The sequence below is a fragment of the Spermophilus citellus genome (assembly GCF_964194105.1).
Source record: "Spermophilus citellus genome assembly, chromosome: 14".
In the NCBI taxonomy this organism is placed as follows: domain Eukaryota; kingdom Metazoa; phylum Chordata; class Mammalia; order Rodentia; family Sciuridae; genus Spermophilus; species Spermophilus citellus.
Genome location: NC_138194.1, coordinates 51,689,893 through 51,761,981, shown reverse-complemented (window position 1 = coordinate 51,761,981; position 72,089 = coordinate 51,689,893). Strand labels below are relative to the sequence as shown.

The following is a 72,089-nucleotide window of genomic DNA, read 5'->3' as shown; positions in this document are numbered from 1 at the left end:
ACTAGCTGGTCACCTAACATGGTAAAGATAGAATTAGATGGCTAGAAAGAGGCTGGAAAGGAAAACAGCAGAAAAGGTTAAAGGCTGGTTGAAGAATTGGCTCAGACTGTTGGGACACTGTGGCACATGCCTATAATCCCAGTGGCTCGGCAGGCTGAGGCAGGAGCTTCGTTGAGTTCAAAGGCAGACTCAGCAAAAGCAGAGGTGGAAAGCAACTCAGTGATTCCCTGTCTCTAAATAAAATACTAAATATGACTGGGGATGTGGCTCAGTGGACAAGTGTCCCTGAGTTCAATCTCTGGTACCCACCTCCTTCAAAATAAAAGAATTGGCTCAGACTTCTTAATTTCATATTGCCTATGCAAGTGATTCTACAAATGTAGATGACATATAACTAATAGTATTTTGTTATTTGAGTGATAATGGAGTCATCAAGGAAAAAAATATATATATATAAACAGGACTGAGAAGTAAACCCAGGAGTGCTAAACTTCTAAGATACATCTCCAGACCTTTTTTAAAATTTTGAGACAGTCTCACTAAGTTGCCTCGGCTGGCCTTGAATTTGTAATCCTACTGCTTCAGTCTCCTGAGTAGTTGTAATTACAGGCACTTGCCATGAAGACCTGCCTTAAAAATTTTCCTCTTCTGAAATGCGTATAGGTTTAAATCTGGGTCTTTAACGTGGGTCTTTAACGAGGAAGAGCCATGAAGGAACACTTTCCTTATGTTCAGGTTCAAGAACTTGATGAATTTAACCAAAAGAATCAGCTAAGTGTGGTGGAATGCACCTGTATGTAGCCCTGCTACTTTGGAGGCTGAGGCAGGAGAATCCCTTCAGCTCAGGAGCTCAGAAGTCCAGCCTGAGCAACAAAGTGGGATCCTGTATAAAAAAAGAAAAGAGAAAAATCTGGATAACTTGAGAATATGATAGTCTGTCAGAGGAAGTTGTCATTCTATCTCATTGAGGGCTGATAAGAGAAAATGAAATAGGAATAACTTCCTGTGTTTCCAGATTGTTTAAATTTATTTTTTAAATATTTTTTTGCCTTTTTAAAACATTAATTCAATTATTTTAATTAGGTATATATGACAGTAGAATGTACTTTGATTCATTATACACAATTGCAGCACAACTTTACATTTCTCTGGCTGTACACGATGTAGCGTCACACCATATGAGCAGTCATACATGTACCTAGGGTAATGATGTCCATCTCATTTCACCATCTTTCCTGCCCCCATGCACCATCCCTCCCCACCCTTCCCTTTGCCCAAATTTCCTCCATTTTCCCCATCACTCCTCCCTCCCCATTCCATAATCAGCATCCACTTATTAGAGAGAACATTCAGCCTTTGTTTTTTTTTTTTTTTGGAATTGGCTTACTTCGCTTAGCATGATAATCTCCAACTCCATCTATTTGCCTGCAAATGCCATAACTTTATTCTCTTTTAATGCCCAGTAATATTCCCAGATTGTTTAATTTTTTAAAAAATATTTTTATTAGGGCTGGGGATGTGGCTCAAGTTGTAGCCTGCTCGCCTGGCATGCGCGAGGCACTGGGTTCGATCCTCAGCACCACATAAAAATAAAATATTGTGTCTACCTAAAACTAAAATATATTTAAAAATATTTTTATTAGTTGTTGGCAGACCTTTCTTTTGTTTATTTTTTATATGTGGTGCTGACAATGGAACCCAGTGCCTCACACGTTAGGCAAGTGCTCTACCACTGAGCCACAACCCCAGCCCCCAGATTGTTTAATTTTTAAATAGCCAGATTTTTAAAAATTATATACTGTGATTAATACACTAACACCAATTCTACCACTTTTTTTTCTGGGGGTACCAGGGATTAAACTCAGGGACACTCAACCACTGAGCCACATCCCAGCCCTATTTTGTAGAAACAAGGTCTCATTGAGTTGCTTAGAGCCTCACTTTTACTGAGGCTGGTTTTGAACTTGGGATCCTCTTGCCTCAGACTGCTGAGCCACTGGGATTAAAGGCATGCCAATTCCACTACTTCTGACACCTGCTGTCACTCAGGCCCCCCTCCCCTCCACACACACTTGAAAGGGCCCAGGGAAGGATACATATTGTCTTTGTCTGAGGCATACACTCGCCAGTCACTGAGTCCAGGAGAGGGACTATGATAGGCTAGACCTGGATTTTGGCCAGGGAAGAAATGTTCTGAAGAACCAAACATAGTAGTTGCCACTGTGCATTGCAGAAAGACAGAAAGAAAGCCATGGTGAATTTTTCTTTTCTTTTTAAACAAATTTCAAATACTGAGTTTGATGAATGTTTACAAAGTGAATTCACCCATATAACTGTCATAAAATTCATGAAATAAAACATGTTTGTGTTTTTTGAAAGTACACTTGGTCTAGACTGGTTTCATTTGATCCCTTTTCAGAGCAGCTATCCATATGTGCCAACTCATTGCTACCAAATAGATAAAATCAATTAATAGTGATTATTATTAATCATTAACTCATGACTAATGAGTTAATACTGTTTTATAAATAATTAATATTTTGGTTTGGAATTGGTTTTCATGACTTCTCTCATTCTAAGACATCACATTCTTTTAAAGAAGAAAAAGGATGTGAATGGTCCTTAGCCTCTGTGTACCACCATTTTTAAATTACCAGTCAGCTTTCTATTACCTCCTTCTGGGGTCTTCTCCATCTCCTATTTATTTTATAGTGCTATGGAATAAGCCAATGCCTTGACATTATCTTTAATATTTTTCTGTCATTTCATTATTATATATTTGTACTCAGAAATAAAATTATTGTAAGTCTGCTAAATAATGTCCATTCCAGGTTGGGGGGTCTATCTCAGTGGTAGAGTGCTTGCCTACCATGAGGGAGGCCCTGGGTTCTATCCCCCTGAAAGAAAGATGGATGGAAGGAAGGAAGGAAGGAAGGAAGGAAGGAAGGAAGGAAGGAAGGGAGGGAGGAATGAATAAGTTCAATACAATAAGTTTTAGTAAAAGGGAATAGGTGACTGTTTTCTCCAAAAAATTTTACTTTCTTTTTCCTTTTTATTGGTAGTGGGGATTGAACTTAGGGCCTCATGCATGTTAGGAAAGTGATCTATCATCGAGTTTTACCCCCAACCCGCTTTAAGATTTTTAAAATTTTGACACAGGGTCTTGCTAAATTGCCCAGACTGATATTGAATTTGTGATCCTTCTGCCTCAACCTCCTGAGTAGATGGAATTACAAACATGCATCACCATTCCTGGCTCCAAATAATTATTTTCTAGTATGAAAGTAATATATGCTTATTGTTTAAAATTTGAAAATAGCCAAGGAGAAGGAAATGGAAAATCATCCATAATCTCATCACTCATGAATAACCAGTTTCCCATTGCATGTATACTTTTCCAACAATTCATAACCTCTGTCAGTTTTGTACACTAATTTTTCCTTACTTTCCTTTAAAAATCTTATGTCTGCATTTCTAACAAAAATATAAGTGAAATTAAATTTATAAGCTGCACAGTAGTATTTTACCTTGAGAAAAAAAAAAAAAACAGGCCAAAGTATCTCTTTGGAATCAGAAAACAAAAAATTTTCAAAGCTATTCTGAAGTTCTAATGGCCAACTCCAACAGAGCCCATTTGGTGAACTATAAACCTCAATTACTTGAACAGATAAAGAATTTAGTGGATCTTTCAGAAAGATTGAAATTTGAGCCAATTGCTCTACAAGGCAGCATATGGATCATCCATTTCTGGGTCACAAGTGCACGGACAGGCTTTGCAACAGGCAATTTCTGAATTAGATTATTTCTCTCTTGAGGCATTAATAAGAGACCATTTAAGAAATCATTCATGATGTGAGCTAGTTATTTAGATAGTAATCTGAGCTTAATCTCTTTGAATAGGATCTCTCTCATACAGTTCATGGGTTTCTCTGCAATTAATAAACATGAAACAGTTGCCCAGGTAACTGAATCTGTTGAAAAGTAGAGTTAAATTTGAACATGATAAATTCAGATATCAAGACTTGTAATGGAGAAGAGAATGTCATAGCAAAATTGTTATCTAACTTTTAAGTACTGATATCAAGGCAAAAGCATATTGAATGTGGATTCTCTGACATGGGTTACTCCTAAATATATTGCCAAACAATATTACAAGCTTGGTTTGCTTTAAGGAAAGTATTGAAAGGAAAAATCAAAGAATAATCTGATAATTTTGGATGGGAGAAGTCTTCTTTATACCAGACATCAAAAGCATAAAGCCATAACAAAGCAAAAAAGATTTGACTGTATAAAAAATGTACAGAAAAAAATAGATTATCAAAGACAATAGGATGAACAGGACATAACTTCCCTATGTTCATGCATGAATATACCACCAGTGAAATTCCACATCATGTAACAACCACAAGAATGTGATCATAATTAGAATAAGTTATACTCCATGTATGCATACTATGTCAAAATACGCTCTACTGTCATGTATATCTAAAATGAACAAATAAAAGAAAGAAAAAAATTGATTATCAAATAGATCAATACTAAAATGTTTTTGTGTATGTATTGTTTCACAGGAAAACATACCTCTGGCTAATACAAGGGATTTTTTTTTTCCTTAACATAGTTAGTTTGTTGGGCTTAATTCATTCTGAGCCTCTTCCATGCTGGCCACACAACTTATAATTTGTTTTGGATGGGATATAAGCATTGTAGAGACAAGCCTTTGCAATTACATCAAAATAATCTCTAACAAGGTTTTTATTGCATACCAAAAAGTTAAATTAATCAGGAAGGCAAATAAATGACATGGAGGGAAGCTAGCACTGCTCAAGAGCACTAAAGTCTTAGAAAGCTAACAAATTCAGGTTTAAATGTCCTGCATTTGCTAGCTGAATGACCTCAGGCAGGTTATTTACCTCTCTGACTCTAAACTTTTTAATCTGTGCAATGGATCCAAATACCTACCAAATATGAGATAATTAATTTATGTTTAGGTCTTTAAAGAGTTTTTGACACTTGATACTCAATATTGGTGGCATCTAACTAAGAAAAAAAAAGCCAGCAATACTTAAACAGTACAAATTATTTAAAAATAATATATAATGAAGTTTGGGAATATGGGTTCCACAGGGAACACTAAGGGAAAGTTGTCCTTTTTCAATATCAAGTTTTGTTGTGGTAAAAGTATAAAATAATGGAAATTTTTTTTAAGAGAATATTTATTTTTTACGTGTAGATGGACACAACACAACAACTTTATTTTTTTAATGTGGTGCTGAGGATCGAAGCTGGGTCCCACCTGTGCTACGTGAGCGTTCTACCGCTGAGCCCCAATCCCAGTCTGGAAAAATTTTTTAAGAAAGAAAAAAAACACCAAATTTATAAAATATGCCAGAGAACACAGCTTTCCCAAAGAAGTGTAATGATTGGATTTCTAAAACAGAAAAGAAAGTTTTTCTCCCAACTTCTGAATTTTCTGCTTTTAGGGGTTGGACTGGAAACTTGTGACAACAGCAGGCCAAGTGAGAGGTGTGATTTTTTTTTTTTCTTCTTCAAAACTCAGCACTTCGCTGTACCATCACAAGAATGTTTTCCAAGGAGGTTGCATCTAACCAAAAGAAACTCAGGTGCTATACAGCTGCTCCATGAAGATGACAGCTTCCAAGGGCAGCACTGAGCTGAGTAGTCAGCAAACAGCAGCCCCAGGGCCAAGTGCCACCTGCCACCTGATCTGGTAAGACCAATGAGCTAAGAAAAGATAGAAAGGTTTTGTACTCTTTAAATGGTAGAAAAAATTTATTTTTCACATTTGGTGACATGTAAAAATTATATGAAATCCAAATTTCACTGTGCATAAAATTTTAGCAGACAATAGTCACAAGTATTGGCTGTCTATGGCTGCTTCCTACTATAATTCAGAGTTGGGTAGTTGCGACAGAAATTATGGTTCACACAAAGTCAAAAACATATACTACCTGGCTCTCTACAAAAAAAAAGTTTGCTGATTGCTGAGTTAGAGATAAGCTTGCCTGAAAATTAATAAAGATGACCAATAATTCTGGACAAGGCTTTCCTAAGCACACAAACTCAATGAAGTTGTTAAAAATGAAGCGGACCCAAGTTTTCATTATCATAGAAAAGATGTTACTATATCACTAAGTGAAAAAAGGGGGCAGATTTTATTAAACAGAACACCTACTGATCACATTGTAAACTATATAAAAACAGATCATTCTATCAATTAATAAAAAGGAAAAGGTGATAATTGGCATATTTTACCACCAGTAGGCAAGGACACTGAACAACCAGAACATTTGATGGTTGTAAATATGGTAATTTATTGATATATTCCCCTGAAAACCAGAGCTGGATATGGAAACAGGTGCATAAAAATTATTTGAGAAGAGATAAAACAAAATGTTAATGAATGTCTCAGTGGTAAGATTTTCTTTTCTTATGCTTATACTTTTCCATATTTTCATATTTTTAAACTAATAGCATTATTATTATTCTTACAATCAGAAAAAAAGACATATCTAATTGGAAAATGAAAGAAAGCAAAAGAGAAAGATCCGGTCAGCTCACCAGCCAAATAACATCCATGAATTTTGAAATGAAAATTATGTTTGCTTCTTCAAATAAGAAATTCTCTGATTCTTATTTTTCTGATTAAAATAAATGTTTATTGTACATAATTTGGAAAATACAGTAAAGAATAACAAAAACAAATCAACATTTAAAATAATATTTGATGTGTTCTTTTATTTTTTCATGCCAAATCGGAAGTATGTTATAGCTTTTGATTTTTTCTCAATATTTAGACGACATAGTATACTAAATAATCATTCTTTGAAAATCTTATTCTTAATATGTACCTAATATAAGGATCTACCATCATTTACTAATTCTCATATTATTGGAAATGTAGGTTTTTATTTTCTCTCTTGATAAATACTCCTTTGAAAAACATTCTTGTATAAAACATCACCTGCCTTGGGACAGCTTTTTAGGAGTGGAATTTTGGAGGCATGAACATGTTTTGACTCTTGAAATGTATTACCTAAGTGCTTATCAGAAAGCCTCACCCAATTGTCTCAATAGCCTAAACTCGTCTTACAATTGCCACTTATTTATTATTATTGTAACTTTTAAAAAATTACATCATCCATTTCTAGTTTAATTTATATTTGAGAACTAGTCACTGAATTATTTTTTGTTTATTTGCATATAAATAGCATTTTAATGGTAGGTGCCATAGTATTGCTACGTTGATAACTGCTAACTAATACCTGATGGGCCAGAAATTGTAATGAAAGTTTAAAATTTTTTTTTTTGTAAAAAATAGGTTTTTACAGAAGAATTTCATCTATGGTTTTTATTTTCAAGAAAAATATTTCTCTTCAAAAATAGAAGTTTTGAGGGAGGAGGAGAGAAAAAGGGAAAGTACTGAGAAATGAAATTTACCAAATTATACTATTATATTGTATACATGTACAAATATGTAACAAGTCTCACTGTTGTAATTAAAATACACAACAAAAAGGTACAATGATAATCTTTATCAATCTACAAGATGAGAGTATTCTGATCATATAGTATTTTAATTTCAGTTGCTGAAAGTGGTAGTTTTAGTATTCATATTAAGTTTATAATAGTTCCATTCTGCTGAATTGCTAAGAAAAAAGAGCTGTATTCAGAGGCTGGGGATGTGGCTCAAGCAGTAGCGCGCTTTCCTGGCATGTGTGGGGCGCTGGGTTTGATCCTCAGCACCTCATAAAAACAAAATGAAGACGTTGTGTCCACCGAAAACTAAAAAATAAATATTAAAAAATTATCTCTCTTAAAAAAAACCTGTATTCAATTTATAGCTCATGATATTTGCCATTGATATGGTAGTTTAGAAATTCATATCCAAAAGGACTTTTTATTTCTATGGATATTTTTCATGCAATTAATATGTGGTGGCATATGGTAACTGCAGTGTATGCTTATTTTCCTAAAAAAATGAAGTTTTAATGTTTAACCTTAGATACTTTAAGAAACAGTGATTTAGAGGCTGTGGTTGTGGCTCAGTTGGTAGAACGCTTGCCTAGCATGTTCGAAGCACTGTGTTAGATCTTGGTACCACATAAAAATGAATAATTAAAATAAAGGTATAAAAAATGCTGTATTTGTGATTTAGAAATATTAAGGGCAGTAAGTTTTTGAAAGAAACAGATGTAACCAGACCTTTCTTATCAGACCTTAATTGCCATCAATCACCATTTAATATAAGCTTGGTCTCATCTTCAGTGTTCTTTTTCTGGATTTCTGGAAATCTTATCTTGGGATCTCTTGGTTGACCTTTCTACCTTTGCTTCATGTGGGCTACTAATCCTGATTAAAACTCATATGTGTAATTTAATCAATGGCTTTGATTTGTTTTCTTCAGCAAGACCAGATTGGCTAGGAATAAGACAGTTTACAACTGGAGACCTGTTTTTTCTTAGGCAACAAAAACAAAATCTAGGAGAAAAGATGCATGTGGAGCTTATTTTACATCGCAACCACAAGACTTGACAAAATACTCCTCAGCAGGAGAAGACGGTTCTTTAAACTCTCTTAAAAGAACTTTGGAGTTAGTAGCACTATCCAAATGTCACTGGCTCCAATCACTATGATTCATCCCTCTAGGACTGTCCAGCAATTTCTAATTTTACAAAACACTGAAAAAAGAATGCATCAGAAATAGCTTTTAGGAAGAACCTTTTTATTCATATAGAGAAAATTTTAAGACATAATCAAATGTTTGCATGAACAAGGAAGGATTTAAAGGATTCCATGACAATGGTCAATGTGGATTATTCCAATATGGTAATTCATATCTGATGACATCATTTTACAGAAGAAGGAAGTCTAGGTTGCAATACCGGTTTACAACAACAAAATAACATTTTAAAAAATGTATTTAAAATTATAAATTACTTGTTAACACACCACACGGGAAAATTTGGTTGGAACAGACAGGCAATTTCATCATAAGTTCCTAAACATAGCCTTGGGCTTCTTTGACATGTCTTGAGTTGGAACTACTGAGTCACGTGAAGAGCTTTACCTAACAGGGAAAACTTTCCTGGGTTAAGAATGGGCCCCACACAGGAACTGGTTACCTTCTGGCACAAAAGCAGTTGAAAAATCAGCTGGGGGTTGGGTGTGTGTGTTCCTTTTTTAACAGTTTGGGCATTCACCCAGCCCTGTGGCTATGCCATTCCTGGACACAGCATGCTGGTAGTGGAAACAGTGAAGATTATTCAAACCACTAAGTTTTGACTATATGGAAACTAACTGACTGACCCTAAGCAGAACTTCTCCACCCTCTCCCTCACTACCTCCACCCCAGGCCTAAAATATTAGATCTCAGCATATAAATTACTTTAGGCCTTTATTCCATTAGGCTCTCAAAGAGAAGCTTAAAAAATCCTAACCTAATTATGAAGATTGTATGGTATTTATAATTATTGATGCACATATTCATATAAATTATCAATATGTAAATTCAAAAATAAAACTCCTCTATTAAAAGTTGGCCAGAATGAGGAAGATACAATTTGGGCTTTTAGTTCATAGAATAATGATTAACTTCACCATGAAAAATTACATCTAGGATCAAAGATAGTTTGGTGTTTTTCTACTACCAGTATCAAAACAACAAATTGGCAACAGTGGTAGAATTGAGGAATACTTTTTTGGTTATACTGGGGATGGAACCCAAGGAGCTTTACCACTGAGCCCTTGCCAGCCCTTTTTATTGTTTATTTTGAAATAAGTTCTAAATTGCTGATGCTGGCCTCAAACTTGTGATCCTCCTGCCTCAGCCCCTGTATCAATGGGATTACAGTCATTTGTCACCATGTCTGATGAGGGCCACTTCCTAATGAGAAGTGTGGGATCACAAATATCTCAGAGTAAGGGAAGTAAATACGTCTCCTCTTAATACAAACATAGTACCTGTTCAGAAGGAGTCTAATGCTGTTGGTAGTTAGTGTAAAATACTGTTTTCATCTATTAGCTATGTCTGCCTCCAGTGTGAAGTTATCGAAGGGGGACACACTTACCTTGCACTTGCCCTTCCTGGTTTAAACTAAGATGTTAATGTACATACACAGATTTCAATCCAAAAATCCATCACTTAATAGCTGTGACCTGGTAGGCAAATTACTTAATCTTAAATAGCAGTTTCCTGTGAGTCAGTTGTGAAATACGAAAAATAAAACTACTTAATTTTATAGGGGGTTTTAAGGATTAATGGATTAATGTTCAAAAGTAAAGCAGTCTTGGGCATGATAAGTGCTCTATAAATAAAAGTCACTATCATCATCATCATCCATGAATTTTTTAAAATTAAGTCAGAGATTAAAAAAGAATTTTTAAAGCACTGAACCCTGAAAAAAGCATAGGAAGTCAGATAAAAGTGAAGCTGTGGTGCTTGAGGTTTGGCTGAGGCCCAGGGCCCCACCTACTCTGCTCCCACTAACCCCACACCCCACAGGCCCAGAGGCATCTTCAAAGAACCCCTTGGACCCCAGAGCACACACAGTTTGAAAATCCCTGAAGAAGGTTATTTAGAAGTGAAAACAATGCTGCTCTTTTGAGGTTTGCTCTGCATTTGTTAGCTAGTTAGGCTTAAATAAGAAAGGTCATAGACAGGTTAAAATGGCCAAATTTTAAGGCAGAAAAAAATTCACCACAAAGAAACTGTCCTTGGCAGTGAAATATTCAAAATCAGGCAGTTACATGGTTAACATTAGGGTAAAAATATAAAGATCAAGATTTTTTTGTTGGTTTTTTTTTTTTTTTTTTTTTGTACTGGGGATTGAACCCAGGGCTTTGTGCATGCAAGGCAAGCACTCTACCAACTGGGCTATATCCCCAGCCCCTGGATCAAGATTATTTTGGACAAATAAAATAGAATGAAAATTCATTCTAGGTTAGCATGAGGATTCAGTGAATCCTTACCTTTATCCCTATATCTAAAATATTGCAAGATATGTTTAAAATAATTTAGCCAGAAAAATCCCCCAGAGTTAACGAAAGGTCAAATGAAGGTAAGCAAGGGGTGTGAGTAGAAACTGGAGGTGAAGGCAGAGATGTATAGAGTAGTGTGGTTAAGTCCAAACACAAAGAAGGAAAATGTTTAAACAAAGCATTCACTTTTAAAATTCATGTTATAAATAATTTAACTACATTATTTACAAAACTAAATAGCATTACTAGAAATTATTCCATAAATATATATTTTTAAGAAAAGTTTATAAAATGGAAATGCCTTGGTGTGTTTGAATAGCTTATCCTCATTAGTCACTGCAGAATACAACTGCAGAGACATCAATTTAGATCAATATTTACTAAAGAAAAAAATACAGGGTTTCTAACAGAACTAAAGAAATATCCTTGGTAACAACGGTGATCTCATAGTATACCAAATGATCTGAACACATTAAAGAAAAACACTCTTTATTCAGCAAATTTACCTACTCAGGGGCTGGGATTGTGGCTCAGTGGGAGAGCACTTGCCTAGCATGCATGAGGCACTGGGTTCTATCCTCAGCACCACATAAAAATAAACAAATAAAATAAAGGTATTGTGTCTATATACAACTAAAAAATATTAAAATAAAAATTTACCTGCTCAAACAAGCCAGTTCATATGAAACTAGCTTATTCTGAAATCTTTCTAAATCACATCTAAAAATCACTGAAACTTGCTTGAATCCTTTTTATATTGTGCTTCAAGAGACTTTCAAAATTCCCTCTCCAACATCATGAATGAGGGCACATTCATGAGTTATAACTATTACTTCTTAAAAACCTTGAAAGCTTTAATCTCTAAAACTGAAAGATAAAGGTCTTAAATCATGCTATATTCTAATTACTAATCCTATAATGAAAATACTTTAAACATATTTAAATTATTATGAGACTCAGTAATATAGTATTAATCCTTAGTTTAAATTCCTTAAGATTTTTCTTTAATAGTATGATTAAACTTTGGTTTCTATTAAAGTATGTGACTAAAAAGTAAAACAGGGGGGTCTCTGGCCCAGTGCAGTGGAACATGCCCATAGTTCTAGCTAATCAGGAGACTGAGGTAGGAGATCACTTGAGACCTGGAGTTCAAACCTGGCCTTGGTCAATATAGTGAGACTCTGTTTTCAAAAAAACAAAACTCATGATCTATCTTTTAAGATATCCCAAAGGCTAGATTCTGTCTATGCTGTTGCCTCATTAATCATCTCAAAAAATGAGGTGTTAATAAAGGTGGTAATAAATATAAAAGGATATTATCAAAAAGCAGGACATTAATGATAGTACGATATACTGGAAACATTCTTAAATTTGATTTTTCAAGTTACTTCCATAACACATGCAGAGGACACGTTCATAGTGATAATCCAGCTAATGAATATTTATTCATTTTTTGCTTGCAAAAAATAAAATGTTTGTATAATTTGCACTTGTTTCCCAACAATGGCCATTTTGAAGTCTAGAGTCACAATGAGTTACAATGCTACTACAGGCTGGGGATGTATGTAGCTCAGTATTAGAGAGCACTTGCCTACTATGAGTGAGGCCATGGGTTCGGTCCCAGCACTGAAAAATACAAATCAAACAAACAAACAAAAACAAGACGATGACACTAAAAGAAGCTTACATTAAACGTAAAAATGACAACAAATTGGTATGCCAGTGATTAATAAATACTTAAGAGTAAAAAAAATCTCGTTTTCCTCTCATATCCATAAATGGTTGACATTGACAATGAAATTCATTATAAAGGCAAAATGTCCTAGGTTTTGAAATTCTCATATTCTTGGATTTTGTGCCAAAAGAACAATGAAGACTGTGGTGGTAACTTTAAAATAGCATACAATCACCCTTAAAAAATACATTTTGGGTGGCTTTTGTTACTGGATTTCTTGACTTACATTTTTAAAGCTCAAACACTGAGAACAAAATACACTAATGAGCATTCAATAATTTTTAGGACTTAAATTGGCTATCTATTGGGGACAAAATTTCCATTCTTCCACCTTAGTAACATTAATGTACAAGTCCTACACTCCTAATCTTTTTCAAAATAAGTATAAAAATAACAAAAGCAGCCACAATTAAAAATCTATACTGGTGCTTAAAAAGGGAAATGATTTGGGCCTTAGGGACTTGAAGTTTTACAAAAATTTAATAAAAATTAAAATAATTCTCATTTCTTTTAGAATATGCTCTGAAATGCATAAAAGCAAACCCTTTTATCTTTAATGTAATACATTTTCTAAGAGAAACTGAATCATTAAATTTATAAGTGTTAAAATTATGCAGCATTAAGTCAATTATGAAATTCTTGAAAGCCTGGAATCAAGCAACGTTAAATTTTGATATCAAGCTGCAAACTTGATCTTAAGCTTAAACTTGCTTCTCCAAGTTAAGTGCTATACCAGTGCCAGCAAATTTACATTGCACTTTACAAGAAATATTTTTCTCTAAAATTTCTTTGAGGGCACCAACTTCCATATTAAATATTCAATTCATTGCCTTAAAATGACCAGTAAAAACATTAAACCGGACAAGAATACACACCATGGGTTTCTCACATTATAATTTCAGGAATGAGAGTACAGAGAACTGTTTCCTAGGCATGGAAAATGTTAAGGTCCTAAGCACACCTCCAGTGTAGCATGTCTCCCTCTCTCCCTCCCTCCCTCCAATTGCCTCTGCCACATAAATCACCATGTGAAAGTTTTGATCATGTGTGTGTGGCTTAAGAGTTGGGAATAAGGATTACCAGTGGGAATGTAAGGAGGCAAGTTTCCACTTGACCCAGTCTATGGAGGAACTACTAAAAAGACCCTTGGCTAATGACTTTTAGTGCAAAGTAATGAGTAAGAGGACACAATGACTAAACTCAAGCCAGTGAACAGTTTTGAATGTTCTTTCAGCTCTAAGATTGTTCTTGTCTGTTATAGCTAAGAGACACGTACATGTTGCAGTGACATGAAGTAAGCGAGATGCCACTTAATCAAATATAGTGTTAACATGACTTGTATGCATTAAATATATTTTGAAGTGTCAAAGTTATAGTTTTTCTAAAGGTGACTCTGTTAAGCAACATCAACCTATGGTGAATATACAGTGAAATGTAAATCGTAAGATCTTTGAGAACATGGAAGAGAAGCTAAGAGACTGTGACCCAGAGGAGGACTGTAATTGGAAATCCTTTGTGCATCAAATGACAATGCATTTTGTCATTTAAATATATGTGAGCTCTAAAGAGAGGTGAGGGACAAATGTCACCAGTTTAAGCCAATGTGATAACTGGAACCAAAGAGGACCACTAAGGGAAAGAACACTAGGGAAGGGCTCACAGTGAAGAACCAAGGGAAGACCTTTTTTTCCCCCCCAATTTTTATTGTTTTTGAGGACAGGATCTCCTGGTGTTGCCCCACATTGGCCTCATATTCTTGAGCTCAAGTGGCCCTCCTACCTCAGCCTCCCAGGTAGCAAGGATTATAGGTATCCAGCCTGTTGGGAAAGTCAATCACATGGGGTCAAATGAAGAGATGTGTTATCTGAAAGATATCATTAATAATGCCAAATGCTGCATGCAAAGTGGGACGGTTTCAAATATTAGAGAACCTAGATTGCAATGGGTCAAGCAAAGCCTGGGATGCCTTCATAGCAATCTGCTGTATTCCTCAGTGATTATGTTTATCTCAGGGTATGTCCCTTCTGATTATATTTGACAATCCTGGTGGAACACTAACTATCTCAAGACAGGAAGAGCAACAGAAGTTGTGGAAACCAAAACCAAAACCAATCCTTTTAGGATCAAACTATCTGTTCTGATTAATTTTAGCCTTAAAATTAAGGGATAACTCTTGAAACAATTTTAGATCAATACTGAAATTGTTTTAGATAGAAGTTTCCTGTATATAAAGAATTTGGCAAGCACTTATACTGAGAGGCCAACACAATGACTGCAGGAATGTTTTTAGTGGGGCTTACAATGGGGAATCAGTGTGTCTGAAACAGATTTTGATGGGATTTACTTCTTCTGGGACTTGATGCAAAGTGTTTTTTGGGTCACATTTTGACTCACAAGTTTACATTTTCATGTTACACCCAAGATGACTGACAAATTTACTGACACTTTTAATGAATATATTTAATGAAAGCATCCCAAGTACTTTACATTCCAAAGGCTATGGAAAGTCAATGTTACAGAACTCAATTAGGATGAAACCACATCTAAAAAAAGACCTTCTGACACAGGATAATGTGGAAATAAAAGGTCTAGAGTAGAAAGGTATTTCTTTTTATCAGCAAGCGAGTCTCCCTTCATGAAGTTCTTTATTTATCTTTTAAGAATCAAGGTATCCCAGTATGCATGGCACATGCATGTAATCCCACCAATTCAAGCAGGAGGATCATAAGTTTGAGGCCAGCCTCAGTAATTTACAGTCTCAAAACAAAATGAGGGCTGGGGATGTAGCTCAGTGGCAGAGCACTCCCAAATTCAATTCCCAATACTCTCCCTCCCAAAGAATAAGGGTATCGGAGAATGTGAGTACTGGGATATACTATTATTACTGGATTCCTATTAAGATCTACTTGTCTGATCAGAGTTGAGATGGTAAAATGCTTATGCTCCTGGGCTAAAATGGTGCCAACAAGGTTAAGTCTCTTTGCTACTACATATTTGTTAACTCTGGAAATAATGCATTGATATAAAGAAGGCATATAAGTCTTCAATGTTTGTACTAAAATAACAAAAGTGGGGGATTGGGAGAACCTGCAGATCAGGTGTTAACTGTGGTCTGTTGCCTAACTTGGTAAACAAATATCAGAAAGCAGCCACACTGTTCACTTTCCAGTTACCTAAGGATGCTTTCGTGGTACTACAGAGTTGTAATGGAGATCCCATGATCCACAAGGCCAAAAAGATGCATTATCTAGGTCATTTATGAAAGTTTGCTGATTCCTACAAAGATCTGACTAAAAGGCAACACACACACCCCCACACACAGATGAATGAGACAATTGGAAACCTGAACAACTGACTAAATTATCTGGCATCAAGAGATTAACTGCGGGAGTTGCACAAAACACACATCATAGTTGAATAGACACTTAGCTTTCCTTGGGAATAACCTTAAAAAAAAAAAAAAAACAGAGAAGCTAGTGATTTCATCCTCAAAAAAGGTGATTTTTCCCCCTACCAAAAAACAGAACAAAATAAAAACAATGCAGAATAAAAATTAACCCTAAGTCCTGCAATTTTACCAAACTGCTTTAAGGGTTGGGAAAACTCCTTTATGTCAAAGCCCCTTCATCCTAGAGACTCCAAAAATAGAAGGCAAACTTTCAATAAAGTGTCATTTCCCTGAGTACATGCAGAGTCTTCTGAGAAAGAGAGCCTTTTCTAGGGCCTGGGGATATAGCTCATTGGTAGAATGCTTGCCCAGCACATGGTAAGGCCCTGGGTTCAATTTCCATTAATACACACACACACACAAAAAAAATAGCCCTTTTTAATTAAGCTGACAGAAATGAGATAAAATTTCCTGCTATAGAAAGAGATAAAACTGGCTAACATTAGTTTTTTAGGCTTGCCAGTTTAGACATGACACAATGAGTAAACCTAAAAAACACTGGTATTTTCAAAATGAAAGCAATCTTTTCCTTTTATGTTGAAGGGAAACAAAGTAAAGTGCTATATATACACATACTACCTTTTTTTTTAATATTTTATTTTTTAGTTTTCGGCGGACGCAACATCTTTGTTTGTATATGGTGCTGAGGATCGAACCCAGGCCGCATGCATGCCAGGCGAGTGCGCTACCGCTTGAGCCACATCCCCAGCCCTACTACCTTAACTTGATGTGCATCATTTTTTTACTTATCCTACTGTCCACCTTTCACATTCCTTAAAAAAAAAAAAAAAAAAGCTAAGGTTTTTTTTTTTTTTTTTGGGGGGGTGCCAGGGATTGAACACAGAATGTGACTCAGCAGAGTCACATCCCCAGCCTATTATAGTTTTGCGACAGGGCCTTACTAAGTTGCTACGGTTGGCTTTGAACTTGCAATTATCTTGCCTCAGCCTCCTGAGCTTCTGGGATTACAGGTGTATACCATTTCAGTTGGCAATGAAGGGCCTTTTTGATGTAACTCTGCTTGTCTAATTTTCCATTTTTTCCCACACCAACCAACTTTCAGTAATATAAACAATGTATACACACCAGAATGCACTATACACAAAAAAGGCCAAAACACTTTGTATAAATGGGCATTTTAAAATACGCATTTGTATATATATATGTGCACATATAATATAGAATATACATGCATGATCAAAGACGAGGCCATAGACTGAAGTAGGAGCCCACCTCTGAATGTAAAGTTTAAGTTACCAGCAAAATCGAACAAGGGCCAGCAAATATAGACTAGGGTGCTAAAGAGAAAGCTACTTTTCACAGGGCAAGAAAAAGGCAAAAGTTTAGGATGATTACTGGCTCCAAAATACTACCACCAGTCTCATTTAAGACTTTAAAAAAAAACCATCTTTAAGTCTATGAAACAATAAAATTCTAAAAAGGAAGCAAATTAAGACTACCAAGTCTACATATGTAAATACTAGACTTCAGGTAAACTCTTAATTTAAAATCTTCTTTGCTATAAATGAGGACCTTATACTGAGCTAATACTCTCGGGGATTGATCTGATTTTTACATTTGCTCATCTTTGGAATGAGCAAACTCTTATTTAAAAATTTATAGATGCTGGGTATCATGGCACATGACTGTAATCCTAGGGGCTCAGGAGACTGGGGCAGGAGGATAGAAAGTTGGAAGCCAACCTCAGCAATTTAGTGAGACTGTCTCAAAATAAAAACATAAAAAGGGCTGAGGATGTGGCTCAGTGATTTAGCATCCCTGGATTCAATTCCTGGTACCAAAAAAAAGGCGATGATGTCTCCACAAATTGGTTCCAAGACTCCTGATGGATGCCCAAACTGGAGGATGCATGTTTGCATATAAGCTACATACATCTTCCTGTACAGTTTAAATCATTCCCAGATTTACTTACAATACGTAATACAATGCAAACACCGAGTAAATAGTTGTTACACTGCATTTTTAAAAGAATGACAAGAGTCTCTAAGTACACATGCAATCCCCCCACCCAACAATTTTTAATCTGAGGTTGGTTCAATCTACAGACATGAAAACTGTGGATACACAGGAGCAAGTGTCCTTGAAAAATTAGTGTGGCAAATCCTGTTCTGGAGAATTACCCAGGTTTCTATGTAAATGCCCATATCCCAATTTGGAGGATGAGAAAAATAATCCAAGTGGATGACTTAAGAATAGGGTACAAGTTGACGAAGTACTAAGCACCACACAATCTTTTATGTAAATACAGTTTCCTTTTATATGGCAAAATAGAAATACCAACACCCAATATACCCCTTCATAAATAAATCATAATGGAAACTAAAACATTGTAAATCTTTATTGATGTACCATCAGAATTCAAATAGGGATTTTTTTCTAGTTTTTCACATATATATCCATGCTCAGCATTTAGGTGCTGTGGTAGCTATGCCAGTCATCATTTTAAAACAGCTATTTTGCAGCATGACTTAATACTTTTAAGTATTCTGATATGGAGAGTTATAGGTAACAATCAATCACATTTTTTTTTTTTTGAGATCTCTAAGGCAATATTTGCTGTTAAGTTGGGTTTGGTCATCACAGTGTAGAATAGTGTGATCTAGGTATGGGGAAAGAGTCCCAAAAGTGCAGTGTGATCCCCATATAGGCTTGGCAACACTTGTTTCCTACATGTCACTTGATAAAAACTACCAAAATCCTTAAAAGTTGCTATACCTTTAGTCATTCACTAGTAAATACTTTGGGGCACAGACTATGTGCCAGGTACTTTGAGTATACTTGGCAAAGTTTTAATTTCAGTTTTCTTTGATTTCAAATTATTAACTGAGTTTGATACAGAGAAAAATACTGAAATGGAAGCGGATTCCCATGTCCTAAAATTGACTGCAAAGTCATTATAGTAATCTCTGTGGATAATCTTCATTAGATAGTATTTTAAAGTCCCTTTCAACCTAAGTAATTCTGCAATTATCTTGAAGCCATTTTATTTATTGTACTCTCACCAATAAGTCAGACAGTAGCCAGGCACAGTGGCCCACACCTGTAATCCCAGCAGCTCGGGAGACTTGAGTCAGGAAGACTGAGAGTTCAAAGCCAGCCTCACCAACAGCATGGCACTAAGCAACTCAGCGAAACCCTGTCTCTAAATAAAATACAAAAAAGGCTGGGGATGTGGCTCAGTGGTTGAGTACAGAGGCACTCAATCGCCGGTAATAACACCCCCACCTCCCCCAAAAAGCCATTTTTGTACCTTTCACTAACATTCTAGCCCATATACTATTCCCAAATTTAAGAATGGGTCATGTTTTCAAAAACTAAATTGGTTGACAGTTAGGAGGCAGTATTAGTAGCTGGTAAGGCACCATGCAGTTATGGAGCCTACTTGTTATTTAATTAACAGGATATAATTTTCTATAGTTCATTTTTAAGATTTCCTCCTTTGGTTCAAACTTCGGAAAGATAATTATAACAAAGACTAAGTTCTAAAGTATTTTTAATTTTCATATCTAACCATAAATTCAGTAATTCAGTTTTCTAAGCCAGCTCCAAAATCTGGTCTGTGACAATCTAGTCTGTATTGAAAGAGAAAAAAAGCTAATGTAGCATTTTTTCCCCATAAAGCTAAATTTGACTTCTACATTCTTTTTATACATTTACTTATTTTTATGTGGTGAGGAGGATTGAACCCAGAGCCTCACATGTGCTAAGCAAGTGCTCTAAGTTATAGCTCTAACCCAACTTCTAAATTCTCAATTCTAAAATTTTCCAAATTTGTGTGAAAATATTCATGAAATATGTATATATACACACAATACACAAGCCAATTATTTTGTTTACTAATTAAAACAAAAAGCTAAGAATTATGATGGTCCCAACACTTTTAAAAAACTGACTCTGAAACAGAAATGTTTGGTCAATACTGCCTTAGCTAAAGTGATTGTCAGGTAATCTTTAACTTTACTTTGCCCATCTGCAGTAGTAGATTGCCTTATCCCTCCTCCCAAACAACCCAAATTTTTCATCTTTCGATAATCTTAAAAAAACTGCTTGGGGCTGGGTTGTGGCTAAAGTGGTAGAGCGTGTACCTAGCACACATGAGGCACTGAGTTCAACCTTAGCATGACATAAAAATATTGTGTCCACCTAAAACTAAAAAAAAAATATTTAAAAAAAAACTGCTTAATGCTGGGCATGGGGGTATATGACTCATTCTGACTGGGGAGGTTGAGTGAGGCAGGACCACCAAATTTGAGGCCATCCTAATCAAGCTAGTAAAGCCCTGTCTCAAAACAAAAAAGACTGAGGATATAGCTGAAATCAGCAACCTGGGTTCAATCCCCAGTACTACAACTAAGAATAAATAATAAAAACTACTTCTTAATCTTGAGCCATGCTATCCTAATCATTAATTTTTGGAATCACACAGAATGTGTGTTGACACACATCCCACCCCATACTTTTATCATTAACCTAAACCCTACCATTTTCTATTTTAAGATAGGTTGGCCTTGAACTTGGAATCCTCCTGCCTCAGCCTCCTTAGTAACTGAGATTACAAGCTTGTGCTAGCATGTCTGGCTCACTACAATAAATCTATTTTGAGAGAGAGAGAGAGAGAGAGAGAGAGAGAGAATTTCTTAATATTTATTTTTCAGTTTTTGGCGGACACAACATCTTTGTTTGTATGTGGTGCTGAGGATCGAAACCGGGCCGCATGCATGCCAGGCAAGCGCGCTACCACTTGAGCCACATCCCTAGCCCTACAATAAATCTTAATAATTCTGTTACACAACAGTTTTTTAGATGTTTAAAGATAACTTGCTATTATATGCTATGTACCACCCCAACCTCCTGTTTACTTTGCCCTTCTCCAAACTAAACTTAAGTTCATTTTTTTTTTTTTAAAGAGAGAGTGATAGAGGGAGAGAGATAATTTTTTATATTTATTTTTTAGTTTTCGGTGGACACAACATGGTTGTTTGTATGTGGTGCTGAGGATCGAACCTGGGCCGCACGCATGCCAGGCGAGCGCGCTACTGCTTGAGCCATATCCCCAGCCCTGAAGTTCATTTTAATAAAATCAGAGTATCTAACCATTCTATGATTTACTTTGCTCTGCTATTAAAAAAACTTAAGAAAATTATTTAAGTATATTCTCTCTACATTAACAATGTTTTAAAGGCTTGATATTTATATTATATATTTACTTGTAATCCATTGGTCCAATATTCAGTAAATATGGAATAAAGCAGCTCATTTTTGCTTTTTAACCCATTTCCCCCAAGTTTATGCACAAATGTAATTATAAGGTAATTATATTTTTTAGATATTTACTAAAACCTGTAGCTAGTCCTTAAATAAAGATGAGACATATACTTAATACACAAATAACTGCTATTAATTAATTAAAGCAACTCTCTGAGGACTAGGAGGTAGTTTGAGTCATTTATGTACTTTCATATAAAAACATACAAATAAATAAACCCCTCATAATATTCTACAATTCAAATTTGTAAAACTTAAAAACAAGAGATTTCCAAATTACACATAAATCAAAGTTTCCAAAAGTGTTCCCCTTGTCCCAATTAGTCTAAATTTATACAAAGAAATTTGAATTAAATGCCAGAGTCAATAAAATTCACAAAGCCAGATGCAGTTTAGTGCTCACAAGTTTATATTTTTAGGTTTGATAAAGATTCTTGTGTATTTTCTAAATACACAAACAAAACAGTCTTGGAAGTTACATACATGTCTTAGGACACTTATATTAGGTAGGTAAATTACATTTTTAAAAAATTGGTCTTCGTAAAAGATCTTCCCAGAGAGCTTTTACAAACAGCAGGCAGAAGAAAGTGTTCTATGTTTACAGTGTTTAAAATGCTGATTCTCCCATTTGATAATGGCCTCAACCATCTCTCTCCTCAACCCAGAATCTTGTTCTCACTGGCTAGTGTACTCTAACTTTAAGTACACAATGTCATAAAATTCAGGGCTAGAAAACATCTTTACGTGTGCTTATCCCTAACACATTTCATACTACTTAGGATTGTTCAACTTCACTTGAACACAGGGATACAGCAGGAAAACAAAAAACTTTATCCTAAAGTGACTAAGAAAATGCCTGTTTGTAGTTCTAAGTGTGTATATTATGTACCATAGTTAAGTTTAAGGATCCGGGTGACTGAACGGCACAAAAACTGGGGCTCAAATCTAGTTCTTCAGATTAAAAATCATTCTTTCAAAAATGAAAATGCCACAGCCCACTAATAATATATGCTACACTGAGGTTGTGTGTCTTATTTAAGTCAAAGTGACTAAACAATTGCTTTATCAGGAGGAAAGAGTAGTAAGGATGCTTATTGGCGGGAGGAGGGATACTCACAAAATTCCTAACATAGCTATTTTGTAGGGAAAATATAAATCTCCATAGACTCCATTAAAGAGCTGGAATTCTACAAAAAAGTTGTTTAATGAGGCAGCAATAGAGCCTCCCAGAAAGAGCTTGGGCTTCAGAATCAGACCTGATCAAATCCCAGCTCTAATTATAGCTGCGTTAAATTTCTGAATTTCTGAGCCTTTCCTTATCTATAAAATGGAGACAATAGCACCTACTTTATAGGGATTACACAAAATAATGTATACAGAACAATGGCAAGTACGGGCACTCAAAAGAAACTGGTAGCTTTTGGAATCTTATTCAGAAAAATGAATTTAAACCTTTCATGCTATGTTCAGAAAACCCTACAAACAAAAGCTTATTAAAGCTTTAAATTTTAAGATTTGTTTTTAAAATCTATTTTTCATCACACCATCCCCCATATTATACTACTCCAGTCATCTTCAGGCCTTTTATACTAAATCATACTAATGAATTTCCAAATCCTAATCCTTTATTTTCCTCCTTTCTACCATCTTTTATTTCTATTTTTCCTCTTGGTTCACATCTATTGTTAAACTGAAATGTATTATGTACTAGAAAGTTCCAGTGTTCTAAAAACTTTAAATGAATTAACTCATTCAGCTCACTATTCTCCATTAGGATGACTCAAATTTGACCAGCTAGAGCTCCCTCTATCACAAATTTCAAAGATACTCCTTTACTGTCCAGTTTCCTCTTCCTACTATGTTTCTTTTTTAAACTCTCAACTGCTTACTAAAATTCAGAAAATTATCTAGTGAATTAAAAAAAAAAAAAAAACAAGGGCCAAGAACCATGACAAAGAGGAGACCATATGGAAGTAACTGTCTCAGAATCCTAAGAAATATAAGATCTTGACTTGAGAGGGCCTGTTACTAAAGTAAATATGAAAGTTTAAACTCTTCCCCTTCATTAAAATTAAAAGCTCTAAAATATTTTTTATTTAAAATATAAATTACGAGAAAACTTCACCAAATGTTTAACATATAATTCTGCCAGAGTTCCAGACAAAATTATGAGTATTCATTTCATTGTTACCTCAAGACCAATCATAAGTTCTTAGTATCTATTAACTTCCTGAAATTGTTGTACTGTAAGTCAGAAAAAGAATATACTTAAAAAAATAGAAACGTCCAGTAGTATACCTTAGTACTAAAACTATTTTTTAAAAAAGATCTAGAAGAGAAAAAGGCAGTCCCTCGAGATCATGAAACATAATAAGTTAGGCAGATGGCAAGTAGAAAAATCTGTCAATTCTGTTTCTGGTAAAATGTTTACTTCAAAGAAATTTTTATATAGGCTGAGGCTAATATATTCAAGAGTATAAACATTTTTCCTTTGGATTACCTAAAAACAAACTTTTAAAGTATCATATTTCAGATGACTAAAAATATAGCCAAATCTGTCACAACACAACATTGAAGGAAATGGACAATTAGAATATTTTAAATTAACATTAACAAACCATCTACATCAAACCTTGTTTCCAACTAAAACCAAAACAAATGCACAACAATCCCGTAGTGTACCACATATGTATTTCAATTTACTGTATGCAATCTAACAAAAAATTTGGTCATAATTTACCAGATATACATAAATGATTTAAGTAATAAAAGAAAATTCAGTTTCAAGAGAATAAGTTCATATCTTGAGGAAAAGTAAAAGTACATTAAGAATGTAAAGCCAAGTCCAGTTTCTATGCAATAAGTGAACTATAGTCTAATAAAGCAGACTTAGGTGATTTTTTTTAGATATATATCTTTGCTCTTTAATATATATTTATATATAGACAGATCTACCAATTGTAAACTATGGTTTATTTTAAAGGAAGGGGATAAATGGGATGAAAGAAATCTTTATACTATACTTACATTATTCACAAAGCAGAACATTTTACGCTTAAAATACTTTTTCATTCATAGTATCTTTGCCCAACTAATTTCTACTTTGGACCTCACTAGAATTACATTTTACTTATTTGTCTAGAACACTGAGAATAAGATGTACTCTTCAGTTTTAAACAAACAAACAAAAAAATCAAACCAAAACTTTTCATCTGTCAGGCTTATAATTATGTAGAAACTATAATAAAGTTTAGATGACAAAAAGTTAGTTACCATGTAACTAACCTTTTATTTCTGATTTACCCAAGCAGAAACATCACTAACATTAAACCATTATTCTACTGAAATCAGAGACAATGAGAAAGCTTGTCTCTTAAAAAAAAAAATCAAATTTTCAACTTTGATTAGATGGAGCACCAAAAGAATTTATCTGTCAAAGCATCTTTGCAAAAATTTTCACACAGCTAATATAATTTAGTTACCTGATATAAAATAGGAAAATATACTCAATTTTTATTTAAAAGAAAGCTGAAAATGATGTCCCTCAATCTTATATATTATGCTCCTGATAAATGTCCACATTAATAATAAGTGAAATGTTTCTGAGACTTCCACATACAGCAATTCATTCATCACCAGGCTAAATAATCTAATAATTACAATTTAATATATCACCTCCTTTGTACCCTAAAGAACTTAATAAAGCCTCTCAACATTTTATTTATAAAATAAAGACATTTGTAGATTGTTGAATCATGGTGACTAGTAAGACTATATTCAAGGTGTAGTGACTTTGAAGAATGGAAAAGTAAATTAACCATAATTTCGAAACACTCAATATCCGGTAAGTATGAAACAAAAGAGAATGAACATTTTGCGTTAATTTTAATGATAAAGAGGGCACAGGAGTAAAAACCTGATATTTCACTTATATTGCATAACAAGCTAACCAAACTGGACATGGAGGATAAATTATAAAACAAATCATTTTACTTATTGTTTCTATGACTTTTTTTTATCAGATTTCTGTCTTTCAAATAAGGCTGAGGTATAGTACACTGGCAAAAATAATAAGAGGCAAACAAGAATAGTGCCAAAGTAACAGATACCCAAAACCAAATACCACGTCAGAAAACGTCATATAGTAACCATTTATCAGATTAGAGCAGCAGGAGAAAGTTACTTATAAATCATAATCATTTTAGTGGTGTTTGTCAACTTCACCATGGTAACTCTGCAACATCATTCTTCATTTGTGAAGTAGTAAAATTCATGTCAAAAAAAGGAAAGAAGGGTTGGGGGAAGTCAGTTAGTTCATTCCAATAAATTACCTCTCCAGTTCTTATAAACATGCCCATCAGCACAAAATTGAGAAATACCTAAGACTAGAAGAGACTTGGTTTAAGTTATGAAGCAAATTAAAATGGAAAAATACAAGAAAATAGAACCATTGGGGTTGAAAAAGCCCCTCACTGAAAATCTGTATTAAAAAAAATAAAATTAATAAAAATAAAAATAGAAACAAAACTCTACTAGTACAAACTAGCCTGAGTGGTTTGATGGACAAAGTGATTGGGTCAACTGTCACTGTACTTCCATAAATGGATTTTCTTCACTCATGTTAAAGTGGCACATGAATGTAAGCTCTATTAAGGATAGGTACTATATTTTCATAGTACCCAAATAGTTACTGTATATCCTATAAATAAAAAATATTTTACTTTGTTAACTGAATATGTGGGGACTCCATGTAATCCAACCACATGGTTGTTTGCTGTATAGTCCTGTGCAAATATAATTTTTTTTTTTTTTTGCTATAAGGCTTTGACCCTACAGTTTTCACAGCAACATAACTACCATCCAGCATGTACCATATTTTGCAAGCCTTCAAGTTCAACAATCCAAATTGTCGATTCATATTATGTCCAAATGCAGCATCCTTGAGGAGTATAGTAGCAGGTCAGTTAATTATCCAGAGACATACAGACATCTCCTGATTCATCCCATCTAGATGGATCATTCTGATCTTCTCCATCATCAACCAGCTCTTCATCAGCTTCTCCTACTTCATTTTCCTCATACTCTTCATCCCGAGGGAATTCTGTATCCTGCCCCTGATCTACACCTTCTTGCCCTCCTGGTTGTGATTTATCTGCACAGTCTACACAAACACCATAGCGTCGAGATCCATGTCTTATTCCAACACTGGCTGCTAACATGAAGATCTTCTTACACACCATACATTTGTATTTTTTATCCTTTTTATGCACCTAATTAAAGGGGGGAAAAATCCAATATAAGGATAGTATAGAAATAGAAAGCATTTGAACCACTCAAATCATGCATTTAATAATGAGTGAATATACCAATGTTTTTCTGTATGAAGATGAACATCAGTTCACATAAATTGCTTTAAAGAAAGAAATGATTTAAGAATCATCCTTAAATTTGTAAGTAACTGTTAAAATACTTTAAACATCACTGACATAACTATATTTTATCTCAAAGATCAGTTGTATTTAAAGTTACTTACCAGGGAATGTCTTTTTACATGTTCTCTCCGTGTAAACAGCTTTCCACAAATATCACAGCTAAATGATCTCACTCCCGTATGAATGAGCAAGTGCCTTTTTAGTGTTCGTCTGTATTTGGCTACATAGCTACAATGAGGGCATTTTAATTTGTTCATGATTAGAGATGATTCACCTTTAAGAATTAAGAAAAAAATTTAAAGAGCACTCATTATATATTATTAAACAGAAGACTTGCTATCAAAATTTCTTCTATCTGTATCTCTAAAACAGTAAATGATATAGGGCTATTGCTAAAGCCTAGAATATGGAAGATTTTAATGTTTAAAAATTCTTTAGGAATTCTGAATTTGTTTGATTGACCAATACTTGCCATTTTCCCAAGTTTCTTGTTTTGGCCACGATTCTGGCAATAATCCATACTTGAAATCATTTGAAGCACCTGGTAGCAATCCATACTTGAAATCATTTGAAGTACCTGGTATTAATCCATACTTGAAATCACTTGATGGACCAGGCATCAAACCATACTTGAAATCATGTGAAGTACCTAATACAATAGAAAAGTGAGCTTGAAGTAATGATGGCAGTAAAGATCTCTTTCATCAGTCAGAAAACAAAATACAATCTATACCCTATGAGCAGTGATAGAACATCTATTTAATATAAACTAGCTGAATAAAAATACCAAAGTCCCCAGAACTGTGAGCTAACTAAATCTTTTCTTTATAAAATACCCCAATCTCTGGTGCTTTGTTATAGGAACAGAAAATGGATTAACATAGGCAGGAATTACCTTCTTCTAGATTTAATTCCATCAGGAATTTGTATGTAACTCCTTGAATCCAAGAATCTTTGAACAACAGGAATATATCCAGAATCCTCCAGTTATTGCCACTCAGGTCCAATCAACCATCAATTCTAGCCTCTGGAGTTATTTTCTTTTTTTAATAAATTTTATTTGGGGTTATTTTCAATGACTGCCAACTTGTCTCCTGGCTTCCACTATTACCATTCCAGAGAGTTTACTCTACCTGGTAATCACAGATTCTTTTAAAACCTGTCACCAGTCTACTCAAAAGCCTTCAAGGGCTACACACCTCAATTCATGTTAAAAAGTCAAAAAAGACCTCCACTATTCTTCAAAGTTTTATCCCTACACCATGCCCTTTATCACTCCATTTCAACCATACCAGCCTCAGTGTTCCTCCATGGCAAACAGGCTCCTACTTAAGGCACTTACACTTTTATCTTCTAAGATATATATATATGCATAGCTCATTCATGCAGCAACACAGGTTGAGTATCCCTAATCTGAAAACCTGTCCTATCAGAAATGTTCCCAAACCCAAAATCTTGAGCACCAACATAATGCTCAAAAGTTTCAGATTTGGGAGCATTTTGGATTTTCAGATTAAAGTTGTTAACCAGTAAAGTCTAAGCAAATACTCAAAAACTCCAACATCTTTAACATTGATCCCAATCATTCAGTTTAAGGGATATTCAATATGCAATAAAATTTTCTATAATGAATGCCACATGGTTTTGATTAAAAAAAAAAGAAGAAAGAAAGAAATGCTACCATATTATAACCAGACACGTCACCTCTCTTAAAATGTCTCTTTGGTGAAACAGTCAATACCAAAAGAAGTAAAAATTAGGTCTCTAAAATATTGTTAAATATACTTCGTTACTACCAAATGTTTTTTTCCTCGGGATATGGTTCACCCACTTTTTTAAAATATATTTTTTAGTTGTAGATGAACACAATACCTTTATTTTGTTTCTTTATTTTTATGTGGTGCTGAGGAGCGAACCTAGTGCCTCACATGTGCCAAGCAAGTGCTCTACTGCTGAGTCACAACCCTAGCCCCTATTTCACCCATTTTTTGATGTCAAGAAAGCCCTCCAGGGGTTCTGGGGCTGTGGTTCAGTGGTAGTGCACTTGCCTTGCATGTGTGAGGCACTGGGTTAGATTACCAGCACTGTGTATAAATAAATAAAATAAAGGTCTACCAACAACTAAAAAAAATTAAAAAGAAAGCCCTCCAAGGGGAACACTTACTTGCCTCACACATTTAAGATACTGGGTTCAAACCTTAGCACCACATTAAAAAAATAAAATAAAAATAAAATAAAGGTATTTTGTCTACAACTAAATATAAATAAAGGTATTGTGTCTAAAACTAAAAATATAAAAAAGAAAGAAAGATCTCTAAGAGATTGGAGGAAAAGAACAAGAGGGAGGGAAAGAGAAAATATTGGGAAACGATACTGGTCAAATTACAGCATGTGCATATATGAATGTGCAACAATAAATCCCACCCTTAAATAATTATAACCAACCAATTAAAAAATATGGAAAAAGAAAGGCCCCACTTCTGAGCTGCAATGAGGCCACAGATGACACAAGCATATGCTCCCTTTTAAGCTACAAAGGCAATGAGGTTATGAGGGGACATTTAAAAAAAAAAGGCCTCTGAAACTATAATTACATATAATTTAACTTTAATATACTACTATTAGGGATAAAGTTTTCAGAATTTTGAAGTGAGGCGGCAGTGAGAGCACAATCTATCAATTTTAAGTTCCATGTTTCTAAATAAAATTGGGGCTCCAGGAAGTTTTTCTCTCCTTTATATATCTAATGTGCAAAATATATGCCCTCCAATTATTTGTTGAAAAGTTAATATATTTAGCATTTTTGACTCCTCCAAAATACCTGGAAAACTACTGTCAGAAATCTTAGCTTTTTAGAATTCTGAATCAAGAAAGCAAGTGCAATAAAATACTTTTGATAAATATTAACTATTGTCTATATAAGTAAAGAAAATCTTAAAAAAAGTAATATCACTAACTCCCATATTACTAATTTCAAAACTTTTAAAATACTTTTCAACAATCAGGGGAAACCACCTTGAGAAAATGTCTTCAAAACCACTGACTTAATTTTGTACAGTGTATACTGTGTGTATAGCCTCCTAACTACTTTGTTTATTGATTTCCCTTAGATGTCCTCTCATTCCCATCAACTTTGAAAAGGATTCCAAAGATTCAGAAGTTGAATAATTAAAGTTGAATAATTAAACATCCATAACCCTTTACACCTTTAATAATTTTAACTTTGCCATGTTTTTTGTGTGTATACAGACATTTTAATACACTTTTAAAACTTGTACTTTGTTATGGTTTAGATAAGAGGTGTCCCCCCACCAAAAGGTCACATGGGAGACAATGCAAGAAAGTTTAAGGTGAAATGACTGGGTTATATGAGAGTTTTAACCTAACCAGTGCATTAATCCCCTGATACAGACTAAATGGGGTTAAATGCAGGCAGACAGGGTGTGGATGGAGGAGGTAAGGCATTGGGGTATTCCTTTGGGGTATATATTTTGTCCTTGATGAAAGAAGTTTCTCTCTGCTTCCTGGTGCCAGGCTCCCAGCTGCTTTCCTCCACCATACACCTCCACCACAATGTTCTGCCTCACCTTAGACCTCAAAGGGTAAAGTTGGCTATCTATCAACTGAGATCTCTGAATCCAAGAGACCCAAATAAATGTTTCTTCCTCCAAAATTATTGTTTTCAGGATTTTTAGTCACAGTGGTCAAAAAGCTCATGAAAACATACTTTAAGCCTAAATACAGGATTATACTTTAGACTATTCCCCTGAAAAACCATAGCACATCCAAGAAATTTAAAACTGAATATTGTTAACACATACCACACAGCCCACATTTCCAACTGTTCCCCAAATGCCATCCCCTTTAAATCCTATTTGATCCTAATCTATCCAAGACACATACTGCATATTTAGCCTGTCTCCTTTAATCTAGTGGTTCCTCAGCTTGTATTTCATGACATGATAGAGTTTGGACCACCTGCTATGTGGCTGGATTTACTTAGATTTTTCTGACTATTTCCTTCACAATTATATTCAGGATAAATACATTTCAAGACTACTACACAGGTTATGTTGTGTGACAGCTAGTGCAATGCATCAGCTCAATTTGTTTGTTCCATTGTTAACAATACTAAGTATGTGGGATGGTTTGAGATGATGTGAATATGTTGTTTCCTAACAATCTTTCACCCAATCATAGTGGGACAAGCCCATTAATAGTGGCTTAATATCCACTGATGATCTTAAATCATTTCTATTGGAATCAGTAAACAGGTATTTCTCTAATTCGATCATTCTTCTACTAGCTTTATTAGTTAACAGAGAAACCCATTTATTTTAACTCTATTTTACTAGTAACATAATCATGGAATCTTTGTATGCATTAAGTATCCCAAGTATTCCCAATACAAATATTGCTACTTAGAATTAATCAACATTTTCTATAACCATCAACAATCATACTATTATATTTGCATCAAAAAGAATTAAAATATATTAGAGTACCAGTCTGGTAATTATTATTCCATTTATTCACTAGCAGGAAGCCATATTTTCTTTGATATTTGAGTTTTAAAAACTCTAAATGAGCCCCCCAAACAAAACCAGAAACATCAATTTGTATTACCAAATTTCCAAAGTCCTCATAAGCAATATTACCACAGACTGAAAGTAATTTTACACTTAGGGGAAAGAAACTGTAGTAGACCCCAGTAAACACAAATACAAACACTTCCCAAACCCTCCTAATGCACTCTTGCTAAAAATTTAACTGTACCTACCAGCATCAACTCCATCTTGACCAGAGCAGGCTTCAGCCAATAAATTTGCATTCATATTCCTATCACCATCAGGCCCTGAGAGTAGAGCACCATCCAAATCTGAAAATAACATGTAGGATATTATTGACAAGTCACACCATAGCCTCTATCCAAAATACCACTTTCTTAGAATTGATTTTTATGCAGACTAAATAAAAGGATCATCTGCAAGTATTGGTTATGTACTACGTACTGAACACAATAAGGCACAGAAGACAAATCAGAAGAAAACAAAGTTAAGTTCCAGGACAGCGAGAACTGTTCATTTCTTATTGCTGTCTTTCTAAATGCTCTCCAAATTACTTGTTCAACAAATGCTAACATGTTGCTGATATTTTTTACTTAAAGTACTTGGAAAACTATGTGAAAAATCACGTTAGATGTACTAAATTTAACTAAATATTATTCAATATGAATGAGGAGACAGAATAATATACCTGAATAATTTATGAACTGATAATTTTTAAGATTTAGACGTGGTTCTCAACCACAAGAACACGCAAACAGTAAGTACAGAATACTGGTTAGGAATAGCTTTAGAGTCAAGGTCAATTAGGTGCCAATCCTAACTATTATTGCATACCTGACCACTTGCCTCAGTTTTCTCATTTAAATCCACTGTATCATAAATTTGATATAGGAATTTAACTGGATAATAATGCAAGCCAAATATTATTATAATAGTTCCTGACATCCAAAAAGATACCTGTTATTGCTTATACCAAGAAGTAAAAAATACGAAGACAGACTGGTGTTTCTCTAATGGTTCAAAAGTGGAAGAGGTAAATTAAAGCTAGAATGGTAGATAATGACTTCAGAAAAGAAGTATTCTTAAGAACTAATCTTAATGTATGGAAAGGATTTGTTATAGGATTGTAAAGGAAAAAAAGGGATGTTAATGAAATGAATACTTCTGGTTGCAAATCTAAGAAATTTCCTGCAAATCTGTTCAATTCCACTACCTTCAGTACTTTGCTGGAATAGTCAACTAGTGAAATGAGTTTCTGGCTTCCTTTCTTCCAAATTATAAATGTTCACACTTCTTCTAATTTCCTAATATTTCTTGTTCTAAAACAAGTCTTTAAACATTTTTGATGGCTCACCAGAGATTTTAGGATGAACTTCAGACTTTTTAGTGTAGATTAATATTTAGTTTTCTGATTCTGCTCTAGCATCATACCAACTGTCCCAAACTCTCCTCTATTTTTAAAAATGCTTAGATGTGTGAAGACATTTTTAAAATGTCCCTGTGAACGATCTCCCCTATACTTCCCAATAAAGATTCATTTATCTTTGTTATCAACCATCCTTGATGGTCTGTACCCAAGTTTAAACAATGAAACAAATATTTGAAAAACCTCTTACCTAAGTAGATACTTATTCAAAAATATTTACAGTGGGCAAATAAATTACTGTATATTCTTACAATGAAGCCTACACAGCAATGGTTCTAGTGTATAATTATGAAGTCCAAAATTACCAAATTTCATTCTGAAATACTGAGGTTAGTAGGATTGCATGATTGTAAAAAAAAAAAAAAAAACATAAAATGATGGTCAAGCGTGTGTAACTGATTGTATAGATCCTTACAGTCTACGGTAAGCATTTTAAAAAATTTTTAAATAGGAAGTTAACTCATTTGCCTTAAAAAAATGAGTTAACAGCACATGTCCATAGTTCCTATGCCTCAGAAGGCTGAGGCAGGAGAACATAAGTTTAAAGACAGCATGGGCATCTTAGACCCTGTCTCAAAACAAAACAAAAGGGTTGGGAATTAACTCAGTGGTAGAGTACAGCTTGGGTCAACCCAAGCATTGCAGGGGTGGGGAGTATAACTCAGTGGTACAGTGCTTGCCTAGCACATAGGAGATCATAGTTTGGATCCTCTGGCAACAGGCAACACACACAGTGCATGTGATATGACTTGTTACAAATTAAAGGAGGGCAATACATTAAAAGGAGATCAGTAAGAAAGCTATTTTAACAACCCAGGTGAGAGATGAGAATGGTAAAGGAAAAAAGTGGATGAATTTGACACTTGTGTAGGTAATACTGGGCTTGGCAGCAGACTGAATATTGGGGTGAGAGGTCAGTTCCAGGGAAATTTCGAGTATATACCAATGGTAGCCAAGGAAACCTAGGAGGGGGAGGGGAAGATAATCAATGTTTACCATGAACATATTAAAATCTGACATACCTACAAACTGGAATTATGTTTGGGATAAGGGTGGTGAATTAAAGGGGTAAGCCTGAGATTGAATCCCAACTGTGAAAGAACTCATTTCTCTAACTCAGTGGTTCTCAAAGTCTCTAAATCAGCATCATCAGAAATCTGCTGGAAGTACAATTTATAATTTAGGCCCCATTCTAGACCTACTAAAAACACATACTTTAGAGGTGAGGCCCAGCAATCTTAAATACACAGTCTGATTCTAATAGTTACTAAAGGTTGAGAACAGTACATGTCAATAGTTCCTATGCCTCAGAAGGCCGAGGCAGGGGAATCCTAACTTTAAGGACAGCCTGGGCATCTTAGACCCCGACTCAAAACAAAACAAAAAGGCTGGGAGTTAACTCAGAGTACAGCCTGGGTCAACCCAAGTACTGCTAAATAAAATAAAACTGAAGATCTGGTGCTTAAGCTGGAAATCAAAACGTCTGCCAGGCACCTGTAATCCCAGTGGTTAGGGAAGATGAGGCAGAAGGACCATCGCAGGTTCAAAGGCAGCCTCAGCAACTTAGTGAGTCCCTAAGCAACTTGGCAAGACCCTGTCTCAAAATAAAAAATAAAAAGGGCTAGGCTAGAGAGATGGCTCTGGTTAAGCACCCCTGGGTTCAAGCCCCAGTACTTAAAAAAAAAAAATCTTTTGAGTTGTCAGAATACAGATGGGAAGTAAAACTGAGAAACAAATAGATAAAACCATGAAAGAAACTCTGACCAAGTATATTGAAAAATCTTAGCATTTAATGGGTTAGAAAAAGAAAAAGCTTTCAGGGAAAACGTAATCTACTTTGTCAGAATTTGTGCCTAAATTCAAGATCAGGTCTAAAAATGCACATTACTTTCATTTTAAAGTCACTAGTAATCTTAAGAGTGATTCTGGTAGGTCAGTGGGGCAAATGGAAGGAGTAAGAAATGGCCAGGGTTATGAATAGAATACGACTAATTAATAGATAAAATAGACAATCTTTTGGAAAATTTAGCTGTAAAAGAAAAGAGGGAGAAACAGAATTGGTTTTTACAGCTGGATGTGGTGAAGCACATCTATAATAGCAATGACTTGGGAGGCTGAGGCAAAAAGATGGCAAGTTCCGGAAAGCCTCCAACACTTAGTGAGATGCTACCTCAAAATAAAAAAATAAGGACTGGTGATATAGCTTGGTGGTAAAGTGCCCTGGGGTTCAACTCCCAGTACCAGAAGGTGAGGAAAAATAGAAGAAAAAAATTTTTTTAAGGTGGAAGCAAACATTTAAATGCTGACAGGAATCACTAAGAAAGGGAGAAGTTAAAGACACTGAAGTTATTAGAAGAAATTATTAATTGTGTAAGATTACTAAGAAGTCTGGGATCCAGAAGCACAAGCCTAGGTGGGTACTTGAAAGTAGAAAATATAAAGACTATAGACACAGGTATGAAGCTGTATAACTTAAGGATATTTTTTTCAAGACTATTAGCATCTATTTTCTCTGTAAGGTATAATGCAAGATTATTACCTAGAATAAATGGGCTGGAAGTCAGAAGAATGAATAAGTAGTTCATGTGGAATGCAGAAATAATAAATACAGACTGCTTTCCATACTCCTTAAGAGCAGGGATACCGCTTAGGTTTATTTCCCCAGTATTTATCACAATGCATGGCAAATAAAAGACCTTCAAAAATACCAAATATTGACTTCAACATCCTGTCTTTTGCAAATTGCACTGCTAAAATAAGTTCGTTTAACAGTACCTTGAATAATTTCTCAACTTCTTGGTCTATAATTACATTGAAACATATCCATAAGCTCAAAATATTTAATGGAAATTTAGTGGCTTAGTTTTTCTACAAAGTTAAATGTATTTCACTAATTAAAAAACAAAATTTAAATCATTATCCTAACTATTACATTTCTCAATCTTTGGGGGAGAAACTCATTATTATTCTAAAGTATGTTCAGAGGCCATTTCTTACTACAATTCTGTCAGGGAGTTTAAATACAGGGTGCTTCTATTCATGTAACACTATAGTGATTTGCTGAGGCTTTTCTTCAACTACTTCCTTTTTTTTTTATTGGTTGTTCACAACATTACAAAGCTCTTGACATATCATATTTCATACATTAGAATCCAGTGGGTTATGAACTCCCATTTTTACCCCAAATACAGATTGCAGAATCACATCGGTTACACATCCACATTTTTCATACTGCCATATTAGTGACTGTTGTATTCTGCCACCTTTCCTATCCTCTACTATCCCCCCTCCCCTGCCCTCCCATCTTCTCTCTCTACCCCATCTACTGTAATTCATTTCCCTCCATGTTTATTATCCCGTTCCAACTACTTCTTAACAGAGGCATTTTTTTAATCTCCTACCCTATAGTAGTAGGATTTGTGTTCTTTAATCCTACAAGTTCCCTTTCAAAAACAAAACAATACAAATACTACAGATATTCAATTATATCTTTTGAAATAGTTTCAACTACTTGACATCAAAAACAAATCTCAAAATAGGTGAGCTCTTACAAGTTGATAAGCTTTTGTCAACAGGGGTGCTTGACTTTAGGAATCAATATATCAGATGCCTGTTGTAACTTAAAACCAGCCAAAGCATCAAGCAAATTATTACTAGTAATGCCGACACAAGTGGGTTCAAAGTCAGGAAACCAATGATTCCTTTGACACAGGAATAAGAAGTTTCATTAGGAAGCATGACAGTAACTCTCAGTCATCACTTTTTTCTTCAAAATTACAGAATTACAAAATAAACTCAAATATGTGAGGTTTTAGAATATTAAAAACCCTGCTATAGAAATGCTTCACTTTATTTAACTTAGTTTTTTTTTAAAGGCCAATGTTTCTTTGGAAACAGAGATTTTCTGAAGATTTATTAAAACATTAATTTCAGGGCTGGAGTTGTGGCTCAGCGGTAGAGCACTATCTAGCACCTGCAAGGCCCTCAACACCACATTAAAAAAAAAGTATTGTGTTCAACTACAAAAAACAAAATATTAAACAAAAAAACATTACTTTCATCACATGTTGCCAGTTATTTTCAGATTGGGAGCAGGTCTATGTATGGAATGTAATATCCAAATGACCAGAGTTAAATAAACTGAGTGTAATTTCTTCTGTTTTTGTCAGAGTAGAAGAAAGTCTTTCCCCAGTGGATAGATAACAGCAGCCCCCTCAAAACTAAATAAAAACATATTTTTTTTACATTCAGCAGTATGTAAGAAATGAAGTCTTTACATATAGTATCTCATTTAAATTTAATTATGTATATTTAATATTAAGGATATTTTATCTTCTACTGGTGCACGTGGTGCACACCTGTAATCCTAGTGAATAGGGAGGTTGAGTCAAGATAAGTTTAAAGCCAGCCTCAGCAATTTAGCAAGGTTTTAAGCAATTTAGTAAGACCCTGTTTCAAAATAAAACTGGGGATGTGGCTCAGTAGTTAAGCATCCCTGTATTCAATTCCTGGTATTAGAAAATAAAAATTCTATCTTCTACTTTACTAATGAGGACACCAAAACCAAATAAGGTCAAGTAACAAGTTGGTAGCAGAGCTCTACCATTAATTAACTTCATTACACTGCTTCTGGTTTATTAGAAGTATCAAGTCTTGGGGCCTAGAACACAGCAGGGAATCAAAAAAAAAAAAAAAAACCTGGGAGTGAGACTGAAAAGTATATTCAAATAGCTTTGTTAGTGGTTATGTTAACAGCATTCACTTTGAGTGCCTTCCCTCTAGTTAAGTAACAAAACCATCCCAAAATCTTAAGGGTGTCAAGCTATTGGTTATCATTGTTCTTTACAATCATCTTTTTACAATCATCTTCAGAATTCAAATATTTTATATTTCCAATTATGCAAGTATTATAATTATTAAATATTATGGGTTTAAAAATGTGATTAACAAGCAATGAAAATAGAACAAGAGGGAAATAGAAGATGTATAAATTTCAGCCTATCAAAACATGTTTATATAACTTTCCTTCACACAGAAAACAGTAGCAATATTTACCTACATCACAAAGTTGCAACAAAAAGTGATATTAGCAAATGAAAATACTAAGTAAATAATTATATGAAATGCAATAAAGCAAAGTACCATTATTAAGTGAGGTTAATCTTGGTGGCTGTGGTTACAGTAGGCATCCTTGCCTACTGTGGACCATTGGACCACTGGACCAGAATGGGCTAGCAACCCTTCTGAATCTGGGAAGCAAATGGTGCAGCACCTGCCTATAGTGCTAAATTAAATAAGACTGGGATGGAAAGAAGGTCTGCCCGACCATTTGCTTCTGGTTCTCAGCATTCAATATTGGAAGCATGACACACATGCAAACTAATCCAGATTTTCTTAGAACACAAATACTATTGAAAAGAACAAGATATAAGAAGAAATCAGAAATGGGAAGTTTTAGATAAAGCTGAACTCCATTGTATAAAAACTCTTTTTTAAAAGAGTCTCATTGTGATCTAGTAAACTTTCATTTTCATATAAATATACATCAGAAACCAAGTCTCTGCAGACAAGATTCAGAACTGTCTTCTTTATTCATAAAAATATATAGATTTCTCTTCATATTTTCTCCTTTCAAGAAATTCAACTGCAAATGGATATGTATATATACCTCACCCTTGACACTTCCTATAGCACTGAGTTTCTCCTTTGTATTACTCAAAAAGACTTGTTTCTGCTACAAATCGTCCCTAACAGGTCTTCCCACGTACTACCCAAATTCATGAACAATTCTCTTCAAAATTTCAGTCTTAAATGCAAATATAAACAGATCCTTTCATCATCGCTGGGGATACATGTCAAATGAAGAATGCTTTCCTAGTATGCAATAGGCCCTGGGTTTAATCCTAGCAACACAAACAAAATTCCTGTCTCAATCTGTAAAACAAAATTTATAATTTATCAACACTGCATACAAGATAGTTTCTCAGGTTGCTACAGTCCTCCTTCTGTTCTTTTGCGTGGCAAACTCCTATGCAATACAAGATCCATTAAAGTTTTCTTTGTGAGGCTTTCTCCAACTCTTAAGCAGCTAGGGGCCTCCGACTGTACTCTTTGCCATAATTCTAAATCTTATTTTAACATTTTCACACTATACCAGATTTCTTCTTTTTCCATGCCCCCTTTCCCTATAGAACTAGGAATTGAATAAACCTTTGGGCACTCTACCCCCAAAGCCACATTACCCAGCCCTTTTATTTTTTTTTAATGACTTTATTTATTTTGTGATGCTGTGGATCAAACCCAGGGCCTCACACATGCTATGTGAACACTCAACCACTGCTACATCTCCAACACCTCTCCCTGCCTCTTTGTGTTATTATTATTATTTTTTTTTGAGACAGGGTCAAGTTGCTCAGGCTTGCCTCAAATTGCAATCCTCCTGCCTCAGCCTCCTTAGAATCACAAACACGTAGCCCACCATGATCAGCTGCACCAGACATATATCTACCCCATAACCACACTGTTGTGAATTAGTTCCAGGTAAGAGACTCCTCAATCTTGACATTATCTGGCCCTAGTTTCTTAGAATTAAAAAAAAAAAAAAGTTTGTTTTCAAATTTCTTATGACCTAAAAAGATATTTTGGAATTTCCCAGGAAACTAATATTTGGTTATAACATACATTTTTTTGAAGAGTAAAGCTGAGAATAAAATTTTTATCTAATTACCTTATTGTATTAAAGCCAAAATTTATAAAAACCCTCAGGAATTGACACTTATAAAGGTTAGACAATTTAAGTCACAAAAATGCTCTTATAACTGGGCTGGGGATGTGGCTCAAGCTCGGTAAACTAAACTAAAAAATATTAAAAAATTCTGGGCTGGGGATGTGGCTCAAGCGGTAGCGCGCTCGCCTGGCATGCGTGCAGCCCGGGTTCGATCCTCAGCACCACATACCAACAAAGATGTTGTGTCCGCCGAGAACTAAAAATAAATCTCTCTCTCCCTCCCTCCCTCCCTCCCCCCACTCTCTCTTTAAAAAAAAAAAAATTCTCTCTCGCTCTCTCTCTTAAAAAAAAAAAGCTATTATAACTGATTCATATAAGTCTTCTTCAGCTCCCAGATTCAGTATTGGGATTTCAAATTTATGAGCAATGATTACCAATAAAGCCATCTCTTAGGCCAAAAGAGGCATTCAGGAAAGAAAAGCAATAGGAAACAGAATAAAAGTAGAGGAGAAAAAAGATGGCAAATTATTTCTACTATTACTACCACCATGACCCTTTTTAAAATTAAATATTGAAGATTCTTATTTAGAATATCTTATAGCCTGATAACTACTGGACATTTCTTTTTAAAAAGGAGCAATAGGTCTTCAAACTTTCAATAAGTTTCCAATGAAAAGTAATTTAACATTTGACTTGTAGCTCATCTTTTACAACTCAGACCATGCAAAAAGGATACCTGAAAGGTTTAGCTGAACATCTGGATTATCCTGAGGAAAAAAATGGATTCAGGTCCATAAACCTACTATATATATGAAAACCTCTGAGTAAAAATAGAGAATACAAAGCTTTTCCACATTTTGTAAAAGTGATAACTACAAGAGCCCAGTGGGGTCACATGGGTAGCATCCTGTAACCAAAACATTTATATTTATGCAATAAAACAAGAATATTAACATTTAAGAAAATACGTTTAAAAATACCTAAGTAACTAGGTTTTATTGCCAAAATGAATAAGAAAAAGCTTAGAAGCCTTTGATTTCAGAACTATGAAGTATTAGTTTTACTACTTCTTTCCCAATACATATGTTGTTTGAGATACACTCAAGACTAGTTAGTGGCAGAACTCACCCTAAACCCACTTCATTGACCCTTTAAAGCCAAATTCCACATATATTTTGAACCATATTTATAGTAGTTTATACACTAAATTTATTTGGCAGTCAGGATAGTGGGAGGTGTCAAATCAGATGGTTTATGCTGGGAGTGGTCAAAAACATCTGTAATCCCAGAGACTCAGGGATGCTGACACGGGAGGACCACAAATTCAGCACCCACCCCAACAACTTAGCTATAAATGCTTGAAACTATGTCATTAGTGAATCTAATGATGTAAAAATTTCAAATATTTCTCATTAGAAGTCTAGGTGAGTGCGAGGGAGGAACTTTCAGACTTAAAATAACTCTGTTACCTTTTGATCAAGTAAAACTGCCTTGAGGGAGGAATTGAGGCATTGAGGGAGGAATCAACCATCTATGTGGAACTATATCAACTTCTGTCAAAAATAAAAGTCAATTACTGTATATAAATAAATCTACTGGTGGGGCTGGGGTTGAGTGCTTGCCTCACACATGTGAGGTCCTAGGTTTGAACCTCAGCACCACATAAAAATGAGTAGGTGAAATGAAAGTATTGTGTCCAACTACAACTAAGACATTTTTTTAAAAATAAATTTATTGGTGCACTTACTAGAAAACACTTGACGAAACTGTCCTACTTGGTGTCAACTTTCTAAAACCCCAATGGAGAAATTCCTTTCAGAAGTCAGTTCTAAGAAAGTTTGTCATCCTGAAAAACTGTTATACCTCTTCCTTTTGAGAAAGGATGTTTAGTGTCTTAGAATCCATTAAAAACTTAAGGGCTATCATACCTTTACCAGGACTAGCATTCATTTAACTTTTTTGCTAATATTTACTTATACTTGCTAATTTGCTTCTGTCGTTTCAAAAATCTTTATTCAAAATGAGGTGAGTCAGCACCCTTACAGAGTATAATTATTTACAATAGGTGGACACTCATAGTATGACTGGTATAAATACAAAAATCTAGACCTAGAAAACCAAATTACTTACTAGGCATCAAGATCAAAAATGGGATTAACACCTAATTTACTCTGATTATATACAACTACTTGCATGAATATACTAGGTAAAACAATTCAAGCATTCATTTCCCCAAATTAATTTCTAATTGTAGGTTTTTATCTACTTTATTTGGCTAAAATATAATGTTTTCTGTTGCAAATCAAAAAGACAAATATTTGAAATTTTTACATTATTAGATTCACTAACAATATCTATCCCCCCTTTTTTAATTTTTTTTAATTGTAGACAGACACAATGCCTTTATTTTATTTATTTATTTTTATTTGGTGCTGAGGATTGCCTCACATATGCTGGGCAAGTGCTCTACCACTGAGCTATAACTCCAGTCCATCTTTCCCCCCATTTGATTACCCAGATTTTAGTTTTTGCTGACAATTATTCGACAACCTAATAAAAGAGAAGTTTCTAATCTTCCTGAGTTCACGTATAAGTGAATCTCAGTAGTGAATTACAAAACATATACTAGCTTCTTCTTCTTTAAAAAAAAAATCTGAATAAGATCCCTCCTGGTAGCTTCTGGTACACCTTATCTTAATCTTGATGAGGCATGCAAATAGCAGCTTCAAGATTATATGTCAAGAAGATGACACTGTTATTAGAGCTATGGCTTACAAACTAACTAAAAGACTTAAGGCCCTAAGAAAGTCACAATTCCTCCCCCAAGGTACCACAAACCCACTTGTGTCATGCTTTGTTTATACACTGAATAATTCACTATGATTTTTCAGATGTTTTCAGCAGAACTTTAAATTCATTTAAAAGCATTTATTTAAACCATAACCAATGGTGTGTGTGTGGGGGGTTCATAACGATGTTTTAAAGTTAAAAGGGACCAATTATTTAAAAAGGCAGGGATCTATCACTTCACTGGTTAATAACAAGGTTTTAATGTGAGATGGTCCTAAATATGACACCTGCCTCTATTTTTACTAATAGAAATGACCTTGGGAAAAGCCTTAACTATGGTAAATACAGATCCACTGTGCTCTACATTTGTCAGAACTTTCCTGGAAACCTAAGTCAATTTCCTGTATTCACAAGGTGGGAGGAATAGAACTTGGCCTAGGACTTCTGGGAAATTTTTTAAATGTCTAACATTTGGGGGGTTATCAGGTAGATTAGAGGGATTAGAGGTTGGGTTCAAATTACACTACTGAAAAATGGCAGAATTAAGAAGTTAGGGAGAAGCAAACTTTGGCTACATTTTAGAGGACTTCCTAATCACAATCATCCTATACTCAAATAGGCTGATTAGGAAGGTAATCATAAGTATTCAAACACAACGACTAAAGCTATAAGACCACCTACCTAGCATTTGGTAGAAAGCACACAACATAGGAAAACATACAACCTCTTTCCCAATTTTAAGAGATTGAGGTGACCATAATAGTTCTTGTGCTTTTATAGTTGCCATTTAATTATCATAATAATCCTATAAAATAAGCACCATTTTTAAAAGAAGAGGACAACAGTGAGAACAACTAACTTAAGTTGATCATGGTAACATAATGTGTAAATGGCAAAGCTGACTTTCAAGCCCAATACATCTGACTCATTTTGGGCTCCTTTTCACTGTCTCAGCAGATCTCAACCTTGACTCACAGTAGAATCACCTCTTGAACTTAAAAGAGGAATAATGGTCAATTTAGAAGCACTAGTAAGTTCAAATGGTTGGAAGGTAGCACATTGCTAATACAAATTTGTGAGTTTAAGTGCAGATACAAAGTTCTATCAATGACATAAGAATACAATTATCTTTTATAAGATGGTAAGAATTAAAACTGAAGACATGGTTGACTAACAGCAGCTAGTTTAAAACAGACCTGCTGGGCATAGTAGTGTATGTAATCTAAGCATCTCAGGAGGCTGAGGCAGGAGGATCTCGAGTTCAGAGCCAGCCTCAGCAATTTAGTGAGGCCCTAAGCTTTTTAGCAAGACCCTAAGCAGTTGAGCAAGTCCCTGTCTTTAAATTAAAATATAAAAAAGGGATGGGGATGTGGCTCTATAGTTAACCATCCCTGGCTTCAATTTCTAGTAAAACAAAACAAAACAAGACAAGACATAATCCTAAATTTAATATAGAACTAATCTTAATCCTATACAAGCATGGTGAGAAGAAGCTAGGTAACAATTGCTAATAGTATTCCTATTTTTGAAAGTATGCATTGGGATTCAGTATTTGTGCTTTAAGTCCAATCATATAGTTTTGTCATCAATCAACTATTGATATTACTCAAAAGAACAGCTTATTCTTTAAAGGAAATGCACTGCACACATTTGCAAGGGCTCAAGGATATATATGTATACATGTATGTATTTTAAAATATTATAAGGTCCCACCATACTGGAACAATCCATGTAGCAGTAAGTCAATGTGGCCCTAATGTGACAACTCCATCTAGATCTTCTATATTAATAATTAAGTCCAAACAAAGTACCCTTAATATTTTATTTATCAAAAAAGCCTCAGAGATCTAATTTCTAAAAACTTGATATAAAGTACTAGAAAAAACAATAGCAAATACTATTCACTAACATATATACTAATTTTCACATAACTAAAATTTCTACCAAAAAAATAATCCACATCCAAGAATTAAGAAAAACCCATTTCACAGGTTTACTATGGCATTTTGACCCCTGGGAGATAAAATAATAATAATTCTTTTTAATAGAAAGTATTTCATCCTCAGCCAGGTGCAGGGGCTCATGCCTGTACTCTCCAATGACTTGGGAGGCTGAAGCAGGAGGATTGCAAATTCAAGGTCAGTCTCAAAAATTAGCAAAGCCCTAGCAACTTAGTGAGACCCTGTCTCAAACTAAAAAAATAAAACAGGCTGGGGATGTGGCTCAGTGCACTTTTGGGTTCAAACCCTAGTACCAAATAAGAAGGAATTCCACCATCAGATGATCATCATCATCTAAAAATCAGTCAATGAATAGTCACAATGTTCTGAGATACAAGCACTTGATAGTAGTGCACAAGCCTAAGAGGTATGTGTAGGAAGAAATCTCAAACTCACTGAGCTCCTTCTTCAAATAAAATTAGGCACAGCCAGATTAAACTAAAGATAAAAATTTCTACTCTTTCTATTCATACTCTTAACAGTGGTCTTCCATCTCATTCTATAAGAAATCCCCATCATCAAGGTGATATGCTAAGACTCTCGAATACATTCTTTTAGGAATATACTGAAGAAAAGGTTTTCAGTGGCCTCTCTTCTAACTAATGCAAAGGAGAAAGAAAATTAGATGGTGTAATTGGACAAGCTTAAAATATTTCAGTTTCTATAAAATCTGTAATGAAAACAGAACAGTAGCTCTAAACAAATTAGAATAATTTAGTTGGGCACAGTAGTGCATGCCTATAATCTCAGCAGCTCAGGAGACTGAGGCAGGAGGATTTTGAGTTCAAAGACAGCTTCAGTAATTTATCAAGGCCGGAAGCAACTCAGCAAGACCCTGTCTCTCTAAATAAAATATAAAGAAGAGCTGGGGTTGTGGCACAGTGGTTAAGTGCCCCTGGTACCAAAAAACAAACAGAAGTTAGAATAATTTCATAATTATTTAAATTGTATAAAATAAACATTTTTAAATACAGCTGGGCACAGGGGCACACACCTGTAATCCCAGCAACTTGGGAGGGTAAGGCAGGAGGATCCAAGTTTGAGGCCAGCCTCAGTATTTAGTGAGACTCTGTCTCAAAACAAAAATAAAAAGGGTTAGGAATGTTGCTCAGTTGTAAAGTGCTTCTGGGTCCAATCCCTAGTACAAAAAAAAAAAAAAAAAAAAGTAAATGCAAAAACGACAAAGTGTTAACTAGGTCTTACAAATGTTCCAGAATGAGCCAGGCATGGTGGCACATGCCTTACCCCCAGCTCCTCAGGAGGCTGAGGCAATTGATCACAAGTTGGAAACTTGTGTAGGCAACCACTTAGCTATATCTGTCTAAACATAAAATAAAAAGAACTGGAATATGTACTGTGTACTGTGGTAGAACACTTGTAGAGTATGTACAAGGCCCTGGTACTGCCCAAAAAACAAAAGGTTCCAAAATGACACCATGATTGTATATAATGAAAAAGACTATCTTTTCTAGTACTAATAAAATAATTACAACAGAGGTTAAAGATGAGAAAAGTCAAAGAAGTGCACACAGAGTTCACATTCCTTAATAATACAGACAGTCCCCAATTTAAGATAGTTCAGCTTAAAAATTCCCAACTTACGGTGTACAAGTGCACCCACACAACCATTCTTTTTCACTCTTAGTACTTAGCACTTATCATAAAATAGGCTTTGTGTTAGATAAGTTTGCCCAACTGTAGCCTAAGTGTTCTCAGCATATTTAAAATAGGCTAAGCTAAGCTATGATGTTCAGGGTGCTAAGTATATAGCATGTTTATATGACCTGGTAGTTTTTTTTCTTAGTTCATGAAGCTATAACTTCATCTTAAATCAAGGAGCATCTGTGTATATGATGCCTGGTTATTAATACCAACTTTTGAGAAACTCACATATACATGTTTGAGAAAAGACAAAAATAAACCAAAAATTTTTACGTTTGAATGATTTCTCCCTTACTCTATTACAGACATTCAATGAGTACTATTATTTTTATAATAAAATTTCAATTAAAAATATGCTTCAAAATTATAGCCCATTAGAATGAAAACTGATTTATCTTTGTATATACAATATTTACCTGGTTCCTCCTTAATGATTAGGGTCTTATTTTCTTCTGGATAGGCAACAGGTGGCTGCATCGCTGAGCAATCTTCTAAATTTGTTTCATTATTAGGTGGTATATTATAAATAAATCTCTTTGTAGTTTGGTTTTTCCTCCTTGTTTTGCCAGTGTCTTGAATTCCCTGGGAGACCATGTTATTCCAAATAAATACTTTTGTTTGACCTTGAGATTCATTTTCAGCCAATTCAGGAGAACCATCCTGGACCCAATTACTGTCATTCATTTGGTAGTTTTCTATTTGGCCCTCGTCGACATTACAACCATCATTTTCAATTTTTATATTACTTGCCAAATTGGTAAGATTCCGTGTTGCCCAAAAGCTGGCAATTTTTTGATCCCGTGAAGACAGACCATCTCTATTAACTGGTTTTCTGTTATTGTAGTCCACAACTACAGACTCCGGAGCTTCTGATTTAATGCTTATATTTAAGGCATCTTTAATGAAATTTCGGCAAGTTTGAACAACTTCACTCATTTGAAGGTAGCTGGCCACTGTCATCACTTCAATGGCATTTTGGCTTGTGAGCACCAGGTTACCAGAATACAAGAAGTCCAAGATGACTGAAAAACCTTGAACTGCAGCAATATCTAAATGGGTAGTATTGTTTTGGTTAGGGCTTTCTTTGTTTGAAACGCAATATAAAGTCTTAAAGAAACGGCTGCCTGCAACCAGGATGTTCTTATGAGCTTTAAAGATTTTCCCGCTCACCACAATGCTGACATCACAAAGAATGTCTTTCTTTCTCTGTTCATCTAGTTGTCGAAGAAGTTGATAACAATAAGAGTTCTCATTTGGCCTACTATTAAAGTCACAGTACCCCTCCTCTGATGGAATTTCTGATTCCTGTAATTGAATAAAAAACATTAATATTACATTTTAAAGTCCTTAACACAAGGAAAACATTTTCATTACCAATGTAAGTTTTTAAAATGTACTAATCAAACAATCTTGTGAGTAATCATCATGCCTTGAGATTAAAATGATCATCATCCCAAATATTAAAAGGAATGGAGTGAATAGTATGGTGCAACCCATTGCTATTAAAAGATAAATGGAACATATCTGAGAGGATCAGCAAGATTTCATTGATTTTTCTTTTCAAATATAAAATAAAGACATGATTTGAGAACTATTTAAAATCAAAATCAAAACAGCAATTATTTTCTTAAGAAACTTTCATTTATGGAAATCAAAATAGTTTGCTTAATCTCTTAATAGGAAAACAGCAATCTCCTCTATGACAGAACATAAAACATCCAAGTTATAATACAATGGAAATATCACCTAAGGTCATAAAACTATAAACTGCAAGATACGTTAACATTTCTGAATTTAAAAATCTTATAATTTTGCTTATCAATCATATAGGTATTCACTACTGTTCAATTTTGCATTGCTCTAGGTGAATTCGTATACAATAATTAAAATTGTGTGGTTCATTATAAAATATGATCTAATTTCAGAATGCTATTTGTACTATAGTTATTAATCATGTGATCTTGGAAAAGTCACTATCCCTGAGTTGTCTTCTTAAATAACAAAGCAGAACTACAAATATTAGTTTTAACAACCTTATGACTTTCTTCATTCAATGACTAGGCTGGTAAACTTCCTTCAAGCAGAGCTATAATATCCCTATAATCCTACATAGTGCTTTGCAGTTGTTAAACTTTGCTAAATAACTAATCATTTTTTTCCCAAGAGAAAAACTGCTAAGACATTTCTAGTAGAAAGGATGACAGAAGCTGGGCATAATGGTGCATGCCTATAATCCCAACAGCTCAGGAGGCTGAGGCAAGAGGATACCAAGTTCCAAGCCAGCCTCAGCAACTTAGGGAGGCTCTAAGTAACCTATGGACCCAGTCTCAAAAAATAAAAAGGACAGGCTGGATATGTTGCTCAGTGGTTAGGCCCCCCTGGTTCAATCCCGGGGTGCAGAATAAGGATGACTGAAAAGGCTGACCTTGAGTGCTAAAAATTTTTAAGTGCTAAAATTAAGTGCACAATAAATGAAGCTACACACACACATACACACACAAAATCTATTTTATGAGAATAGAGAAAAACATGGAAAAATACAGGTCCAAAAAGGACCTGAAGAGAGGAAGCAGTGGTAAGGAAGATAGGACTGCAAAAGAATTCTTAGAAACATTATTCTAAATGGTTGATTCTTAATCACAAAACTCCATTTATCAAGGAAGCTGAGGAAGAATACAAGGTTATTAGCCTTACCAATTTCAGGAGACCCTGCCTCAAAAATAAATAATAAAAAGGACTAGAAATGCAGCTAAATGATAAAGCACCCATGGGTTCAATTCCTCATACCAAAAACAAAAACAAAAAACAAACTTCATTTAACCCAACTGCAGGTGTGGCAAACGTATAGCTTTATGTCTGAATCCTGGTCAAAGGAAGCTATACACAAAATAATAGCAATTCTCTGAAACTAAAACATAGCCCATTTGAGAATCTCTGTGCTATTTCCAGGCTTGGGTGGCCAACCAAAAGAAACAAAATATTAGAATTCCAGAACACTTCAATGTTCCATAGGGATAATGGAACACTATAAGACTGCTACAAAATGAAGCAATCAGAGTAGAGAATTTCTTTTTATTTTCACTTGACTTTTAGCAGTCTCCCTAACCCCTCTTCATGTCTCAGGTGCATAATACCATTCTATCACAGCAAATCTCCCCTCTCCCCATGTCCCCCAACATCATACCAAAATGTTCCATGCTCTCAATTAGCTATTTCTCTCTCCTACCCACTCAATCCTCTGTAAAAATAAATAATAAATCAAAACAAATCCATTCATGAGCAAACTTCCAAATTTTTCATTTTTGGGGGGCAGATGAGGGAAGAGAAGTGAAGTTAAAGGGTTTTTGTTTGTTTGTTTGTTTATTTTTGGTGGTGTTGAGGATCAAACCAACAGCCTCATACATACACACAGGCTCCAAGGGGTTGCTTTACTTAACTTAGATCGTATATATAAACTAGTATGGTGTAAAATAGCAAAACATTAAGCAAATGGTAATGAAAATATTTAGTGCTCATGAATATAAAGAACTAAGACAATACTAAAATGCCTATAATAATTACAATTACAGTATAATTTTCAATAAAGCCTCATACTGTTTACTTAATCTCCCCTTTGAGACTATTTGAATGAAATTTTATTAATTTGTCTATGCTCTTTACAGAAAATTCTGAACATGAATAGGAATCTTCTTTTAGTGTAAGCCTGACACTAAACTTTATTATACATGCTGTACCTAGTCAGCAAGCTCATTTGGTTCAAAGTTCTAATAGATATTTCAGTAAAAGCATCAATATTTGAAAGAAACAAAAATTTTAAACACTGAATAAAAATTTGGCAGCACATCCATAAAGTGTTTGTGGAAGCAGCAAATTAACATTTACAAATCAAGTACCACTTAATGTTTAAATAACAAGCAGTTGGAAGCCCTTTGGGAAGTGGTTATGTCTAATTGTAACCATCTCCTAGGTTATAGTCAACATGTCCTGTATTTTCTGGATGGGTCCCATCAATTTGTATAAGAGTCTCTGCCTTCATCACACCACAATGTTCTAATTTTTTAAAAGTAACTCAGTCAAAAGCTTATGTACCAAATATTTGCCCATTCTATTTTGACATATCAAACACTATGCAACTGCTATTTTTCTCATTACTACTGTACAAGAATATTAACAATTTATACCAGCAATTTCTTTTCACTAATTATTAAAGGACTATGCTGTGTTTCAAACAACTTTTAAATATGCCCTTCAAAATGAACTGTTTCCAAGAGTATGTGTACTCTCCAAGAAGATTATTTAAAGAATTTGAGCAATACAGCTAAATATGCACATAGTAAAATAAACTGCCAATATTATTTGCCGAACCAAATAAAAGTTAAAATATTCTTAGTACTAGTAACACAATCTTACAGTAGATTCTTAAAAACTCCAGGTATTGCTCTCTTTGGTTTCTTCAATTTTCTATTTCCACATGATATTTTGGTGGCATTAGGTATCGCAGATAGTTTTTAAATATAAAGATGAAGTTTAAATATCTGCACAACTGGTATCTTCAAGCGTAGGAACTATCTAAACAAGAAGGCTTTAAAGAAATGGACATCCAGACCTAAATATGAAGTCTTAAATTTAATCTGTGAAAAGGCTCAGTAAAATCATTAATTTTAAACTGGATAAGAGCTTAGGATCAGTTCTTCCAAAGTTTAGAGAAATGTCCACTTAAATTTTAACTTATCTTTATTTCCACAGGATGCTAACAAATAAAATTAACACTTTACTCAGAGGAAAAAGCTCTTAAAAGCTTAAAAAAATCCTACTTTACTCATTCATTTAATAATCATTAACAGATGTCCTACTTTTAGTCAAAGCCTATGCTTAGAAACAAAATAATTTAGTTTCAAACTTTAAGTTAGTGTTAGTAGAGAGAACCTTTAGGTACTGAAGAAAATAAATAGATGTTATAAGAGCAGAGCCAAGGTCTTCTATTCCAGTTTTTTTATAGGTATTGTAATGTTTTTTGAGAAGAAAGGAGATCTTAGCACACTCAAAGAAGAGTGAATAAGAGGGTGAAGTAGATTCTAAGCAAATAAGACAGCATGGGGAAAAAAAAAATCCTAAAATGGTCAACAGAATCCCCAGAATTCTAGATCCATCCAAAAACTTCAAGGTGCCCCGCTCATCCCCTTATACAAATATGTACATTTTTTTCAGGGGTAAATGTTCATCATTTTCCTCAGATTTATAAAAGAATCAGATCCCTGAAAGATGAAGAAACTGCCCAGCACAGTGGTACACACCTGTATTCCAGCAATTTGGGAGGCTGAGGCACGAGGATCAAGTTTGAGGCCAGCCTGGGTAATTTAATGAGACTGTGTCTCAAAATTTAAAATTCTTGGGGCTGGGGATGTGGCTCAAGCGGTAGCGCGCTCGCCTGGCATGCGTGCAGCCCGGGTTCGATCCTCAGCACCACATACCAACAAAGATGTTGTGTCCGCCGAGAACTAAAAAATAAATATTAAAAATTCTCTCTCTCTCTCTCTCTCTCTCTCTCCTCTCTCACTCTCTCTTTTAAAAAAAATTTAAAATTCTTAAAAGGACTGGGATGTAGCTCAGTGGTAGAGTATCTGAGTTCAATCCCCAGTACCACCACACCACCATCACCCCCCACAGACAAAAAAAACCCAAAAGCCCAAAAAATGATCAAGAACCACTGCTATGGGGGGCGGGTGGGTTTGTGGCTCAGTGGTAGAGTGCTTGCCTACCATGCATGAGGCACTGGGTTCGATCCTCAGCACCACATAAATGTAAAATTAAGACATTGTGTCCACCTACAACTAAAAAATATTAAAAAAAAAAAAAGAATCACTGCTATGGGAACCTTACAGAGTCTTTAGAGTGTAAAGTGTATGTAAATAAAAGCATGGGATATATTTAGACACAGAAACAGAGATAGACAAACATATATAAATTAAAGCTGGGGATTGAACCCAGGGCCAGAGTTTTTAGAAACAATATGACAAGACTGAACTGGTAGGCAGAAGATGTGACTGTAGCAGCAATGTGGAGAATTAACATCAAACCAAGTCTGCAGATCCTATGACCAATACTGAATCTACTGTTAATAGTACAATGTACGTACAAGCAACAAGAACCTTAAGTAGGGAAGACAGATATTAATGGAGGGTGGCAGCAATGTGGAGGATTAAATCAAACCTAGTCTGCAGATCCTGTGACCAATACTGAAGCTACTGTTAATAGTACAATGTATGTACAAGCAACAAGAACCTTAACTAGGGAAGACAGATATTAATGGAGAGGGATAGGCAGAACCTAATAAAAAACTGAAAGGTTAAATCAGCAGAATTTTTTAATTTTTTTAGTTGTAAATAGATACAATACTTTTAATTTTATTTTTATATGGTGCTGAGGATCAAAACCAGTGCCTTCCATATGCAAGGCGAGCACTCTACCACTGAGGACAACCTCAGCCCAAATCAGCAGAATTTAAACGATGAAATAAATACACAGGATAAAAAGGCAGGGAGGAAAACCTGTCCTGTCTTTTAGCATTCTAGTTTGAGAAATTAGATGCCAACTTGTAGAGAAAACAAGACCACTACCTGGTCTCAGCCCTTGTAAGGAACAGAAGAAGAGAAGCTAACTTTTGCTGCAAGTAATACAAACTTCAAACAGCTTAAAATCAATCCATTAGTGAGAGGAAAAGGTTGTTTAGCTAAAAATCAACAAGTAATATTTACTTCTGTACTCAGAATTACAGACCTTTTTCAATAAATGATTAGCAGAGAGGACATTTCCAATATAATCAAAGTGTAATGTAAAAAGTATTAAAACGTCCAAAATCTGCATTTTGTTGCAACCCAACAGAACAGCATGTTAGAAGAAAACATTAGTTTCCACTTCTAAATTCAGATTTTAGGGAAAAAAAATCAAATTTGATTTATAGAATATGACAATAAACGAGGCTATAGCAAATGGGATAATAAATAATACCTGCTAGTGATACTAATTATAATAGTTGGTAGAGAAAACAGGAAGCTCTACTCCTTTGCAGTATTCTATCACCTCTATGATGTCCTTCAGTAATGACATTCTCTTTTGTAGCTTAAGCAGCTCCCCAGAAATTATAATTCTGTGGTGGTGGTGAGGAGATGAACTTCATGTAATTTTAACATCCAGCCAACTCTGATTATCAAAGATATGCTTCATTACTAGCTCCCTCCTCAAATTCTAAACAACCCACAGCACAAAACACAGGTGCCACTAACCAAAAACACATACACATTTGATCATACTTTTCTCCTACTTAAAACTGCTATTGTTGCCCATTTGTTAACAGAAAATGCAATCTTTAAAACATAAAGAGATCCTCATGACCTATTCACACTTAATTTTTCATCCTGCTCACTAACCAAACTATCCCTTTTCTCAGATACATGAAGACACCATTATTCACTTTCCTCATGCTGCTTCAAACTGCAATGCCAGAATGCCCTTTCCTCCTTGTCAATGCCTATTTATTTAACACAGTTCGGTTCAAGAACCAATTCTGTGAGCTTTTTTCCAACCCACTGCATGTAAAACTGATTGCCTGATTCCCTTTAGTGTCTTCACTGTACCCTGAACATGACAGTATCTTATTTTTATCATCATGTCTGTTGTTACTAGATTACAAGTTCCTTGAGGGCAGAGAAAATCTTATAAGTTTTTTTTATCTTCAGTGCTTTGCTTTTACCTAATATAGATAAATTTAAGAAGATGCCAATCCTAGATATACAATAAGGTATATTACCAAACATTTGAAAAACAAGGATTTTTACGTACACAATGAATAAATGAATTACAATCATTATACAATGGTAATTTATTAAACCACAGGCTCATCCTTAAATATATTATTTCTCCTTTTCAAAGGTCTTTCAGACTTTCTTCCTAAACGGTTAGAACAACCTTGAAGGCCTAATTTTTGCCCAAAATAAAGAAGGCTGGTAGATATGACTTATCTTCTTTATTTGTTCCACCTGGCATCAAAATCTCAATCAGATCACTGATCTGAATTCACTATTTCTGGATGTTACAGTAATTATTTGGGTGCATGTTGTAGGTTTACTAAACCGGAAGGGGTTGACAGAAGAAATGATTTAGGAAATGAAAATTTCACAACTGGGCAGAAAGTGGTTTGAGCTGGTGAGAAAGTGGATGCCTCAGGAGGCTAAGGCAGGAGGATCATAAACTTGAGGCTAACCTATGTAACTTAACAAGACTGGGCCTCAAAATAAAAAGTAAAAAGGGCTGGGGATGTAGCTCAGTGGTAATGTGATCCTGGGTTAAATCCCCAGTATCAAAAAATAAAAATGGTTTGAACCAAGACACAGAAGTCAAAACTGTAATTAAAGCAATTTTAGAGTCCTCTAGGCCAAATGGTCAAATCATGAATGAGCTAATCATTGACTGACTATGAAAAGATAGTCCAGTTACTCAAAACTGTAGATCCCAGCTGGGCATAGAAGCAAAGGCCTATAATCCAACCTACTTGAGAGACTGAGGCAGGAGGATCACAAGGTTGAGACTGATCTGGGCAATTTAGCAAGATCCTATCTCAAATAAAACAAAGGCTGGGGATATAGCGCTTAGGGCATGCCTAGCATGGTAGTGGTTAAAATCCCCACTACAAGAAAAAGAATCTGTAAGTCCTTACCACTACCACCCCACAAAACCCAACAATACATTTTCCTCATATCCAAATACAGAACACCTCTGAATACAAATTCAGGAAGCATGTTTAAAAAGACTCTCCAGCAGTAGTCTAATTTAAAGAGTAGTCTAATTTAAAGAATACAAATAAATAGTCATCATGCCTACAGTTCCAGCTATTTGGAAGACTGGAGAATGGTTTCGGATCAGGAGTTTGAGGCCAATCTGAATAATTACCAGGAGATCCCCATTAAAAAAAAAAAAAAAAAAAAGGTCAAAATTTTTCTCCCAGCCCTTCCCCCCTGTACTGGATTTGAACTCAGGGCCTCTCATTAAGTGCCTCTCAAATGTAGGGAAGCAATCCACCACTGAGCCATGTATCTCTAGCCCTTAAAAAAAAAATTTTATCTTGAGATGGGGCCTCACTAAATTGCTGAGCCTGGCCTTGGACTTGGATATTTTTTTTTTGCCTCAACCTCCCAAGTCACGTATGCACATGCAATATCATATACAAAATACCAAACTTTTTAAAGGTTATGTTCAAATATTTTTGGTCACCACCAAAAAAATTAACAAGCGACTTTTCTTGTTTATAGAAAGCATGAGAAATAAAAATAACCCTTCGTGATAATTACTAAGATACTCAAACACCTCTCAAAAAACCAGACCTTTTTAAAAGAAAAGGGGTTGGGGGTATATCTCAGTGGTAGAGTGCTTGTCTAGTATGCACAAGGCCTTGAGTTCGATCCTCAGCACCCACCAAAACAACAATGATGGAAAAAATAAAGGGAATGAACTACTTTAAGCCTCTAAATTCTTGCCTGAATTCCAAAATTCTCAATTTAATGTTAAAACAATATAAAGCAAATGCAAGATATTCTTTGGGAAGCCAAGAAAAATTACATGATGAGGGGCAGGCTCAAAATGGCTAAGTCTGGGGGTATAAAAATGGAAAATGGTTTGTTCTCGAGAATCAAGAGTGAATCCATGAAAAAGACTTCAAAGCTGAAAAAAACTGGTGACACTAATTTATGATGTAACAGGCCACAAAAAAGTTCTCAGGGTTGGAGGTGTACCTTAATGGTAGGGCACTTGCTTAGCATGTGTAAGGTCCAGATTCAATCTCTAGCATTGCCCAAATTTAAAATTCTTAAACAAATCTTGTATTAGATGTTTGCCTGTATTAAACATAAGTAATCATGACAATAAATAATCATTCTTATTTACTAAGAAATTATATGTTGCCAAATATACTTTGTATACATAAAGAGACAAGTTAATTAATTTTCCTGTTAAGAAAATAAGAGGATCAGGACCCAAGGTCTTGACCTTGGGCAAAAAAAAAAAAAAAAATCCTCTCACAGACTGTGTTATACTGCCTCCTATAGGTAATCAAAGCCTGGAGGGCAACAATACCACAGTACTTGGGATAGCAAGATATAATCTAAATTCTAGGTTAGAATTTAGAGAAATGAGGAAGATCAAAGTGGAAACATCCAAAATCCAATCAAAGGAACCAATGTATATCTTTAAGACAAACAGGACTTTAAATTTAATAGAAAAAAAACTTTCTGAAAGTAGATAGCCTATAGATTATATCAAAGGGCAATTTCCACAGGTGAACAGGGAAGGAATAGTTCAGAAGTCAAGTTTGGAAAATGTTTTAACTATAAATGAATTCTGTGATCCACCCATACTAAGAGATACACCCATACAAAGTCTACCATAAGGGTACCCAACTAATTCCTCCATCCTCTGACTTCAGGTTCACTAAGCAGCTAATTATAATTTGTATTCCCATTCAGATTTGCCTACAGGGAGAGACTGCTGATAAGAATAACTGGTTCACTGTAGATTAAGGAAATTCATTCCAATTGTCTTTTAAATTTTTTCTAAATACCAAGCTACCATAATTGAGAAAATTAAGCTTTCATTTTCACAAGTTATGGGCCTCTATTATCTTATAAATAACTTTAGAAATACATTAACCCTTGAATGCCTTAGATCACTCTTTTTGTGAAATGGAAACAAAATACTTTGTGGACTAAAGTTAATGTGTTTTTGGTACATAAAGACAAGAAAATGTTCTAGCTCACTCAAATGCCCAAGTTCACAAAGCTAGAAATAGCACAAAGCTGGGATCTGAACTCAGATTTACTCCAAATTCATTATTTTCCCACTACAACATTCCTAATAGGCTCTAGTGTCAGTTGTCACCCAGAACTTTACTTAAACTTTCTGGGTTTTATTTCTCTAAAAACCCACCTTCCTTCTAGGGCTGAGGCAACTAAAATTTGTGCCCTACTCCACCAAAAAAAAAAAAAAAAAAAAAAAAAAAAAAAAAAAAAAATTTCATCCCTAACTTCCAAGAAATTTTTGGGCTATGTCTGTGGGGTTACTGGTGTACTTAATTAACTCCAGTATAAGTGTACTGAATGGCAGGATTGCTCCCATAAACACCATAGCAAGGGATTAATACCTGAGTAGAACTACTATCTGAGCACTGACTTTCTAAAATCCATGACTGGCTATCAGTACAAAAAGAATGGATTTCATCCCCCAGCTACAAGGCTGTCTAAAATTAAAGTCATAAAAAGGAAGACTGATAAACAGTCTTGAAAAGGCCTACCAAGATGGTTAGGTTACTAACTTACTAACTTTTGACAAGAAATGTTAAAATAAGGACTAAAAACCCACACAACTTTGTAACCAAGGACTTGTGATTTTTTACAGTTTGCTAAATAAATTCCCTAACAGTCCCAATCGAATGCTCAATATCTTCATGTAATACACTTCCAATGCTAAGTTTAAAATACTTCATGTAAACTGTGTTTACAAGACAAAGTTTTAAAAAATTAATATAGAAATATCGTGGAGCAGAAATATGAATGAAGTGAATAAAAAAAATAATTTGACAAAAGCAAGCTTGGTAAAGAAGGTTCAACAAGTTCAATAGAGATGAATTTAGTAAAATGATTCAGAGGAGAAAGGAGGGTTATTCAAATAACTTCCTCTATATTTACATACAACTCTCAGATTTCACATTATCTTGACCTGATATAAGAATTTTTTCGGGTGGATGTTCTCCTCATAGAGGTAGCGTCTAAAACTTAAGGGAACTTTTTAATCCACTCTTCGCAAAGCGTTGCCAGATTTGACTTCCTCTAAACACACCAAATATCTAGGAACCTAAGGCGGCTTCTAAAAATCACAGCTAATAATTTTTTAGCCCAAAGTTAAGCTTGTAGGTTAAAACCTTCAATCACATTTTGTTAAACTTTCCTTCTGATTCAATCTGATAAGCAATCTGAGTCATTCAAAAAATACAACAAATTCATTGCTAAGATTGGAAAATTCTCATTTCATCCCCCTTCCCCCATCCCCCCCCACACAGACAACTTTTCAAAACTTTGTTCCCAGGCTTTCTAAACCCCGACGCTTAAGCACCTCTGTCAATCGGAACGAAGCCTTCGCCCAGGAAAATGGTTTCTTATTTAAGTTGATAAGCCTTTCCCCAAAAGACCTCAAAAAGCAGGAGCAGGATATACTGTACCTGGGCGTTGGCTTCGTGGAGTTTGTGCTCGGTGGAGACGTGGTGCCTCAGAAGCAGGGTTTTCTTGTAGTTACGGGTCCCTCGAGAAAGCTCATCGTGCCCCACTTGCGGAAGATCCACGCTTCCCCCATCATCAGGGGTCTTTTGGCACCAGCCGCAAAACATAAGGCCAGTATCCTTTGAATATCGCAGCCAGGGAAAATCCTTGAGCCAGGAGGTCTGGAAAGAGCACTGTAGCTTCTGCATTAGGGACTTGGGCCGCGCGAGCGGGAAGTGCTGGACAGTCTCTCCTTCGCCAGCTCCCACACCGCTGCCCTCCGCTTCATCCCCACCATCGCCGCCCGACCGCCTGCTGCTGCTGCAGCTGCCGCCTTCCGCCCCACTGCCGTCGCCCAGGCTCGCCCCCTCCTCCTCGTCCTCGGTGCTGTCGCTCAGGGACGCGCCGTCCTGCATCAACTCCTTCCCCTCCAGCGCGTCAAGCTCCAGATCCACAGCCGCCGGCCCTCGCCCATTGAAATGCCTCAGGGGCCACGCCGGGGTCTCCGGGCGGCCGCGGCTACTGCTATTGTTGCCGAGACCCCCGCCGCCACCTCCTCGGAAGGCCAGAGTCCGACGGTTCCTTTCCGCTAGCAAAGGGCCCCCCGAGCCACCGCCGCCCAGCGAGGTGGGGCCGACCGCGTCTTGGGGGAGCAGCAACTCCTTGGTTTCCTCGGCGGCGGCGGCGGCCGCCCCAGCGGAGGCCTCCAAGTGTTGGGGCTCCAGGCCCTCCAATTCCGTTTCCTCGTCGGCCCCCCGCCCATTGGGCTGCTGAAGCGCGGGCGGCGCTGGCGGCGGGGGCTGTCTTGGCTGGGGCTGCTGAGGCCAAGCCGAGGCCTCCCCGCCAGCGTTATTGTTCGTGGAACCGCCGCCACTGGCGGTGACCAACCCGCCTCCTCGGAACGCCAGCGTCCTGCGGTTCATTTCACTGAACGACATGGCGCGCGCCGCCGCCGCCGCCCGGTGCCCCGGCTCGCGCCCGGCTTCGGGCCGCGTCCCGCGCGCTCCCCGCGTCTCCCCCTCCGTTTCGCCCCCGCCCCCGCCCCCGGCGTTCCGGTCTCGCGGGGCTCAGCCTCACCCTCCCGCCCGGCTCGCGCTCGCTCCCGGGGCTGCCGCACGCGTCCGCTGCCGCCGGGCCGCCGCCTCCGGCCGCTCTCCTCGTCCTCCACCCCCGCCCCGCAGCGCTCCGGGCAGCGTCCCGCGCGGAGAAGGGGGCGGGCGGCGGAGCGGTGAGCGGCGAGTCCGGGCGCGTGGGGCCTTCGAAGTTGAGAGGCGGAGTGCGGGAGACCCTCCGCTGCCCCCTCTTTTAAAGCCGCGCGCACACACCGACCCTCCAACAGATATCCTTCCTCCGGCGCGCCGAGGAGTCCCGACGCCGCCGCCGGCTTCCGAGGCGCTGAGGGCGAAAGGCACGTTAAACTGCTGGGCTCCGACACATAACGAACCGACAATAAAGCCGGCGGAGCGTTTCCGTCCGACCAGGCCCTGGCGGAGGTCGAATGGCAAATGAACAACGGACCGTGCGCCCACAATGCACCGGGGTAGCAGTAACCGCTGGAGGGGGAAAGGGTGGGGGCCGGGCGGGGGGAGGGGGGCTGGGCTTGGGGTTGGGCTGGGGTGGGGTGGGGGCGCCAGGGGACCGGGAAAGGGGCCGGGTCGCGCCTCCGGCCTGGGGGCGGGGGTGCGGCCGCAGGGAAGGAAGTCGGCTAAGGGGCGGGGGACAAAAGGCCGGGCGTCAGGCTGGGGGTCCCGGGGAGGGGGCGGGCGTGTGCGTCCAGGGCTGGGCTAAGCGGAGGACAAACAGCTGGCGACTGTCAGGGTCTGGCCGCCTCCCTGCTGCCCACACGCACCTACTCGCGCCCGGGACGCGCATTTTCCTTCCCTCGCCACGAGTTCACCTGGGACTTTGGAAATAACTGTGCGGTGGAAACTGCGCTCCTGCCTTGTCATTTACTGGGGGCGGGTGGCGGTGGTCAAGGAAGTGAACTTATTTTGTTTCTTCACAAAGACTGGACCAGGCGGTGCCTTTTTCACGCGAAGAGGTTACAACCACGGACACCTCCTCTGATACACTGTGTGCGCGAGGCAGCACCTCGGGCCCAAGGCAATAATCATTTCACAGAAAACGCACCGCCCCGAGTGTCTTATTGCTGTGATGAAATGGAAATTTAAATAAAAGGTCGAACACGTGCGTTCACTGGGAAGTATTGACATGGGTGTTACATCACCAGCAGCCAATCAGATAACTCCAGTCATGTTTATACTTCTACAAACCACCTTGTGAGTATTACAGTATGTCATAACGTTATAAATATTAGGCAGGGTTTTCCCCGGGAGCGGGGAGGAGTCTGCTTATACGGGCGTTGTGTGCGGCTCCGAAGATTGTGTGTGACTCCGAAGACCGTGTTTAATGACAAGCATCAATTTTTAAGACTTTTTTTTTAGCAGTTTATATTTCATATGGAATTTTTACATAGAATGATTAGAGCAGATTGAGCTGGAAATGAACCTCCCATAATTATAATCTTAGTGAGATTTTTTAAGAAAAAGGTCTTACAATTCCAAGCCCTTAAACTTCTGACTTAAATATTTTAATATGCTAAATTTAGCAAATTCTGAATTGTTTAAATTCATTTACTAATTTGCAATGTAAGATAAATCTTATTTTGGGGCAAACATTTCAGGTAAAAAAAAGTTCTCAAACTGGAAAGATTTGTTTTCCTCTTTCAAAAAATATGTTTATTAGAGATGGGAACACTAATATAAAGTAAGTTCAAAATAATTGTTGAGCTAGGCGTGGTTGAGGCGCACGCAGCTCCAGAGGCGGAGGTAAGAGGATTAGGGAGTTCAAAGCCAGCCTCAGCCACTCTGCAAGACCAAGTCTCAAAATAAAATGTAACAAAAGGGTTGGGGGTGTGGCTCAGTGGTTAAGCACCCTTGGGGGTTCAATCCCTGATACCAAAAAAAAAAAAAAAAAAAAGTTAATGTAGTCTTGTGATTACTGTCTTAATTTTTTTCTGTTTTTAAGAGAAGAACAATATTTAAGTCTTCAAATATATAATGTGAAATAGGCTATTTTCAAGGTACCTTTTAAAAACAAATTTTCCTGAACATATTATAAAATACCATGAACTAAGCACATGCTTGCACATCCAGACTCATATATCGATTGTATAGATTGATTCAAAGCCACTTTCACTTAATTCACTGTAATTTTAGCATCTGTATAGTGTTGTATATCAAACAATAACATTAGTTCTACCTTACAGATTAAATGTAATTTCAATATAAAGAATGACACTACTACCCTCCCACCAAAGGACTTGGACTTTGAGTTATTTTTCCAATGATAAGCTTATTGTCACCTTTCCTTGTTGTCCAGCCTGGGCACCAGTAATCCACAAGCTTGAATTTGCAATACAGGTCTTCAGGTTGGTGCAGTTTGTAGGTCTATGACCTGAACCTAATTTGTACCTTAGAAAATGAGAGAATTCTCCCTATTGTGATTTATGTAATTTGTGCCATGTATAAAAGAATTAACAATAATACCATTCTTTGTCCTTAGTGCATTTTTAAAATTCTAGGCATTTTAAAAATATATTATTATATTTTAACCGTTATAGTCGCTTTCCCTATTTAAAAAAGGAGTTACTGAAGTTAATTGCTTAACTGAGATGAAGATGATGGGAAGTAGAAATGGACTTTTCAACTATAAAATTTGTTTTCATTCCAAAACTGTTAAATTCAAATCTTTGCTTTCTAATAGTGTTAGAATCAACCAAAAGTGTTCAAATTCTTAATAGTGCTATTTTGTTCAGACATATATCTTACCTTATGTTATACAAAATCTACATTGTTGTCTGCCTGGAATTGTTTTATCATGAACTGATTAGAAATGAATAATACTAGATTCAAGTGATAAAAATAAAATGCTTAAATTCTAGGACCTCTGCACTAACAGCCAAACAAGTACCAATCAGTCTCATGTGTGTTTTTGTGTGTGTGTATATGTGTGTGCACATGAGCACACATACATACTTGTGTATATATTTATCACTCTGTGTATGTGTATAAATATACACTCACACATGCGTACATATACATATTCAGTTGTTTTCCTCTGAACCCTGAAGGAAGATTGGAAACCTTGAAGGAATCAGGAAAAAAGTTTAAAGGGATAATAATCACAAATATCTCAGAATACCCGGTAACAAGGGACTTTGAGTAACAGAAGGGGATCTCCTGCTCTGTAAATGGAGTTTTTAGGAATTCCCCCACCCCTTCCAGTCTCTTACTAGCAAGCAGGGATCTGTTCTCCCCAATAACCCATATATGTACCGTTAGGGTTCTACCATATTTAAGGGAATTCCCCCTAATGCTTACCAGGGGAACCCCTCAAGAATGGGGCATCCCCAACCAATTTGTCCCCTAATTTCACTTCAGGCAATGTAAAACTGCTGGAGGTTATGCTTGATGTTGTCCTCCCATAACTCTGATGGTGATTAGCTCCTATAACTGGCTCAGTAGTTCATCTTTCATGATCAGACTGTCCTTGGTAGAGGTATGTTGCGTCTATCAGCATTTTTGCCTCTTCAGGGTCTAGAGACAATCACCTATGATGCTATCAGTGGAAATTGACATGATCATCCACCAGAAGGATGTATGTGGGGTTAGGGGACCACCTTATACTCCCCAACCTATAGGCCCAGGCTGGCACAAAATAGGTAAATAAATAGTAAATGTTTATTGGGTAATTTATTGCATCTTCCCTTGCAATCTATTTTGATAGACAAACTTTTCTTCTGTTTGATTTTTATTTTTCTTGGTTAAATAACAGTTATTCTTCAAGTATTGAGTTAATGTTTCCATTGCATTTACATTAAATGTATAAAATATTACTATAGTTAAGTAATATTACTAGTACCATTATCTATGTAGTTACAGTGAATTACCATCAGTTTACACAATGTCCTTGTGAATTAAATCAAGGTAGCAATTATTATTATCATTTAACACATGGAGAAACCCTGGTACAAAAAGGTTAACTATTTTGTTCTGGGTTTTTGAGGCAAAAGTTAAGTTTATAAGGTTACCCACAAGAGTAAAATACCCTTCCATCTAAGGCACCCTTTGCCACTAAAGTATGTATTAACAATGTTATATCTGCATAATTTTTAACTACACAAAATTTTTAAATTTCTTGTGCAAATATGCTTATTTCCAGACTTAAGGACTAATATGTAATATAGTCTTCCTTTTCAGTACCTAGCTAAAATTGTATTTTGGTCTTTATAGGTTGGATCCTAGCATATTTGTTACATTTATTACTATGTTTAATATCATTAAATATTTTAATGATATATTTTAATGATATACCATAATTGATTAATCCTTCATTGTTGAACATTTCATTGTTTACATTTTTTGTTTGGTTTTTCCACATAACTCTTTAGTGACCATCCTCCTTGAAAGTAAAACTTGATATGATAATTGCTTAAGACAAATTCTAAAAGAATTCCTGACAAAAAGAATGAACATTTTTATAAATAGAGATTTTTAAAGTGAACTAGGAAAAGAAATATGACAAAGGCTTTATATCACTGATATACCAAGGGCCATTATAAATAAAATTTTAAAAACACAAATATACACAAAGGAATATATCAGAAAATTACAGAAAAAGAAATACAAATGCTATAGTTCAGACATTTGGGTCTTCTCAAATTTATTTCTTTTTTCTAAAATATTTTTTTAGTTGTTGATGACCTTTATTTTATTTATTTATATGTGGTGCTGAGAATTGAACCCAGCGCTTCTCACATGCCAGGCAAGTGCTCCACCACTGAGCCCCAGCCCCAGCCCCAGCCCCAGGGTCCTCTCACATTTCAAATATGTTAAAACTTTTCTAAACCTCAGCTGGGAGTGGTAGCTCACACCTGTAATCCCAGTGACTCAGAAGGCTGAGACAGAAGGATATCAAGTTTGAGGCCAGCCTCAGCAGCTTAGGGAGGCCTTGTCTCAAAAGAAGAAAAAAGAAATAAACCAATCCCCCAAAACCAGGACCAAATGTTTTCTCTGATAAGTGGATGCTAATCCATAAGGGGGGCGGGACATGGGATGAATAGAGGAACTTTGGGTGGGGCAAAGGGGAGAGGGTGAAGTACACCTTCAGTCTGATCAGGAGGTATAGGAAAGATGGTGGAATGAGATGGACATCATTACCCTAGGTACATGTATGATTGCACGAATGGTGTGATTCTACTTCATGTACAATCAGAGAAGTGAAGAATTCTCCATTTGTGTACAAAGAATTGAAGAGCTTTCTACTGTCATGTATAACTGATTAGAACTAATAAAAAAATAAAGTACAAACAAGGTTAATTTAAGTAAAAAATTTTTTAAATAGCACAACAGAGAAAAAAGGGGGGCTGGTGTGCAGCTGGACGTTAAAATATCTCTGGATTTGATCCCTAGTACCACCACCCCAACGCCAGCCCTGTCCCCCCCCCAAAAAAAATCCCTTAAAACCTAAACCCCAAGGTTATGACAATAAAAGGTGGGGCTTTTTATTGCTGATTGCATCATGAGGACAGAGCCCTCACAAATGGGATTAGTACCCTAAAAAGAGGCACTTGGGAGATTGTTTGCCCCATGTACAGTGACAAAATAGAGCAGGTACAGAAATCCATATGCAAATATAGGCATGTTTAAAAAGACATTCACCAGAATGGAGTCAATGATTAATAGTATAATTTCACTTGATACTACACTTTTTGTGTGTGTGTGGGACAGGATATCAGCAATTGAACCCAGAGGGGTTTAACCACTGGGCCACCTTCCAGCCCTTTTTTATTTTGAAGCAGTCTTGCTAAGTTGGTGAAGGTCTCACTAAATTGCTGAGGCTGGCTTTGAACTCCATGACCCTCCTGCCTCAGCTTCCCGAGTTGCTGGTATTACAGGCATGCACCACTGCACCCTGTTCAAAACTTTCTTAATACATTTTCAGTAACCTTATATTGAAAAAATAAAAATTATATTGAGTATGTAATAAAAAATAAAACTTTTCATTTTGGAAGAAAAATTAACTTAATAAATGACATGTTTTTTTCCTCAAGATTGTTGGAGAAATGTACTGTTCCTTCCTTTTCTCCATGAATTATGAACTAGTTTTCCAACCCCTAAAAACAAAAGATCCAAAGGATTAAAAACCATGGTGCTTTCTTTTCCTAAGAAAATTCCAACCCTTTAAAAATGTAATTTATCTTACAAAAGGTCAACTTTACACGCAGATCTTCAGAGAAGTATTTATCACAGTATATACCATATGTGCTAGACCTGTCCTTCAATCCATTCTCTACAGAAGCTGATCTTTTAAAAATGCAAATCTGATCCTCTCACTCCCCACACTCTTGATTGCTGATCCCATCATCCCTAAAACCCTACAAGGTTTCAATTATTTTTTGTTGGCCAGCATATCAAAACACTTTTTTTCTTTTTTTTTGTAGTACTGGAGATTAAACCCAGGGGCACTTTGCCACTGAGCCACATCCCCGGCCCATTTTAATTTTTATTTTAAGACTTGCTAAATTGCCAAGACTGACCTGGAACTTGTGATCTTCTTGCATTGGCCTCCTGAGTTACTGGGATCATAGGTGTGTGCCACCATGCCCAGGCTATAATGTGAATTTTGATGATGCAGTACAATAAATGGAAATAGTGGAGTAAGGGTTTGATGTTTATTTTTGGTGAAAACAATTATCAAAACTACATTTATAATACTGATATTTTTGTTGAGGAGGAGACCCATTCCAAATATTTACAGCTGCTATTTGGTTCACAAATTCATTCCCCTTGTGGATCAGTTAACTTGGCTCTGTTCAATAGCAACAGATTTCACAATAACATACCCCTTTCATAAATTTACAAATGCAAACCAACTACCTTCATAAGGATCAAGTGATAATGGTACTGTGTATGAAGAAATGCCACAAAGCAGCTGGGCATGGTGGCACATGCTTGTAATCCCAGTGTCTGGGAAGGCTGAGGCAGGAGGATTACGAGTTCAAAGCTAGCCTCAGCAACTTAGGCACTAAGAAACTATGAGACCTTGTCTCTAAATAAAATATAAAAAGGGTTGGGGATGTGGCTCAGTGGTTATGCCCCTGGTACCAAAACAAATGCCACAAAGCAGGACTTGCTACACAATTTTATACATTAACTTCATGGGAACTTTAGGTTCCAAATGGCATAACTTCCATCCCCCAGAATGTGAAAATAATATTGAGATCAGAAAATACTATGCTTTGAAGACAATCATAAATTAAGAGATAAGGGGCTGGAGTTGTGGCTCAATGGTAGAGTGCTTGCCTAGCATGCATGAGGCACTGGGTTCGATCCTCAGCACCGCATAAAAACAAAGTAATGTGTCCACCTAGAAACTAAAAAAAATAAATATTTAAAAAATTTAAAAAAAATAGAGATAAATCTTATAAAAGAAATCAGCATTGCCAAAGATTTGATTAGGATGGTTTTATCTCCTGTTTAAGATTGAGGGTACAAGCCAGGGGTGGTGGCATGCACATATAATCCCAGCAAGTTTAGAGGCTGAGTCAGAAGCATCATGAATTTGAGGTGGAGCTTCATCAATTTAGTGAGACCCTGTCTCAAAAATATTTTTTTAAGTGGGAAGCTGGGGGACCTGGGTTCAATATCCCCAGTACCAACCTTTTTTTCTTAAAAAAAAAAAAAAAGATTGATGGCACATCCTGGGATTAGAATGTTACCTCTTCAGAGAAAACTAGTATTTTCAAATCTAGTCCAGTGTGTGTGTGCTTGTTTTTAAAGGATAGGATCTCACTAAATTGCCCAGGTTGGCATCAAACTTTCTCTTCCTTAGTCTCCTAAGTCATGGGGTTATTGGTAAATGCTATTGTACCTGGCTTAATACAGTGTTCTTCAAACTGGGGAATGCTTAGCCCTAGAGGTACACAAAGAATTTCCAAGGAGTGTATGAGCGAGCACATGGACTATTTTTAAGAGAATGGTTCTCAGGCTTTCCCCTTCCAAGTGGACTTTTTTCCAAAAACTGAACTACTGAAGATTGCTTCTTTCAAACTGGTTTTTCTTTTTCACTTCTACTTTGCAACCATCCCTCTCCCACTTCACCAAAATAAGCATACATTTCACCTCTTCCTAATCTTAGTGTGGTGCATTGTCCCAGAGTGGAAGAAGAGTATCAGAGACAAGTAAATTCCCTAATTACTTAGTAGCAAGACTTAATGAAACTTCACAGTTTCCAGCTTTTGCTTTCAACAAAACTGAAGGACCTAATTGAGATGTCAGTTAATCATTGTAAACAACTTTGGTAGATCGCTAAGAATATTTATGCATAGCTTGGAAGGAGTTTAAAGAATTTTGTGATATAGCTAAAACAAAACTACTTTTATTCCCATGATATATAATTTTTGTGAACAAATGTTCTCAACACACAAAAGAAAAGGAAAAACAATGAAATGTATGACAAGCACTGTCTGACTCTGGCAAACACATCCTTGGCATGTTTTTTTTGGAAAAAAATCAGCCAATTACATGCATTTCTAATAAATGCTAATGTCATGTTTAACAAAATACTTGTAATATGTTTATGTTGCTTTGATCAAATGTACACTAATAATTATAACAGTAAGTCAATTCAGGACATTTTTAGACATTTCACAGAAATTCTTAAATTTGAATTTAAAATAATTGAAAATAGACTTTTGAGTAAAAATATGTTGCAAAATTCTGTGGGGAAGCAGAATGGAAATAAAAGGAAAGTGTAAATTTTCAAACTTTTCCTGTAATTTTCAGTTAATGGTCATATCATATCAGCATGTTTAGATTCCATTCCATGGATTTCTGAGATGATGTAATTTAATTTTGCAGTGTTGATATTTATAACATTCTGGAAATGACATTCGTCATCATAATTTGAACTTAAAATGAAATATCTCAGATAATTAAGAATGTATGGTCAGGCTGGCATGGTGGTGTGTGCCTGTAACCCCAGCAACTTGGGAGGCTGAGGCAGGAGGATCACAAATTCAAAGGCAGCCTGAGTACCTTAGTGAGATCCTGTCTCAAAATAAATAATAAAAACCGGCTGATGATGTGACTCAGTGGTTAAGTGCCCCTGGGTTCTATCCTTGGTACCAAAAAAAGAAAAAGAAAAAATGCATAGATGAGTATTTTTTCAAAACATATTTAGGAAGGACATTAATCTTGTTCAGTGTTTTCTAAATGCCATCTTTCACCAATTGGTGGTGAAATGAAAAATACATTTTACTACTGAGCATTTTACTAGTGTCCCTAGAGCCCTAGAAAATTTTTTATGAAATTAAATATGTTCAATTTAAACAAAGTGCTCATATTCCAAAAGTTATATCCTCTCTGATGTTTTTAGACTTAAGCTTTTTTTTTTAATCGTGATGTGAATGGATGTTATCTTTAAAGTGCTCTTAGTTGCTCTCCAAAATGTTTAAGAATTCTTTTTGTTAACTCACAAATTCAGGCCCCTCAGAGAACCTAATGAAATGTAAAATGGAATATTTTATAAAACAGAATGTTTTGGAATTATTGAGGAATAGAGAGCCAATTTACCACCTCATTTAATGGATGAAGCAAGCAATTTAAAGGTGTTTTTTGTTTGTTTGTTTGTTTCTGCTGTGCCAAATATTAGGATTTAATTTAATAAATTGTCCTAACTCTCAAGAAATTTACATTCCATTAAGGGAGGAAAATATTCAAATTAGTAACTATAGAAGTTAACTGTTGATAGAAATATGAAAATTTTCTATGGAAATAGGACTGTGGATGATTTGAAAAATCAAATTGAAAGATAGTCTTTAAGCAGGATTTTGAGATAAAAATGAAATTTATCCACAAAAGTAAAGAAATCTTCAATTTAGCGAGACCATCTCAAAATAAAAAATCAAAAAAGGCTGGGGATATAGCTCAGAGGTAAAACGCCTCTGGGTTCAATCACCAGAACAACAACAACAAAAAAAAGTAAGGAATTCTTAAGGAGTTAAGTGTGTTTGGACTGTAAGAAAAATGCTTGAAGTGAGATTTGAGAAAGGAAGAGTGATCAATACAAAGTGATCGATAAAGGATTCTGGATTTTTATCCTGGTTAACAACGGGGAAATGGAAAGATTTTTAAAGGAATGACTAAAGCAGATACTTCTTAACATCAGTTTCCTTCATTCTCATTATATGCTCATCAATCAACCAGTCTTTAATTTGTCCTCTATGTCTATTCAACCACTAGAGAGAAATTCCCTTTGAAAACAAGGTATGTTACCTTGCCAAATTTGATCTATTAAAAAGTAATTTAAATGCCAGGTATGGTGGCACACAGTTATAATCCCAGCAACTCAGGAATTTAGGAAGGAGGATAGCAAGTTCTAGGCCAACCTCACTCAGTTTAGTGAGGCACTCAGCAACTCAGTGAGGCCCTGTTTCAAAATAAAAAGGAATGGTGTTATAGCTCAGTGGTAAAGTGCCGCTGGATTCAATCCCTAGTACTGGAGGGCAGCGGGGTGTAAGGTCCTTAATATAACAAGAAATAAAGTTGAAGCTTTTCCAAACATTTATGATCAATCAACATAAAATTTCCCTGAAATAATAAGACAATAATACTCTGGCTCAGCAAGACCTGTAAAGAACAAATGTGCAGTTACACCTCTGTTCACAAAAGGGCAAGCCAGATAGCATGGGTGAAAAAGGAAAAATTCCTAAGTACCTTTGGCTCAAAGTAGTTGTACTAGTTGGAGTGAATCAGTACTATAGTATTACTCCAATAAGGCCATTACTATAGTAAGTTTATGTCAGTGAGTCATTAGTCTTATCTGTTTCACAACGACAATCAACAAGTGAGGCAGGTGTGTTATTTTCCTGTAGGTGAAATGAGAAGTCATTATTTTGGCTTGGTATGTTTCTTGATGGAGCTATCTTTTCCTGGGCCAGTCAGAGTTGTACACTGCAAAGTTATTATGCCTCGTTGGTCAGTGGAATAATTAGGTTCATTAAACAAGTACAATTCAGGTACAACCTACTTTTTTCTTCTGTTTAAGTAACCTGACCTAACAACTGTGGGCTTCTGTGGTTGACTCAAATGTTTCAGGATTTTCAGGTTTGCTCCACAGACTAAAATGCTCATATGGTCCATGTTACTTTAGTTAACACATTTACATCCCCAAATGATGAGCTCCAGTCACACTGTCACGTAGTTCTACTGTAGAGATAGTATTTGTATTGTGAAGCCATTGGCAAATTGCTTAAATTTCCTCATTTGTAAAATGGAACTAGTAAGAAAATAGTAGTAACCTCATAAACTTGTTGTGAAGATTTAATGAGCTAATGTAGTTAAAGCACTTAGCACAGTGTCTGGTAAATAAACCAACAGATTAATTTCTTCATATTCATTTTTGAATATTCATATTCATATTCAAATACTTTATATTTGTCAGGTACTGCAGATAAAATGGTAAGCAAGAATAAACAGTCCAGATGATAGCTATGCTAATTTCAATCTGGTCATTACACATTGTACACATATATTGAAAGATCATACTGTTATCCATGAATCTATATAATGATTATGTGTCAAACTTTTTTTTAAATAAGAATGGACATAATCTTCATAAAGCTTATAATCTAATGGAGGAGGTTGACAATCACAACAACAACTGTAAAAGAAAGCAGAGGGGAAGGATGTGGAAGGAAAAGGGAAAGAATGTGGCACTTTGGGAGCTTGTTATAGAAATATCTGAGGATGTTCAGAGAATACTTCCTGGAACAAAACTCTCAAGCTGAATGATGATGAGGAGTAAACCAGGTGAAGTTGAGAAGAAAGATGGCTTTCCAGCCTGTGCAATGCCTGCAGAGGAATGGGTCATCACAGGATTGAAGGATGAAAAGCAAGCCCAAATAGTTGGAACTATTGCGGGGGGAGCAGAATGTAAGATAGGGTGTGTGTGAAAAGAAGTGGGTGGGATCCATGGTGCAGGACCCTGTGGCAGTTTAAAGTTTTTTTGTAAAAAAATTTTATAGAGTCCTTATTTGATAAGAACAATGGGAAATTTGTAACCTTACTAAAAAAAGAAAAAGAAAGAAAAGGAAAAAAAAAGAAAGAACAATGGGAAGCTTCTGAAGGTTTGAATGAAGTAGGGAGAAGAGACAGAATGAAGTACCACGATCACATTGGGATTTTGACATCATCATTGTTGCAAAGAATGATTGAGAAGAGACACTGAGCATATAGAGGCTATTACAAGACATGATAAAAAGCTTTAATTGGCTGATAATGCTAAAGGTGAGAGACTGAACAAATTCAAGAGCTATTTAGGAGGGAAATGTATAGAAGAACGGTGTTAAGGAATGGTGTGACAGAGTGTACAACCAGAGATATGAAAAATTGTGCTCTATATGTATAATATGAATTGTAATGCATTCTGCTGTCATATATAACAAATTACAATAATAAAAAAAGAACTGTGTTAATAACTCCCAGGTTTCTGGCACCATTCACAGAGACTACTGACATTAGAACAAGAAAGTTGGGGGGTAAAATTGTGAGTTCAGTTTTGGAAATCTGATTTTGAGGTTCTTTTAAGACATTCAAAAGAACATGTTAACGCTGGGAATGTGGCTCACTGGAAGAGCACTGATGAAAGCC

The 72,089-nt window shown here is 35.9% G+C and overlaps 1 protein-coding gene across 2 annotated transcripts; it reads right to left on the bottom strand.

Annotated features, from left to right (window-relative positions):
• Positions 1-21,144: 21,144 nt before the first annotated feature.
• On the bottom strand, positions 21,145-60,387 carry ZBTB10 (zinc finger and BTB domain containing 10). Of its 2 annotated transcripts, none has more exons than XM_081265955.1 (6): positions 60,228-60,387; positions 46,492-47,380; positions 31,683-31,781; positions 27,375-27,551; positions 27,004-27,176; positions 21,145-26,740 (listed from the first exon to the last, which is right to left on the bottom strand). In XM_081265955.1, exons 1-6 carry the CDS (start codon positions 60,321-60,323, stop codon positions 26,435-26,437), a joined length of 1,740 nt encoding a protein of 579 aa, XP_081122081.1. In that variant the 5' UTR covers positions 60,324-60,387; the 3' UTR covers positions 21,145-26,434. The 2 variants fall into 2 exon arrangements, with proteins under 2 accessions (XP_081122081.1, XP_081122080.1); XM_081265954.1 differs by lacking the exon at positions 60,228-60,387 and adding an exon at positions 58,338-59,895.
• Positions 60,388-72,089: the final 11,702 nt, after the last annotated feature.

What these genes read in the sequence shown, in the direction of transcription:
- ZBTB10 (XM_081265954.1), bottom strand. Translation starts at nt 59,312, where the DNA reads ATGTCGTTCAGTGAAATGAACCGCAGGACGCTGGCGTTCCGAGGAGGC. An exon ending in AATCATTAAGGAGGAACCAG is followed by an intron (nt 31,782 to 46,491) that starts GTAAATATTGTA and finishes TGTTATTTTCAG; the next exon opens with ATTTGGATGGTGCTCTACTC. An exon ending in ATGTAAAAAGACATTCCCTG is followed by an intron (nt 26,741 to 27,003) that starts GTAAGTAACTTT and finishes CCCTTTAATTAG; the next exon opens with GTGCATAAAAAGGATAAAAA.